This window comes from Rattus norvegicus, chromosome 20, assembly GCF_036323735.1.
Source record: "Rattus norvegicus strain BN/NHsdMcwi chromosome 20, GRCr8, whole genome shotgun sequence".
NCBI lineage: Eukaryota > Metazoa > Chordata > Mammalia > Rodentia > Muridae > Rattus > Rattus norvegicus.
This window is the reverse complement of record NC_086038.1, coordinates 25,219,537-25,291,347: the sequence shown is the minus strand read 5'-3', so window position 1 is coordinate 25,291,347 and position 71,811 is coordinate 25,219,537. Positions and strand designations below refer to the sequence as shown.

The following is a 71,811-nucleotide window of genomic DNA, read 5'->3' as shown; positions in this document are numbered from 1 at the left end:
AGATACTCCATTGGGTTCTTTCACTGAATGACACTTTGTAAGTTAGTATTGTCACTTAAGAGAACTTATTTATTCATTTGCATATGCAGAATGTATGTTGTGCATACATACGTGTGTAGGCAGACAGAAGTACACATGAATGCCAGAGGTTGATGTCTTATCATCCTTGATTTTTTTTTATGATTTTTCTGAGACAAATCTCTCACTGAACCCAGAGCTAATCAATTGGCCACCAAGCTCCAATCCTCCTGTCTCCGTTTTCCTTGTGCTGCCGGTACAGATGTGTCGAATCCTTACACGGCTTGAATTTAAGAGCCCCAAATATGGGTGCCAAGAAAAGAAGAGAGATACAGATACAGAAAAGCTGGGATCAGGCAGTCTGGGCTCTGTGGAGAAGCCTGGTTCAGCATGGTGACTATATACAGCAGGTTTACTATATACATTAGAATAGGAATGTAGGATTATTTTTCGAATACAGTTGAACAAGGAGGCAGGTTTAGCTAATCTCAGTAGGAACAACAATTGTAAGGAAATGGTTGTCAGGTGGAAAATTCTAAGAGAAAACTAGAATTCCTCTTCGTCGTAGGTTGTCGACGTCCACCAGAGGAAGGCTTTGCCACCTCTTTCAACCTAACCTTGTGTGCTGGTTTGAATATGCTTGGCCCATAGGTAGTGGTACTAATAGGAGGTGTGGCCTTGTTGGAGGAAGTGTGTCACCGTGTAGGTAGGCTTTGAGGGCTCCTGGCACTCAAACTCTACCCAATATGGAAGAAATCCTCTTCCTGGTTGCCTGCAGAAGAGACAGTCTCCTTTTGGCTGCCCTAGGATCAAGACGTAGAGCCCTCAGTTCCTTCTGCAGCACCATGTCTGCCTGAACACTGCATGCTTCCTGCCATGATGATAATGGACTAAACCTTTGAAACTGTAAGCCACCTCCAGTGAAATGTTGTCCTTTATAACAGTTGCCTTGGTCATGGTCACAGCAACGGAAACCCTAACTAAGACAGTAGTTGGTATTAGTGTTGGGGTATTGTTGTGATAGACCTGAACATGTTTTTGTTGGGAGTAATGTGGATTTTGGGACCTTGGATTTGTAAAGCAGTGAGATGCTTCAAGTGGGGTTTAATGGACCATCCTAGTAGGCATATGGAAGACACTGTCTTCTAGGTTGTACCTTGGGCTGCAGCTGGACTTGGTAATGTGTAAGAGTCACCCAGGTAGTACTGGCTTTGAAGGAATGAAGGGGTCATGAAGAACAGTTGAGGTTTGGCACTGTGAGAGGCCAGGGAAGGCCATTATGCAGCCTCAGTTGTACTTAACGGCCCAAGACTAAAGGAGTCAGCAAAGAAGTTAAGGATGAGCATTATGAAGAAGCCTATGAGAGGCTGTGTAAGGTTTCATGACTCACCAAAGAATGATACCCCAACTCAAATAGTCTATAAACAGAAAGTGTTTTATTCTGCAGAAGTCTAGCATGTTGGGCTCTTCTACAACCAAGACAGAGAGACAACCAAGTGAGCTTGTAGTAGATAAGCTTTATCTTACTTTATCTCGAGGCATTCTGGAACCATTATTGGGGAATGAAGGCTGGAGTCTGGGGCTTTTCAATTAGTATTTGACTTGCCTGGACTACTTGCCTAGTTCTTAAACCTAGTCTCCTTAACTTTCAACTTGAAGTCTGCCATGTAATCAGGGTAGCCTTCCAGCTGTTGGAAACCTAGTTGCAGTGGAAAACCCCGGCGTATTGGAGATGCCAATACCATGGGATGACCACCAAGAACAGAGTGGATCAACCTTAGAGTGCTACAGAGGGCAAAGCTGGAGAAGTGATGCGAACCCATTGGAGGAGCCCAGAAGAATATGTGTAGATCCCAGACATTGAAGTTGTAACATTGATGTTGCCTTGGATACCCCAAGATGAGAGATGCCAGAGCTGTGGGCTACCTGCCAAGGAAAGCAGCTAACGGAGTGGAACCTGCTCAAGAGAAAGTTTGTTAAGTCAACATAGTTGGAAGGAGTTGGATATCAGACATGGAGATGCTGACTTTGGAGTTTTCTCTGCTAGTTTTCTGCCTTGCTTTGGTCTAGTATTTCCTCACTATGATGTTGGAAGTATGTGATCTGCTTTTTGATTTTGATTTTATAGGGAATTACAGTTAAGAGATTACATGACTCTCAGAAGAGACTTGAAGCTTTTGGACTTTTAATTGTTGAGACTATGATAGATAGACTATGGGGACTTCTGACATTAGACTGAAAGTATTTTTGCATTAAGCTATGTTTAGGTATGGTCCCCATATAACCCTGCATTTGAACAGGCCTATGGGGGCCAGGGTATGGGATGTGGTGGCTTGAATATGCTTGATCTAAGGGAAGTGGCATTTTTAGGAGGTGTGGCCTTTTTGGAAGAAGTGTGTCACTGTGGGGCTAGACTTTGAGGTCTCCTACATTCAGGTTCCATCCAATGCAAAAGAGAGCCTCCACTGGCTGCCTGTGGAAGTGAGTTTTCTGGCTGCCTTAAGGATCAAGATGACTCTTGACTCCTCTAGCAGCATTTCTGTGTGGATGCTGCCATACTTACCACTATGATGATAATGAACTGAACTTCTTTTTTTTTTTTTTTTTTTTGGAGCTGGGGACCGAACCCAGGGCCTTGCGCTTCCCAGGTAAGCGCTCTACCAACTGAGCTAAATCCCCAGCCCTGAACTGAACTTCTGAACCTGTAAGACAGCCTCAATTAAATGCTTTCTTCTATATAAAAGCTACCATGGTCATGGTGTCTCTTCACAGCAATAAAATCCAAACTAAGGGGGCTGGAGAGATTAAGGGGCTCAGTGGTTAAGAGCACCGACTGCTCTTCCAGAGGTCCTGAGTTCAATTCCCAGCAACCACGTGGTGGCTCACAACCATCTGTAATGAGGTCTGATGCCTCTTCTGGTGTTTCTGAAGACAGCTACAGTGTACTTATATATAATAAATGAATAAATCTTTATTAAAAAAACATTGAGGTGATGGTAGCATCACTACCATCCACACGGGTTCCAGAATGTTCCACGACCATCAGTAGCATTAGGGATTAAAGGCAGGCACTGCCACTGCTCAGCTTTAAGAAATATGTTTGTAGGGCTGGAGAGATGGCTCAGTGGTTAAGAGCACCTGACTGCTCTTCCAGAGGTCCTGAGTTCAATTCCCAGCAACCACATGGTGGTTCACAACCATCTGTAATGAGATCTGATGCCCTATTCTGGTGTGTCTGAAGATAGTGACAGTGTACTCATATATATAAAATAAAATCTTTTTAAAAAAAAGAAATATGTTTGTAGTAGTTTGACGAGGTTTGGCCCCCAATGATTCATGTATTTGAATGCTTGGCCATAGGGAGTAGCACTATTAGGAGCTGTGACCTTGTTGGAGGAAGTGTGTCACTGTGTAGGTGGCCTTTAAGATCTCCTATGCTTAGGCTCCACCCAGTGCAGAAGTTAGTGTCCTTTTGGCTGCCTGCAAATCAAGATGTAGAACTCTGGGCTCCTCCAGCATCATGTCTGCCTGCATTTTGCCATGTTCCCACCATGATGGTAATGGACTGAACCTCTGAAACCGTAAGCAAGCCCCAATTAAATGTTTGCCTTTAAGAGTTGTCTTGGTCAGGCTGGAGAGAGGGCTCCGTGATTAAGAGCACTGACTAGGGGGTTGGGGATTTAGCTCAGTGGTAGAGCGCTTGCCTAGGAAGCACAAGGCCCTGGGTTCGGTCCCCAGCTCCGAAAAAAAGAACAACAACAACAAAAAAAAGCACTGACTGCTCTTCTAGAGGACCTGAGTTCAATTCCCAGCAACCACATGGTGGCTCACAAAAATATGTAATGGGATCCAATGCCCTCTTCTGGTGTGTCTGAAGACAGTGACAGTGTACTCGTATACAATAAATAAATGAATCTTAAAAAAAAAATGAGTTGCTTTGCTCATGGTATTGCTTCACAGCAATGAACTAAGACAGTCTTTTTTTTTTTTTTTTTGGTTCTTTTTTTTTTTTTTTCGGAGCTGGGGACCGATCCCAGGGCCTTGTGCTTCCTAGGAAGGCAAACGCTCTACCACTGAGCTAAATCCCCAACCCCTCAAGATAGTGTTAAAGTTTTGAATTATTTCAAAATTGATATTCAGTGAACGTATAGTAATATTCTTATGAAACATGATCTCATCATTGTATGGTTCTCACTGTGTGTACGCTGCCCAAGAGGGGGAAAAGCAATGATGTTTAATTAAATGTTTTGAGGTCTGCATATCTTGGATATTAAATACCTGGAGAGTCTGCCTGCTGGCTCACGCTGGTAATCAATCCTAGGACAGAGACTTAGAGGCCAGCCTAGGTACTACAGCACGGCCACATGGACTATAGAGATACCACACACATTTGGGCTTGACTTATCCCTAGTCCTTAGCAGAGAGCCTGGCCCTTCGGTAGGTGGACAACAAACCCTAGGATTGTAACTCCCTGGGTATTCCTTACACATGGTATATGTTATAGTAGCAATATTTTTAATAAATTCTGGTGTGGGGCGTCTTCCTACCTTTGACCATTTATGTTCCCAGATGAAAGGCACACGCACATAGCCTTTACATTTTAATATTCCTTAAAAAGCACAAGAGTCGGGCAACTGCCTAACTTTGAGCTACTACTTCTAATTTCCAATGTTCCATCTTGGCGGTTCTTAATTCCAATATCGGCCCTCTGAGCCACGTTTCTCTGGGCCCGGAGCCCAGGGCGCTCCTTGCTTCTCTACCTCCACGGCGGTTCTTGTCTCTCTCCCGTACACTCCTAAGGAATGGGGTGCCTTTCTCCTTCCCTCCTTCCTCCAGGTCCCAAGCCCAGGAACCCTAACTCTCTCTTCTGTCCAGCTATTGGCTGCTGGCATCTTTACCAATCAGAATGAACTGGGGGCAGGTTCCCAGAAGCTCTGTGTTACCCTTTCACGCAAACAAACTTGGGGGACCCAAATTAGCATTAAAATACAAGCGGCTACAGTTTGTCAGTGGCAGAAAGATCCGGAACAAGGGAGACTGATGGAGAAGTCTGAGTCAAAACTTAAAACAACTTTAACCAAAAAAAAAAAAAAAACAACGGAAGGCTCCGCTGGCTTGGCTTTGCCTGGGGCGGGAATACAGATCCAGCACACCTTCATCAAAATTTGAGATTTCCTACTCACCAGTGTAGCCTCAGGACAAAGGGAGGAGGGGATAGAGAAGATCCTACCTCATTCATTCATTCATTCATTCATTCATTCATTCATTCATTCTCTTTCAGACCAAAGAGCGCTGGATGTGGGAGGCATATCTTCACAGAGATAGAGTCAATTATAAGGAAACCCAGGGCCCTGCTCAGGGGCCATGCACAACATAACTCCTTTCACCAGGCGCCCCAAAACCCCAGGGTGTAGAGTCTTGCTGCGGGAGGTAAAGAACTGTTTGATTCATGGGCAGAGAGCTCTGGCCCCTGAAAGCCAGTACTGTGATCAGAATTGGGAAGGGAGTAAAGCTTCAGTGTAAATGTAGGATCTCCAAGTGTATTCTCAATAATTGCACAGACGTTTCTGTGCTTTGTGAATCATTGAAGACAAAAAGGTGGACCCTTTGGATATGACCTAGCACGTAGTAATTTCCAACCTCCTTCAGCAGGCTTAGAGGTTCTAGGGATGGGGCCCAAGGGTCACTATTTCAAGTGGCTCCGTCTATTTCAGTAGGAGGTGAAGGATGCTTTCAGACTTGGTTGGGCCATCCATCTATTGTTTTCCTGGCACATGCTCATTGCATTAAGAACTATCCTACTCTGTTTTATCTGCTGAAGAGTTTTAATCTGCTGCAAATCCTCAAGGAATTGATGTGACATTCAGTCAAAATTGATGTTTGGAGTGTATGGTATACAGGGGCTTGTGCAGGTATCAGATTTCTTCAATTAATCATTTCCCCTGCTGTCAGTTTTCTCACAGTGAACACTGACTTTGACTGAAGTAAGAGAGTGCTACCCAGCTGTGAGAGACAATTGAATTGTCCCACATTCCTGAAAACAGTGTTTGGTGCCAGGGAGCCCAAGGGCTCCTTATGGAAACTCCATACCCGCGAGGACACTCCCAACTTCTTGCAAACAATGTCTTTAACCTCGGTATTAGGTAATTTCAACCCTGAAGCCTGCTTCCCCTAACTGCAATCAGAACGGTCTTTCTTGATTTTTGGCCAGAATCTTGCTATGTTTCTGAGGCTGTTTCAGAACCTGCTGGGTAGCTCAGGCTGACCTGACACTTGTGACCCTTCTGCCTCAGCCTCCTGAATGCTTAGAGTTTTGGCGTGTACTACCATGTCTAATTGAAAGTTACTTTATTTTTAACAATGTGTGTGTGTGTGTGTGTGTGTGTGTGTGTGTGTGTGTTAGCTTAGCGTGTTTGCTTACATACTGCAGGTGTTTCTTGAGACAAGATTCCTCACTAATTAGCCAGCTAATGCAGTCAGCTAATGCCTGGGAGCCCTGTGGGTCTGCCTGTCTCTGCCTCTCCTGCACTGAGATGACATGAACATATCACCATGATCACCTTTTTTTTTTGAAGCAGTCTCACTATGTAACCCTGGCTGGGCTTAAAAGCATGCCTGGCATGCCCAATTTTTTTACCTGGGTACTGGGCATCAAACAGTTCCTTAAGCTTGCATGACAACACCAAGCACCTTACCAACTGAGCTATTCCCTCAGCTCTCCCGCCTAACCCCCATTTTTCTTTTTTTTTCTTTTTTCTTTCTTTTTTTCTTTTTTTTTTTTTTTTTGAGACAAGGTAACCTTGGCTGTCCTGGAACTCACTGTGTAGACCATGTTGGCCTCAAAGTCACAGAAATCTGCTTTCTTCTGTCTTTCAAATGCTGGCCTCTAACTTGCTGTATAGCCAAGGATGACCTTAAATTACTATTATCATCTTGGCTGTATCTCCTAAGTGCTAGGATTGCAGATGTCCATGGTCTGTGGTCTAGGGATTAAGCCCAGGGTCCCCTGAGCTCTCAGTAGATGCTCTATGAACTGAGCTACATCCTCAACTCCTTCAACTGATTTAAACTTTTTTTTTTTTTTTTGGTTCATTTTTTCGGAGCTGGGGACCGAACCCAGGGCCTTGCGCTTCCTAGGCAAGCGCTCTACCACTGAGCTAAATCCCCAACCCCTAAACTTTTTTTATTATATGCATGTGTCTTTCTTAGGGTTCTATCGCTATGACAAAAGTCCATGACCAAAAAAGCAAGTTGGGGTGGAAAGGGTTTATTCAGCTTACAGAGGAAGTCAGGACAGGAACTCAAGCAGGGCCAGACCTGGAAGCAGGAGCTGATACAGAGACCATGGAGGGATGCTGCTTACTGGCTTGCTCCTCCTGGCTTGCTCAGCCTGCTTTCTTATAGAAAATACACACAAGGGGCTGGGCCCTGCCACATCAATCACTAATTGAGAAAATGCTGATCATCACCACCACCATGTGAGTGCCCAAGCTCTGCCTTCTCTCACCCCTTGTCCACCCCAACCAGGGTTAACTCTTGTCGCCCCCAGGGTTCCTGAGGATATCACCTCCAACAGAGGCAATGACCTCCTGCTGAATCTCCTGCAGTTCTGGTGAGCTCTGTGGGAAGACACAGTTTGGTGCCCAAACAATGGGGGAAGGATGAGATAGGAGGTGGGGTGTGAATTGGTTCCATTTTGTCCTGCCCTGTGCTCCCCCACAAGGTACCTTTGAGTGATTTCGGAAGAGGGGCTCAGAGCTGTGAGGCAGTGGCTGGAGGCCTCTTCCCAGCTAGAGGAAGGTGAGGTGTCTAGAGGCTGGTGGGCAGGGGCCTGGCAAGAAGAACCTGCTGATGGATACTCCCTTTGTCCCACCAGCCTCCATTTACAGTTGCTGGGAGGTGGAGGAGGACTGGTGTGTGTCTGTGCTTTGCTCCTACCAGGCAGAGCATGGGCCTGATTTCCCCTGGAGTGTGGGTAAGGACAGGCTGGGTATGGAGGGCTGTGAAGAGGGAAGGGATGTCCTAGGCGGGTCTTGAGGGCCTTTTCTGCACAACATCGAAGCCACACACTGCACTCCACTCCCAGCCCTTCCAGGTGCCCTGGTACCTCTAGGCACCACATTTAGACTCTTCTGGAAGGACAAGATGGGGGGCTACGAAAGTCACTTTTATGACTCTCTCGATGTTGCTGTCTATAGTCTGGGCAGTGGGGACATCCCCTCTGGCCACTGTCCTCCTGCACATTTTCTCATCATCATGGAAGCACTTAGCTGGATCTTATGGAGGCATTTCCTCAACCGAGGCTCCTTCCTCTCTAATGACTCTCACTTGTGCCAAGTTGATGACACAAAACCAGCCAATACAGCGTGTGTGTGTGTGTGTGTGTGTGTGTGTGTGTGTGTGCGCGCTGGGAATCTAATATGATTTCATTAAATATAATAGACTGGTAGTATTTCTCAGAAGGTTAAAGGCACATCCACAGAAGCCTGATGACTGGAGAAGTTCAATATCCAAGGCCCATGTAAAGAGGGAAGGAGACGACCAACTCCATAATGTCCTCTGACCTCCACACAGGTGACTCCTGGGTCAAGATGGCGGAATGCTAATTACATTCCAGTCTTCTGTGAATCAGGAGCCAGGGAGACAGCAAGGAAAGTATACTGTGAGCTGAGAAAGGGAGCGAGAGTTCTGACAGCGGCGACAGGCCAACTCAATGGTGTAGAGAAATAGAAGGCCACCTGCTCAGTGTGGAGGGCCAGACTGCAAACAGAAGGGCTCTTAGGATAATAGAGTAGCAGGCCTAACCAATAGAGGAACCCATGCTTTTGGGTTTTAGGTTTGGTTTGGTTTGGTGAGACAGGATTTCTCTGTGTAGCCCTGGCTGCCTTGAAACTTGCTTTATAGACTAGTCTGACTTCGAACTCAGAGATCCTCCGGCCTCTGCTTCCTGAATGCTGGGATTAAAGGCTGGTGCCACCATTTCCCAGCAAAACCTGTGGGTTTTTATAAACTATAAATAAAACAATAAATCCCTTGTTTTATTTGCTTAGTTTTACTTTTTTGGTCTTTTTGTTATTTTGTCTTTTTTTTTTTTTTACCCCCAAAGCTGAGGACTGAACCCAGGGCCTTGTGCTTGCTAGGTAAGTGCTCTACCACTGAGCTAAATCCCCATCCCCTTATTTTTATTTTTTGAGATAGGGTCTTACTGTTACTGTATAGCCCTGGGTAGGTAGGCTGGCCTTAGGGATCTGCCTGCCTCTGGCTCCCAAGTACTGGTATTAAAGGTGTGTACCATCACAGCCCACTCTTGATAATTTTAACTTTGGGGCTAGCAAGATGGCTTAGAAGTTAAGAGTACTGGCTTTTCTTTCAGAGGACCTGGGTTCAATTTCTAGCACCAGTGTAGGAACTGTCTCTAACTCCAGTCCAAGGGGATCTGATACCCATTTCTGGCCTCTGGGCACCAGGCATGTACCTGGTATACAGATATGTGTGCGGGTAAAATATCAATACACAGAAAAATAAAATAAAATAAAAAGATAACCAAACTTTAAATTCAGTTTCGGGTCACAGCAAGTGACGTCTGCATGGTGATCTTAGAGGAAATCCACTATGTAATTGTAAAACCAACTCTCAATGGCTACAAACAGGAGCCATCTTCAGAAGGGACCTATTAGGAACAGCCTGTCACAGAGACTGCGGGGTGGGACACAATGAGACAAGGTTGTGGGAAGGAGTGGTGGTGCTTGCCTGAATCCCAGCGCTCAGGAGGCAGCAGCAGGTGGGATCTCCGTGAGTTTGAAGCCAAGCCTGGTCCACAGAGTGAGTTCCAGGACAGCCAGGACCACACAGAGAAAGCCCATCTCAAAACAAAACAAAAGTTTATGCAGTAGATGCAGATGAGAATGTAAATGGGGAGCATCCAATATGGAGGTCACCGTGGTGATCCCACGAAAAGCTAAATACAGGATTTGGCAACGTAGCTCAGTAGGTGAGGGCGGTCCTGTGTTCCTGTGTTCCTATCGCCAAATAAAACTGTCTGTGGGGCCAGGGAGATAGCAGGGTGGGCACAGGCTTGCTGCTAGGCCCGAATCCCTGACTTCAATCCCCAGAACCCACATGGTAGAACCAAAGAACCAACTCCTGATGTGGGCTGTCGAGATGGCCCAGTGGATAAAGGCACTGGGCGGTGCCTGCCGCCGAGACCGATAATCCCGAGTCCAACATGGTATCCATACAGTGAGAAGCCACTGATCTCCCCACAGGTGCCATGCACAGGTTCACGGGTGGTGGTGCGCATTCTCTCTCTCTCTCTCTCTCTCTCTCTCTCTCTCTCTCTCTCTCTCTCTCTCTCTCTCTCTCTCCCTCCCTCCCTCCCTCGCACGTGCATGCATAAATGTAATTATAATAAAAATGGAGGGTGGGTTTGGTCCCCAGCTCCGGAAAAAAAAAAAATGGAGGGTGGCGGTGCATGCTTCTAGTCTCCAGCACCAGGGAGATAGAGGCAGGGTCTGAAGTTCAAGGTCTTTTTGACTAAATGGTGAGTTCAAGGCCTGGGACTTTTAAGCCATATAATGAAGAGCAGGTGGAGGAAGAGGAGGAGGAAGAAGAGGAAGAGGAAGTAGGTTAAGCCACATGAAGAACAGCCTGTCAGAGGCCTTACTGTCTGCGGTGCCAGATTCAGTCGTCCATTTACTCTCTGAGGCTTTGTGACCCCTCCCTCGTCGGGGCCACAGTCTGAGGGTCCAGTAAACACTTGCCTGGCCCACATTCCCCTAAGGCTTCCAGGGCTAGTGGGTACACAGACAAAAGGCCTTTGGAATAGTTGCAGTCCAGTCTTACACAACATACCCTGACCGCCCACAGAAAATGTCTACCCTGCTCTGCCTGCATCCAGCACCTACCTGTTGGGTGAGAGCTGAGAAGAACTGCTGCCCAGTTGTGACCATTATTGCCCTCTTTTTTTTTTTTTTAAGATTTATTTATTTCATGTATATGAGTACACTGTCGCTGTCTTCATGCACACTAGAAGAGGGCATTAGATCCCATTACAGATGGCTGTGAGCCATCATGTGGTTGCTGGGATTTGAACTCAGGACCTCTAGAAGAACAGTCTTAACCATTGAGCTCCAGCCCCCATTATTGGCCTCTTGACTGATAGATTTTAATATTAGAAAAACCAGAAAGGACTAGGGCGCCATCTGCAGTGAGGTTGGCAGTGTTCTCCGTTCGAGATGGTGATGGCACAGCAGCGCCCGACCAAGGCATCCCCCTGCTTGGGAGCGCAGAAATCGTGGCCGAGTTTTTTTCATTTGACATCAACAACATTTTGTATCATCGTGACCTTATCCGTCCGAAACCTTTTTTTCTTTTTTTCGGAGCTGGGGACTGAACCCAGGGCCTTGAGCTTGCTAGGCAAGCGCTCTACCACTGAGCTAAATCCCCAACCGGATCAGTGTGTCTTATTGATCCATTTCTTGAGTTCCTCCTGGACTTGCCAGCGTCAACAAGAGTACATTACTAAGGTGAACCAATAGATTTTGTCAGCATTGCAGAATGAATTCCTTTAAAAATGGTCATTGTAGATAGAAAAACTTTTGTTAAAATGCTAAATTTCCCCAAATACAGCAGAAGGTAGCAAAGTTTTTTTTAGTTCTGAATTCAGTTGTGAATGCTGCCTGTCTGGATCCACTAAGAGAGGCAGGGAGGACAGCTTTACTGTTGAAAAGTTCTGCACTTTACTTTCATTTCCTACTTAGGGTCGTTTGATCTGCTGATTTACACTGACAAAGATGTGGTTGTACTTGAAAAGGGGGAAGAATCAGGACTCCAGTTTATTACTAATTCTGAAGAAGTCCGTCTCTGCTCATTCACAACCACAATCCACAAAATGAGTAGTATGGTGGCTGAACCCCGTCAGTGACTGAAGAAACTGTTCACAGACCATCTCTCATCACGTAGTACCTTCTGCTGTGTTTATATTTAGATGCTTCTTTATATCTTGGTTAAGATTCTTCCAAGCTAAATCATTAGGCGGAGTATTTAACTTTTTAACAGAAGTGTTTCTATCTACAGTGGGCAGCACTCTTGTTGACTCTATGGTAAGTCCAGGAGGAACCCAAGAAATGCAACAATAGCAAGACACATTTCTCTCTATATAGACCCTTATCGAAAGGTGTGATAATTATTTGATTTTGGTGTATATATCTTGAATTCACAAAGCAGTTGATATTGTTTAATTTCTGTAATAACTTCTCCCACTACTTCAGCCTCCATTCCCTAATGGAGTTACTGTCTAGTCCAGGCTGACTTCCTGCCTTAGCCTCCTGAGTGTTGGGATTACAGATGAACACTATCAAAGTCAAATGGACTTTGGGACTTATTTTTTCTTCTTCTTATCTGTAGTTTTATCTAATGTGATTTGTGGGTTTGTTTGTTTGTTGTTTCCCCGAGACTGGGTTTCTTTGTGTACCCATAGCTGTCCTGGAACTTGCTCTGTAGACCAAGCTGGCCTCAAACTCCCAGAGATCCATCTGCCTCTGCCTCTGAGTGATGGGACTAACGACGACGTGTGCCACAACTGCGAGCTAAGGAACGTTTCTAGCTGTGAGTGCTGATGTTGTATACCCGGCAATCTCAGATCAATAACCTAATGCTTCTAAGAACATGCACTGCTCCTGCAGGGGACCTGAGAGGCTTGCAACCACCTGCAGCCCTTCACCCACCACCCCCGTCCTGGTTGGGGGCCTCTCTGGCTACCTGCAAAACACATACAGAATTTAAAAAAGAATGGAGACAGGGTCTCACTATGCAGCCCCAGCAGCCTTGAAACAATGTCTTAGACATCAAGAAGAGGCGAAACCGATAAACTGTGAGCATCAATGGGGCCCCAAACTTTAGCACAACTGACTCCATGATGGAAATCCCACTCAGACCATGAAACTCAGCCATGTACAAAGCACCACCAGCCAAAACAAAAATAAAGACTTAATCCATGAAAATCCATACTTCGAGGGGAGTCTATGAACTAGCCTTGCTTTTTTGGCTTCTATGGTTCCTTTCTGGCTAATTGTTCTTGTTAACTGAAGTATGCCAACTACCCAGGTTTTTGTACTTAAAAGCTCACCCTGAGAAAGGCTCAGGAACGCACTGGGACCCTGAACACCCAGCGTACTCGCCGGCTGGCTAATAGTCGTTCTATTAGTTTAAACCCGTGTATGAGGAGTCTTGTCCAGTGGCTAACCCACAAGAGGGTGGCAAGAGATAAAATCATGGAAAAGGGATTAGCAGTGAAAAGCACCAGCTGTTCTTCAAGAGTACCTGGGTTCAATTCCCAGCACCTACCACAGCTTACAATTGTTCCAGGAGATCTGACACCTTCATACAGACACACATGCAGGCAAAACAGTATTGAACATAGAGTAAAATAAAAAACAATTTTTAAAAGATCATGGGAGAGGGCTGGAGAGATGGCTCAGTGGTGAAGAGCATTGACTGCTCTTCCGGAAGTCTTGAGTTATAACCCCAGCAACCACACGGTGGCTCACAGCCATCTGTTTTGTTTTGTTTTGTTTTCCTTTTCTTTTTTTTTCGGAGCTGGGGACCGAACCCAGGGCCTTGCGCTTACTAGGCAAGCGCTCTTCCACTGAGCCAAATCCCCAACCCTCTCACAGCCATCTGTAATGGGTGGGATCTGATGCCCTCTTCTGGTGTGTCTGAAGACAGTGACAGTGTACTTATGTATAATAGATAAATCTTGAAAAACAAAAAGATCATGGGGAAATTAAAAGAGACTAAAATATATCAGTCAAACAGAAAATTGGCTCTTTGAAAGAACAATATCAATAAATTCCTAGCCACCTAAAAGAGTTTATAATTATTAATTATAATGATCATATGATTATAATTATTAATAAAATGAGAAGTGAAAAGTTCCAACAGATTCCAATGGAATCTAGAACAGTGGTTCTCAACTTGTAGGTTGCATGAAAGGATCCTTTCACAGAGGTCACCTGAGACCATTGGAAAACACAGATATTTACATTATGATTCATAACAGTAGCAAAATTGAAGTTATGAAGTAGCGATGAAAATAGTTTTCTGGCTAGGGGGTCACCACAGCATGAGGAACTGTATTAAGGGTTGCAGCATTAGGAAGGTTGAGAACTGCTGCTCTAGAGGATGGTTAGGGATCATCTGAAAATTTACATATTCCCAAACCCTAGAAAAGAGTTGGACAGAGGGGTAAAAGCTTGTAACAGTCACACTTGGGAGGTAGGTGCAAGATCAAAAGTTCTAGGTTGTTGTAGGTTACACAGCAAGTTTGAGGCCAACCTTGTCTACGTAATGAGTTCCAAGCCATCCAGAGATATATAGTGAGACTCTATCTCAATTTAAAAAAAAAATATGTGCATGTGAGAGCTAGGCAGTGGTGGCTCACAACTCTAATTCCAGTACTAGAGAAGGAGAGGCAGGTGGATCTCTGAGTTTCAGGCCAGCCTGGTTAGCAGCGTAAGTTCTAGGATAGCTAGGGCTACACAGAGAAACCGTTTCTTGAAAAACCAACAACAAAAAAAACTAAAAAATTGTGTGTGCGTGTGCGTGTGTGTGTGCGCACATGTGTGTGCGTGTGCACATGTGTGTGTGTGCGTGTGCATGCACGTGCATATAGTGCAGGTGTTGGCAGAGGCCTTGAGCTGGTACTGGAGGTGGTCCTGAGTTTGCAGATGCTGAGGTCTAAGCTCGGATCCTTTGTAGGAATAGTACATATCAGTCCACCTTTCCAGCCTCACTGAAACCATTCAGCTTCCAGACTCCCAAGTGCTGGGATTACAGATTCCCCAGATTTTTGTTTGTTGGTTTGTTTGTTTTCTAGACAAGATTTCTCTGTGTAGCTCTGGCTATCCTGGAACTTGCTCTGTAGACCAAGTTGGTTTTGAACTCAGAGAGATCAGCCTGTCTCTGCCTCCTGAGTGCTGGGATTAAAGGTGTGGGCCACTACTACTCAACTATTTTATTTTACAATTAATTAATTAATTTGGTTTTTCAAGATGAGGCTTTTCTGTGTAGCCCTGTTCTGAAATTGGCTCTGTAGAGCAGGCTGGCTTTGAACTTAGAGATCCTTCTGCCTCTGCCTCCTGAGAGCTGGGATTAAAGAGGTACACCCCACTGCCTGAATGATCCCCCAGATTTTAAACTGAGACAACATTATGCAAAGAATGCTGAAGGTCAGGTGAATGGCTCAGTGTGTAAAAGCACTTGCTATGCACGCTGTCTTAGTTAAGGCTTCTATTGCCGAGATGGAGGAAACACAATGAGCAAAGAGTAAGCTGGGGAGAAAAGGTTTTATTCAGCTTACACTTCCACATTGTATTTCATCATTGATGGAAGTCAGGGCAGGAACTCACACAGGAACCTGGAGGCAGAAGCTGATGCAGAGGCCATGGAGGGATGCTGCTTACTGGCTTGCTTCCCATGGCTTGCTCAGCTTGCTCTCTTATGAGAGCACCACCAGCCCAGGGACCGCACTGCCCACAATGGGCTGGGCCCTTCCCCATTGATCACTAATTGAGAAAATGCCTTACAGCTGGGTCTCATGGAGGCATTTCCTCAAGGGAGGCTCCTTTCTCTGTGATAACTCCAGCTGTGTCAAGCTGACACACAAAACCAACTAGCACACACATTAAACAAACAAACCTAAGAAAATATGACAAAAGCAAAAAATCTGAGAGTTGCTAAGTAGGCTGACCAGCCGGAGACTTCTAACCCTGGAACCCACATAGTGGAAGGAGGAAGCCAGCTGCTGCAAGCTGTCCTTTGACATCCACAGGCACCCGCTGGACTCACACGTGCTCACAGAAAAACAAACAAGTCATAAAAACACTCCTACTCTCCAGTCTGTTATTGGAGGCTGTGTGTGATGGCGCTTCTTTAATTCTGCCACTCCAGAGGTAGAGTCAGGCAGATCTCTGAATCTGAAACCATCCTGGTCTACAAAGTAAGTACCAGGACAGCCAGAGCTACAGAGAGAGGAAAGTCTGTCTTATTTTAAAAAAAAAAAGTTTGTTATCTGACTTGGCTGCAAGCAACTTTGCTGACTGAACCAACTTACCAGTCCTTTTCTTTTCCTTTTTCTTTGCTTCTCTTTTCTTTTTACACTTACAACGTAGCCCAGGCTTTCCCTGGCCTCATGGCAACCCCTCTTGCCTCAGCTCCTGAGTGCTAGGTTTATGGGCAGGCACAAAGATGCCCTGCTAACAAATCTTAATTTTTTTTTCTGAAAAAGAGTCAGACCTACAGGCAGGGGTACATGGTGAAAATCTGTCTCTCTCTGTGTCTCTGTTTCTGTCTCTGTCTCTGTCTGTCTCTGTCTCTGTCTGTCTCTGTAAATACACACACACACACACACACACACACACACACACACACACACACACACACACACACAGGGCCTTGGAACTTGCCAATTTCTTTGGTTATAGTCCCTCTAGTGGTGATTCTGAGGTACTGTTGGTGATCCCTTAGAAGCACAAAAATCTGTAGTTCGGTGGTAGAGGCTGGTTACATGCCTCTAATGTTAGCACTTCGGAGGTAGAGGCAGGTGTCATCCGTGATTACACAGTGAATTCAAAGCCAGCCTGTGCTATGTCTGTTTCATAGCAACAACACTTCCCACAACCCCCCCCCACACTCCCAGACAGAAGGAAACAAAAATCAGTCCTCAAGTCAACATTGCCAAGCTTAGTGCTGTCATTGGACACCCCTTGTGTAGATGGATGGTAAACTAAGGCATGAGGCATGGGGTCTGAAGGCCACATGCTTCCTTCCCCCTTTGTCAGTACTGAGGGCTGAAGCAAAGGGCTCCAGTATGTAACACAGTATAGCACCCCAGAAGCTTGGAATTTTATGTACGAATTTCCCAATTTAAAAATATTGTCAGGGGTTGGGGATTTAGCTCAGTGGTAGAGCGCTTGCCTAGCGCAAGGCCCTGGGTTTGGTCCCCAGCTCCGAAAAAAAGAAAAAGGAAAAAAGAAAAAATATTGTCAATAGCTGGGTGGTGTTGCACACACCTTTAATCCCTGCACTTAGGAGGCAGAGACTCTTGGATGTCTGCTAGCTTAAGGCCACCCTTGTCTACAGCGCCAGTTGCAGGACAGCCAGGGCTACACGGAGAAACCCTGTGAAACCCTGTTTCTTACCTGCTTCCCCCAAAGGTTGTCAACAAATCCACAGTTGCCTAGACTTGTGGTATATCTTGTTTGACACGTGAGTAAGAGATTCAGTCTCTTTATATATTCCTTGCTTTTGAGATGGTCTCACTATGTAGCTCTAGCCAGCCTTGAACTCAGAGACCTACCCATTTCTGCCTCAGAGAACGGGGATTAAAGGCAGGCACCACCACTTGGCTATCAATTCCTTTTATACCTCCATACTGTCTAGAAACTTTTGCTGAGCCAGGAATGAGATCGTGAATACTGTTCTCTATTTCAAGTTCACTTCCTTCTGCCAAGCACTTACCTGGCAAGCTTGAGCCCATACAGATTTTTATGGAGGCTAGGAATGGACATCAGATCCTCTGGAATTGGGATTTACAGATAGCTGTGAGATGCCATGTTGGGGATGGGGATTGAACAGGTCTTCTGGAAAAGCAGCAGACAGTGCTCTTAATCATTGAGCCAGTCCCTGAATGTGTGTGTGTGTGTGTGTGTGTGTGTGTGTGTGTGTGTGTGTGTGTACCTATGGTAGACATGTAGGGCAGGAATTAGATACAGACTTATAACACTGCTCATTTTTGAGCACATGGTGAGTCCAGACAGCAAGGGGTCCACATGCCCTATTTATGCTCCTGTGGTACAACCAGAGAGTTGCTCTGACATTTGGGGAAGGGCTTTTGTGATTACCATCATGGACCCATCCTTACTACCTAATGGGCAACTTAACTCCTGTCTCAAATGCAATGGATTCTGGGATTGCCTACAGCATAAGAGGCCCAAGACCTTGAAAGTATTCATTAATATTTCCTAACAGATTGATATCACTGCCTAGGTGACACTTGCTGCTTGTGGAACCACTGAAGGGAGAGCCTTAATCATCCTGGGCTCCACCCTGAGACTCCTTTTAATTAGTCTAGAGGAGAGCTCATTGTATTTCAGTTTGCCAACAATTACGAGGCTTTGAAGTGATTCCAAATGCTGACAAAAGGCTGCATGTAGGTCAGTGTGAGGTGCTCTATCAGTAAGACATGGGGCTTAATTCCCACCCTGGGGGAAAAGAGGGAATAAACCAAGAAATACTTAAACACTCCAAGAGTTTGTTGTGATAGGAACAACGGAATATGTTTTCCCTGAGTACCCACCATCTTGGGCATGTTTGGTTACCCTTCATCGGGCTACATGTTAAGTCTCAACTTGCAATTCATGTCCTAGCACCTGCATCACATGGTTCCAAGCACCTTTAACTCCAGTTCTGGAGAATCAAACATACTTTTCTGGCCTCCTTGGACACCTGAATGCACATGTGAGCATATATTCACACACATACACACACACACACACACACACACACACACACACACACACACACACAGATTCAGGCATCCTCTGCTAGTACCATAAATTTAATTAAAACCCAGTTGTAGTGTAGCCAGACTTCTACACCCAGAAGTGCATTTTCAAATCTCAGAATCATTCTCCTGGTCCAATGTCCTTCTTCATAAATCAAGGAAGCACACTTTTTTTTTTTTGCTCCCCCCCAACCCCTGGGGCTGGGGACCGAACCCAGGACCTTGTGCTTCCTAGGTAAGCGCTCTACCACTGAGCCAAATCCCCAACCCCGGAAGCACACGTTTTAAGGAGTCAGTAAAGCCGTGGATTTGATCCCTGGTTTCACATAAACTACACCGGTTTATTTGATAGTAGATTACATTATGCACGCCTGTAATCCCAGCACTCAGGAGGCAGAGGCACTCAGGTCCTCCTTGACTATATGCTAAGGCTAGTTTAGGATATGTAGGACTATGCTTAAAAAGGGGGCAGGGCAATGGAGAGATGGGCCAGCATTTAAAAGTACTAGCTACTCTTACAGAGGATCCACATCATGTCTCGCAACCATCAACTCCAGTTCCAGGGGATCCTACACCCTCTTCTGGCCTCTGTGGGCACTGCATGCGGATGGTGCAGAGACATCCAGACAAAACATTTATACACACAAAATATAAATAAGTCTTTAAAAAAACTTGTAGAAGCTGGGTGATGGTGGACCACGACTTTAATTCCAGCACGCAGGAGGCAAGAGGCAGGCGGATCTGTGAGTTCAAGATCAGCCTGCTCTACAGAGCTAGTTCCAAGGCTGCACAGCAAAAACCCTAAAAAGAAAACAAACAAACAAAAAACAAAAAAACCCCCCCAAAACCCCAAAACCAAACCAAACAAACAAATAAACAAAAACAAAAACAAAAGAGAACAGAAAAGAAAGACAATGAATAAAACCTGGGGTTGGTGAGGCTAAAGAATGAAAAGAACAGAAAGAAAGAAAAAGAAAGAAAGAAAGGAAGACAGACAGACAGACAGACAGACAGACAGACAGACACCTGGGGTTGGTGAGGCTGAGAGTGGGTTAAGAGCACTTGTTGCTCTTGTAGAGGACCCAGTTCAATCCCCAGGTCCTACATAGCAGAGCTTTATCCTCAGCCCTAAGGGGGATCCCGCACCCTCTTTTAACCTCTGCAGGCAAAACACGTATACATATAAAATAATATAAAAGGAACAAAACTGGGGTCTGGGTGGATTTCAGTTGTAGAGTACTGTGGGATGGCTGAGGTCCCGGCTGCAGTCTTCAGCTTCACACATCCGAACACAGCCCTTCTCACTTAATGTTTTAGAATAGTAGGTAGTAGTATATCCCATGCTTCCGCACAAGTAACACCGTTTTGTCCTGCACTCCGTACCTAACAGTGGCATCAGCTGCTTTCACTGTCGCCCTGGTTATAAGTTGCTGCTGCAGCCTGAGGAGATGGAGTTGTAGCTTGGTGGGTAGGATATGCCTAGTGCTGGCATGCCTGGGTTCTGCCCCTAGCATTAATCCCTAACGGTGGCACAGACTTGTAATCTCAGTACTGGGGATCATTCTGTGCTACATAATGAGCTCTGGGCCAGCCTAGGCTGTGTGAGACCAGTCTCCAAAACAACCAAGCCAAACAATCAACAACAACAACAACAACAACAACAACAACAACAAACATCATCTCGTCGTCGTCGTCGTCGTCGTCACCACCACCACCACCACCACCACCACCACCACCACCACCACCACCACCTAAAGAGCCTTTGTAGACTGTTTGATAGAACCTGCTCTTGGACACTGGTAACTTTGGTAGACAGAACAGCTCTTCAGGCTTTGTCCCATTTTATAGGTGGAGGGGTGGAAACAGGGCAGTTAAAATCTGCTTGCTTCCTACTGGATCTCAGGATGGAATGGATCAGTAAGATTCTGAGGACTTTGTGGTGGGGGACCAAGTCGAATTCAGACAGAGCGTGGGACATGATTCAGCTTGTAAATGTGCTTGCAAGCAAGGTTGACCATCTAGTGTGATCCATCTGAAGGTTGCCACAACACACTAATGTGTGAATGTGTGTGTGTGTGTGTGTGTGTGTGTGTGTGTGTGTGTGTGTATGTACGTATAATAAACAAACAAAAATTGAAAACTTCCATTGTCCGTTGTAATGTTTGTTGGTGTCCAGATCCTGGGAACAGAAACGGTTGCAGGTAACTTCTGGAGCTCAGGGATTGCTTTCTTGACGCCGCTGAAGCTCGGAAGGACCCCATTTGCACGGAACTTTGGAGCGCGCCCGGTGGAGACAGGTGGGAGAAGGGTGGATATGAGTGGGCTGTGGGCTGGCTAAAATGTCTTGTCCTCTCTCAGAGTTTCTGGGGATTGTAGCTTATTTCTAGATTCAAGGACGAATTTTACGTAAACACTATTTTTTGCCGCGTGTGGTGCCCCAGGCCTATAACCCAAGCCCTTGAAACGCTGAGACAGAAGAATCGCCTGAAGCTAGAGAATAGCCCGGTCTAGGAGAGCGACCCCGGCTTAGGATACAAACGCAAAATCGGCAGCACTTATGGAGGCACCGGAGTCTCAGAAGCCGGAAATTTTGGCATTCCCTATCGTTTCTTTTATGCAGTAGCAGTAGCGCTATGTCTTATGGGAGTTGTAGTCCCAGAGTGAGCCACACTTCTGGGTTGGAGGAGTCTGCGCAGTTTTGGACGCCACCTAGAGGTTAGCTGAGACTTTCTGCATTCTGAAATCAAAGAGTTTTCAGTTCGTTTGAAAACTTTTATGTGAATTTTACTTATACTTTGAGATGCTGTGGTAAGTGGTTTGTTGTTCTGAGGCAGGATCTTTTAGCTCCAGGCCGGCCTGGAACTCGATGAGTCTTCCTGCCTCAACTTCACAAAAGCAAGGATTGTAGATATGAGCCACAACACCCAGTTTTAGCATTAGGGTTTATTATCTGTATGTAAAAGGTCTACCCCTCAGGGGCCGGTAAGATGGCTCAGCGGGTAACAGCACTTGCCACCGTACCTGAATTTGATCTCTAGGACCCAGAAGAAGAAGAACCTGCATAAGTGGTTCTCTGTTCTCCACATTTGCATACCCACCCAAATAAATGATGAAATATAATAAAAAGGATCTATGCCTCCAGAAAATAAGTAAGTACAGGTACACATAGCTATTTAAAATAGGTGCACAGGGAAGCCAGAGAGTTTTGTGCGTCTTCCTGTATGGATATTTGTCATTTTTAAATTTTTTTAATTTTTAATTTTTAAGATTTATTTATTTTATTTATATATTAGTATACTGTAGTTCTCTTCAGACACTTCAGAAGAGAGCATCCCATTACAGATGGTTGTGAGCCACCATGTGGTTGCTGGGAATTGAACTCAGGACCTCTGGAAGAGCAGTCAGTGCTCTTAACCCCTGAGCCATCTCTCCAGCCCCGTCATTTTTTTATTTATGAGATGGGGTCTCACTTTGTAGAGTGGACTGCCCTGGTACTCCTTATCTAGATTAGCCCGGTCTCGAACTCAGAGATCTACCTGTCCTCTTCCTCCCCAGTGTTAGTATTAAAGTATGGGCCACTTAGTGTCTTCTCATATTTTGAGATAGTTTCTCAATGAGATGAACTTGGAGTGCACCACCTTGTCTAGGCTGGGCCATCAAACCCCAGGGATCTGCCTGTCCCTACACTTCAGTACTGAGGTTAGAGACAGTTAATGCCACAGGCAATGTTATCACAAACTCTAGAATCACCGGAGAGGTGTCTTTGGGCATGGGGGATTATCTTAATTAAATGAATTGAGGTGAGAAAACCTACCTGCCTACTCGTTGTGGGTGCCAACGTTTCCCTTGGGTGAGCCCTGGACTGAATAAATGGAGAACAGGAGCTAAGAAGTACCATGTATAGGCTGGAGAGATGGCTCAGTGGTTAGGTGTGCTGACTGCTCTCCCAGAGGATCCAGGTTCAATTCCCAACAACCACATGATGGATCACAACTGTCTGTGACTCCAAGATCTGACACCCTCACACAGACATACATGCAGGCAAAACACCAATGCACATAAAACAAAAATGAATTAATTTAAAAGGTTTATTTAAAAGATTGTCAGAGATCCACCTGCCTCTGCCTCTTAAAATCTGGGGTTAAAGGCATGTACCACCATGTCATATATATTATATGTATATATATTATATGTATATATATGTATATAATATATTATATGTAAATTATCTCTCCTGTGTCTTAAGCTGTTCTTAAACCTGGGATAAGATTAGATTATGGGTACGCACCATCCTACTTGGCTGCTTAATCTGTTTATATTAATTTGTATCAGTTTTAATTATGTGTAGGTGTGCTTGTCTGCATGTGGGTGTGTACATGTGAGCGCAGGTGTCCTAGGAAGGCAGAGGTGTCAAATCTCCTGGAGCTGTAGTTAAGGAGGTGCTCGGCACTGGAAACTGAATTAAGGCTCCTTGGAAGTGAAGCAAGTGCTCTTGACCATTAGCCACTGATCTCAGAATCTGCGATCTCTTCTCTGTCTCCCCCCACCTACCTCTCTCTCCCTCTCCCTCTCCCTCTCTCTGTCCCTCTCCCTCTCCCTCTCCCTCTCCCTCTCCCTCTCCCTCTCTCTGTCCCTCTCCCTGTCCCTGTCCCTGTCCCTCTCCCTCTTCCTCTCAATCTCTCTCACCTAGGGCCTGGCTGGTGGCAGTCAAATGCTGGTCATTGGGTTACATCTACAACTGCCAAAAATTACAAGCTATTTTAGACACTTGGAAAAGTACCACTCCATAGCTTCCAGGGACTAAGCCACTACCCAAAGACTATACATGGACTGACCCTGGGCTCCAACCTCATAGGTAGCAATGAATAGCCTAGTAAGAGCACCAGTGGAAGGGGAAGCCCTTGGTCCTGCCAAGACAGCACTCCCAGTGAATGTGATTGTTGGGAGGAGGGTGGTAATGGGGGGAGGGTGGGGAGGGGAACACCCATATAGAAGGGGAGGGGGATGGGTTAGGGGGATGTTGGCCTGGAAACTGGGAAAGGGAATAACAATTGAAATATAAATAAGAAATACCCAATTTACTAAAGATGGATAATAATAATAATAATAATAATAATAATAAGTACCCACCCTTTCTATTGAACCAATCTTAAAAACTTGCTTCACATTTTTCTTCTGTCTCTTAAAAAATAGGAAAAACAAAACAAAACAAAACTATCCAGGCAACAGAGCAAAACTAAATAGGGGAGTTTGTAAAAACTGACCTCCGATCAGCTGATAGGAAAAAAATCACCATGTCAATACTCAAAACTACACTGATGGACATAGGAACTCACAGAGACCGTGGCAGCACACACGGGGCTCACATGTTCAAGCCAGATGGGGTTCCAGCACTGAGAGGGAAAGCGGTCATGGTCTCCTATCCCTAACCAACAAGCCATCTCCAGTTGACATCCGTTTACCAAGGAAAGCATAGTTCTCACTAGTAGAGTCTCACTGGGTATGTTAGGTAGGCACTCTTAAAGGTAGGCTCCGTTCCCAGCAGGAAACAGGTAACGCAAAACAAACTCAATGGTATTTTTTTTTATTTTTTTTTTAATTTTTCAGGCTTTTTGTTTTAAAATTTGCTTTACGTTTTTTTTTTACTGCTCTTTTGCTCGTATGTTATGGTTTTCCAGGTTGTTGTTTTTATTTATTTATTTATTTATTTATTTATTTATTTATTTATTTATTTATTATATATAAGTCACTGTCTTCGGACACACCAGAAGAGGGCATCCGATCTCATTACAGATGGTTGTGAGCCACCATGTGGTTGCTGGGATTTGAACTCGGGACCCCTGGAAGAGCAGTCAGTGCTCGTAACCGCTGAGCCATCTCTCCAGCCCTGTTTTTTTTAAAATATAGATTTTTGTCTGCGTGTGTTTCTTCCTTTTTATTTCTGTATATTCTTTTCTTTTAGTTTTTTTTTTTCTTTTTTCTTTTTTTTCTTTTTTTGGAGCTGGGGACCAAACCCAGGGCCTTGCGCTTGCTAGGCAAGTGCTCTACCGCTGAGCTAAATCCCCAACCTTCTTTTAGTTTTTATCTTTGTTTTCTAAAGAGAGACGATGAAAAAAAGGAGCAAGAATTTGGGCGGATGAAAGAGAGAGGCGGATCTGGGAGGGGTGGGACCAGGGAAGCCATAATCAGAATCTATATCGTATGAAAAAAATTTTTCAATGAAAGCAAAAGCAAAGAGCAAAGCAAAACAAACTAAACTAACGCCAATGAACAATAGCACACTAACAACAACAACAACAACAACAACAACAACAACAACAACAACAACAACAACAACAGCAACAACAGCAACAAACCCCAAACTACAGATCCCAGCAGCCCCGCACGGCAGGCTCTGTGCTGGGCAAACAGCCAATGAGAAGATGTGTTTGCAAAGGGTTGGGTTGACGTCTGGGTGTTCACTGGTTTGGAAAGTCCGGCTGAAATGAAAAAGGCTTTGCGGTTGCCCGCCAGCTCACTGTGTCCCTGGCGTCGGAGAGGACTGACTTCACTCATCCGCTGTAAATGGACGCGATACTGAACTACAGGCCGGAGGGCAGCGAGGACTACTACACCTTACTGGGATGCGACGAGCTCTCCTCGGTAAGCAGGGTTGCAGGTTCTCACCCGGTCGCCTTTGAGGTTAGCCACATCTCCTGGACCTCCAACCTAGTATCGTTTTAAAGGAATCTCAGCTCCGAGAAAGAGAAGGATCGAAAGGCTTGCTGGTTAATTTGAGGAAAGGACTCCGAACTTCAAAGTATTAGCTGGGAGAGGGACCACATACAGACAGCTTTTATTTAAAGCAGCGTTTCTTAACAGGTGGGTCGTTACCACCGACTTGGGGGTCGCATATCCGATATCCTGCATATCAAATATTTACATAACAATTCATAAAAGCAGTAAAATTACGGTTATGAAGTAGCAACGAAATAGTTTTATGGTTGGGGTTACCACACTGTGAGTACTGTACTCAAGAGTCGCAGCCTTAGGAAGGTCGGAGTAAAGGCTGCGATTTAGATCTCAGGAGGCGGAGCCACCTGTCCGTTGTCTGGTTCAGAGAAAATCTCATGGATTTTACAGTAGCATTATAGCTTCAAATGGTATTAAAATCCATTATAACTTCAAATCAACTAAATCAAATTAGATGTCATATCTGGCAGGAGATTTTTCTTTTAAAGAAATTAATGATTTCCTTAGACATCCTATAATTGAGTCAGTTGTGTTATTCTCTTAAAGAGTTATTATTTTTGTTTTATGTGCATACACGAGTGCCTACATGTGTGTATGTATGTGTGTTTGGGTTCTGTTTGGCTGTATGGGGTACTTATTCTGTCCTATAGCCTGAGCTACTTTTTGTTTGTTTTTGTTTCCTTGTTTTTTTGTTTTTTCTCTTCTTTTTTTTGGAGCTGGGGATCGAACCCAGGGCCTTGTGCTTGCTAGGCAAGCGCTCTACCACTGAGCTAAATCCCCAACCCCCTTTTTTTGTTTTTTTGAGACAGAGTCTAACTATGTAGCCCTGGCTGGCCTGGAACTCACTACCTCACTATGTGGATCAGGTTGGCCATGAATTCCCAAGCATAACTAACATGCCTCTGCCTCACAGGTGATGGGATTAAAGGCATGGCATGTGCCACCATGCCCAGCCACAAGGCCATTTTTTAAAAATACTTATAGTTATTAAATTTAAATATCCTATCATACATACATTTTTATTTATTTATTATATATAAGTACACACTGTAGCTGTCTTCAGATACACCAGAAGAGGGCATCGGATCTCTTTACAGATGGTTGTGAGCCACCATGTGGTTGCTGGGAATTGAACTCATAACCTCTGGAAGAGCAGTCGGGTGCTCTTAACCGCTGAGCCATCTCTCCAGCCCTTACATACATTTTTATTTAAAATTTATGTTTTAGTCATTGAACCTTTGTGTGTTGGGATGGACCAAATCTTTGACCCAAGATGGAGTCACTTAAGACACCAAGATGGATGACCCATGTATAGCCTCCTGCTAGTCTAAGGGCCACTCACCCCAAACCAAACTAAACCAAACCAAAGCCAACCAAACCAAAGCCAACCCCCCAACACTGTGCTTACTGCAGTGCCCTTTGCATGTGGCAGTTCCTTAGTTCTTACCGTGTATAAGCCCTTGTCTTTAAAGGCCTCATTGAGGCTATGTTTCTTCAGATAAGCCACACATTGTGGAGCTAAATTTTTTTTTAAATTTATTTAATACTTAATAATAATTCTTTGGTTTCCGGGCAAACATACCCCTCCCCCCTCCCATTCCTTATGGGTGTTCCCCTCCCAACCCTCCCCCCATTGCCGCCCTCCCCCCAACAGTCTAGTTCACTGGGGGTTCAGTCTTAGCAGGACCCAGGGCTTCCCCTTCCACTGGTGCTCTTACTAGGATATTCATTGCTACCTATGAGGTCAGAGTCCAGGGTCAGTCCATGTACAGTCTTTAGGTAGTGGCTTAGTCCCTGGAAGCTCTGGTTGCTTGGCATTGTTGTACATATGGGGTCTCGAGCCCCTTCAAGCTCTTCCAGTTCTTTCTCTGATTCCTTCAACGGGGGTCCTATTCTCAGTTCAGTGGTTTGCTGCTGGCATTCGCCTCTGTATTTGCTGTATTCTGGCTGTGTCTCTCAGGAGCGATCTACATCCGGCTCCTGTTGGTCTGCACTTCTTTGCTTCATCCATCTTGTCTAATTGGGTGGGGGTATATGTATGGGCCACATGTGGGGCAGGCTCTGAATGGGTGTTCCTTCAGTCTCTGTTTTAATCTTTGCCTCTCTCTTCCCTGCCAAGGGTATTCTTGTTCCCCTTTTAGAGAAGGAGTGAAGCATTCACATTTTGATCATCCGTCTTGAGTTTCATTTGTTCTAGGCATCTAGGGTAATTCAAGCATTTGGGCTAAAAGCCACTTATCAGTGAGTGCATACCATGTATGTCTTTCTGTGATTGGGTTAGCTCACTCAGGATGATATTTTCCAGTTCCAACCATTTGCCTACGAATTTCATAAAGCCGTTGTTTTTGATAGCTGAGTAATATTCCATTGTGTAGATGTACCACATTTTCTGTATCCATTCCTCTGTTGAAGGGCATCTGGGTTCTTTCCAGCTTCTGGCTATTATAAATAAGGCTGCGATGAACATAGTGGAGCACGTGTCTTTTTTATATGTTGGGGCATCTTTTGGGTATATGCCCAAGAGAGGTATAGCTGGATCCTCAGGCAGTTCAATGTCCAATTTTCTGAGGAACCTCCAGACTGATTTCCAGAATGGTTGTACCAGTTTGCAATCCCACCAACAATGGAGGAGTGTTCCTCCTTCTCCGCATCCTCGCCAGCATCTGCTGTCACCTGAGTTTTTGATCTTAGCCATTCTCACTGGTGTGAGGTGAAATCTCAGGGTTGTTTTGATTTGCATTTCCCTTATGACTAAAGATGTTGAACATTTCTTTAGGTGTTTCTCAGCCATTCGGCATTCCTCAGCTGTGAATTGTTTGTTTAGCTCTGAACCCCATTTTTTAATAGGGTTATTTGTCTCCCTGCGGTCTAACTTCTTGAGTTCTTTGTATATTTTGGATATAAGGCCTCTATCTGTTGTAGGATTGGTAAAGATCTTTGCCCAATCTGTTGGTTGCCGATTTGTCCTAACCACAGTGTCCTTTGCCTTACAGAAGCTTTGCAGTTTTATGAGATCCCATTTGTCGATTCTTGATCTTAGAGCATAAGCCATTGGTGTTTTGTTCAGGAAATTTTTTCCAGTGCCCATGTGTTCCAGATGCTTCCCTAGTTTTTCTTCTATTAGTTTGAGTGTATCAGGTTTGATGTGGAGGTCCTTGTTCCACTTGGACTTAAGCTTTGTACAGGGTGATAAGCATGGATCAATCTGCATTCTTCTACATGTTGACCTCCAGTTGAACCAGCACCATTTGCTGAAAATGCTATCTTTTTTCCATTGAATGGTTTTGGCACCTTTGTCAAAAATCAGGTGCCCATAGGTGTGTGGGTTCATTTCTGGGTCTTCAATTCTATTCCACTGGTCTATCTGTCTGTCTCTGTACCAATACCATGCAGTTTTTTATCACTATTGCTCTGTAATACTGCTTGAGTTCAGGGATAGTGATTCCCCCTGAAGTCCTTTTATTGTTGAGGATAGTTTTAGCTATCCTGGGTTTTTTGTTATTCCAGATGAATTTGCAAATTGTTCTGTCTAACTCTTTGAAGAATTGGATTGGTATTTTGATGGGGATTGCATTGAATCTGTAGATCGCTTTTGGTAAAATGGCCATTTTTACTATATTAATCCTGCCAATCCATGAGCATGGGAGATCTTTCCATCTTCTGAGGTCTTCTTCAATTTCTTTCTTTAGTGTCTTGAAGTTCTTATTGTACAGATCTTTTACTTGCTTGGTTAAAGTCACACCGAGGTACTTTGTATTATTTGGGTCTATTATGAAGGGTGTCGTTTCCCTAATTTCTTTCTCGGCTTGTTTCTCTTTTGTGTAGAGGAAGGCTACTGATTTATTTGAGTTAATTTTATACCCAGCCACTTTGCTGAAGTTGTTTATCAGCTTTAGTAGTTCTCTGGTGGAACTTTTGGGATCACTTAAATAAACTATCATATCATCTGCAAATAGTGATATTTTGACTTCTTCTTTTGCGCTCTGTATCCCCTTGACCTCCTTTTGTTGTCTGATTGCTCTGGCTAGAACTTCAAGAACTATATTGAATAAGTAGGGAGAGAGTGGGCAGCCTTGTCTAGTCCCTGATTTTAGTGGGATTGCTTCAAGTTTCTCTCCATTTAGTTTAATGTTAGCAACTGGTTTGCTGTATATGGCTTTTACTATGTTTAGGTATGGGCCTTGAATTCCTATTCTTTCCAGGACTTTCCATGAAGGGGTGTTGAATTTTGTCAAATGCTTTCTCAGCATCTAATGAAATGATCATGTGGTTTTGTTCTTTCAGTTTGTTTATATAATGGATCACGTTGATGGTTTTCCATATATTAAACCATCCCTGCATGCCTGGGATGAAGCCTACTTGATCATGGTAGATGATTGTTTTGATGTGCTCTTGGATTCGGTTTGCCAGAATTTTATTGAGTATTTTTGCGTCGATATTCATAAGGGAAATTGGTCTGAAGTTCTCTTTCTTTGTTGTGTCTTTGTGTGGTTTAGCTATAAGAGTAATTGTGGCTTCATAGAAGGAATTCGGTAGTGATCCATCTGTTTCAATTTTGTGGAATAGTTTGGATAATATTGGTATGAGGTCTTCTATGAAGGTTTGATAGAATTCTGCACTAAACCCGTCTGGACCTGGGCTCTTTTTGGTTGGGAGACCTTTAATGACTGCTTCTATTTCCTTAGGAGTTATGGGGTTGTTTAACTGGTTTATCTGTTCCTGATTTAACTTCGGTACCTGGTATCTGTCTAGGAAATTGTCCATTTCCTGCAGATTTTCAAGTTTTGTTGAATATAGGCTTTTATAGTAAGATCTGATGATTTTTTGAATTTCCTCTGAATCTGTAGTTATGTCTCCCTTTTCATTTCTGATTTTGTTAATTTGGACACACTCTCTGGGTCCTCTCGTTAGTCTGGCTAAGGGTTTATCTATCTTGTTGATTTTCTCAAAGAACCAACTTTTGGTTCTGTTGATTCTTTCTATGGTCCTTTTTGTTTCTACTTGGTTGATTTCAGCTCTGAGTTTGATTATTTCCTGCCTTCTACTCCTCCTGGGTGTATTTGCTTCTTTTTGCTCTAGAGCTTTTAGGTGTGCTGTCAAGCTGCTGACATATGCTCTTTCCTGTTTCTTTCTGCAGGCACACAGCGCTATGAGTTTTCCTCTTAGCACAGCTTTCATTGTGTCCCATAAGTTTGGGTATGTTGTACCTTCATTTTCATTAAATTCTAAAAAGTTTTCAATTTCTTTCTTTATTTCTTCCTTGACTAGGTTATCATTGAGTAGAACATTGTTCAATTTCCACGTATATGTGGGCATTCTTCCCTTATTGTTATTGAAGACCAGTTTTAGGCCGTGGTGGTCTGATAGCACACATGGGATTATTTCTATCTTTCTGTACCTGTTGAGGCCCGTTTTTTGACCAACTATATGGTCAATTTTGGAGAAAGTACCATGAGGAGCGGAGAAGAAGGTATATCCTTTTGCTTTAGGATAGAATGTTCTATAAATATCTGTTAAGTCCATTTGGCTCATGACTTCTCTTAGTCTGTCTACGTCTCTGTTTAATTTCTGTTTCCGTGATCTGTCCATTGATGAGAGTGGGGTGTTGAAATCTCCCACTATTATTGTGTGAGGTGCAATGTGTGTTTTGAGCTTTAGTAAGGTTTCTTTTACATATGTAGGTGCTCTTGTATTTGGGGCATAGATATTTAGGATTGAGAGTTCATCTTGGTGGATTTTCCTTTGATGAATATGAAGTGTCCTTCCTTATCTTTTTTGATGACTTTTAATTGAAAATTGATTTTATTTGATATTAGAATGGCTACTCCAGCTTGCTTCTTCTGACCATTTGCTTGGAAAGTTGTTTTCCAGCCTTTCACTCTGAGGTAGTGTCTGTCTTTGTCTCTGAGGTGTGTTTCCTGTAGGCAGCAGAATGCAGGGTCCTCGTTGCGTATCCAGTTTGTTAATCTATCTTTTTATTGGGGAGTTGAGGCCATTGATGTTGAGAGATATTAAGGAATAGTGATTATTGCTTCCTGTTATATTCATATTTGGATGTGAGGTTATGTTTGTGTGCTTTTCTTCTCTTTGTTTTGTTGCCAAGACGATTAGTTTCTTGCTTCTTCTAGGGTATAGCTTGCCTCCTTATGTTGGGCTTTACCATTTATTATCCCTTGTAGTGCTGGATTTGTAGAAAGATATTGTGTAAATTTGGTTTTGTCATGGAATATCTTGGTTTCTCCATCTATGTTAATTGAGAGTTTTGCAGGATACAGTAACCTGGGCTGGCATTTGTGTTCTCTTAGGGTCTGGATGACATCAGTCCAGGATCTTCTGGCCTTCATAGTTTCTGTCGAAAAGTCTGGTGTGATTCTGATAGGTCTGCCTTTATATGTTACTTGACCTTTTTCCCTTACTGCTTTTAATATTCTTTCTTTATTTTGTGCGTTTGGTGTTTTGACTATTATGTGACGGGAGGTGTTTCTTTTCTGGTCCAATCTATTTGGAGTTCTGTAGGCTTCTTGTATGCCTATGGGTATCTCTTTTTTTAGGTTAGGGAAGTTTTCTTCTATGATTTTGTTGAAGATATTTACTGGTCCTTTGAGCTGGGAGTCTTCACTCTCTTCTATACCTATTATCCTTAGGTTTGATCTTCTCATTGAGTCCTGGATTTCCTGTATGTTTTGGACCAGTAGCTTTTTCTGCTTTACATTATCTTTGACAGTTGAGTCAATGATTTCTAGGGAATCTTCTGCTCCTAAGATTCTCTCTTCCATCTCTTGTATTCGGTTGTTGAAGCTTGTATCTACAGCTCCTTGTCTCTTCTTTTGGTTTTCTATATCTAGGGTTGTTTCCATGTGTTCTTTCTTGATTGCTTCTATTTCCATTTTTAATTCCTTCAACTGTTTGATTGTGTTTTCCTGGAATTCTTTCAGGGATTTTTGTGACTCCTCTCTATGGGCTTCTACTTGTTTATTTATGATTTCCTGGAATTCTTTCAGGGATTTTTGGGATTCCTCTCTGTAGGCTTCTACTTGTTCTCTAAGGGAGTTCTTCACGTCTTTCTTGAAGTCCTCCAGCATCATGATCAAATATGATTTTGAAACTATATCTTGCTTTTCTGGTGTGTTTGGATATTCCATGTTTGTTTTGATGGGAGAATTGGGCTCCGATGGTGCCATGTAGTCTTGGTTTCTGTTGCTTGGGTTCCTGCGCTTGCCTCTCGCCATCAGATTATCTCTAGTGTTACTTTGTTCTGTTATTTCTGACAGTGGGTAGACTGTCCTATAAGTCTGTGTGTCAGGAGTGCTGTAGACCTGTTTTCCTGTTTTCTTTCAGCCTGTTATGGGGATAGAGTGTTCTGCTTTCGGGCGTGTAGTTTTTCCTCTCTACAGGTCTTCAGCTGTTCCTGTGGGCCTGTGTCTTGAGTTCACCAGGCAGGTCACTTGCAGCAGAAAAGTTGGTCTTACCTGTGGTCCCGAGGCTCAAGTTTGCTCGCGGGGTGCTGCCCACGGGCTCTCTACGGCGGCAGCAACCAGGAAGACCTGTGCCCCTTAGACAAGTTTTTAGAAACAGAATTCTGGGTCAAGGACTAGACATAGAGGCTTTTCATATATACATATATATGTATATATATCTCACATACATATACATATATATTTAACATATAAATATGTACACTATATTTCATATATTTCACATATATATGCACACATATACATTATATATTCCATACACAAATATAATATAATAGTTTCACATATAATGTATATTTCATACACATTATATGCCTGCAAGTATAAATTATATGTGCACTTTAATTCACTTTTAGAAATGTGCACCTACTTAGTTAAGGTTCAGGAGAGCATCAGTGTTGGTGCCTTTGAACCTCCCTTCACCTTCTGGAGGTTTTGGTTTATTTGACTGTGAGTAAAATTAAACATGATTTCTGTTTACCACCGGCACGGTAGGCAGCTGTGCAGACAGATCACTAGATATTGGATCATGAAGGGAGGCTTAGTGATGTAAGGGCTTTTGACTGTCTGCGTTCAGCACTGGGCATGTGCGATAGGGACAGCAGGAGAGAGAGGGGCTATGTTGAAAGCAAACTAGCCACCTTTACTGGTTTACCCAGGGTCATCCCTGCAGAAGATCTGTGCTTAATCCTGTGACAGTAAAAATAGTAAAGTATTGAAAGACAGATATGAGCTACTTAAAAAAAAATTAAATTGGCAAGACTCAGGAAGTATAAAGCAGGAAGTAGCAGTGACATATTAGTTACAGTTCGATACCATAGACTGGTACCATAATGTTGAAAGAGTATTTTTACATGTCTGTCCGTCTGTATGTATAGTCTGTATGTATATATGCATGCATGCTACATCATGAAGAGGTCAGAGGGCATGCTGTGGGAATTGGTTCTTTCCTTCCACCATATGGGTCTGGGACGTTGGATTCAGGTCATCGGGCTTGGTGGCAATTGCCTTTAACCACTGAGCCATCTCAGTGACCCCAGAATGCTTGCTTCCCCCTCCCAGCCTCCTTGCATCTGTCTTTCTTTCCTCCTCCTCCTCCTCTTTCTTTCTTTTATTTATTTTTTGAGACAGGGTCTCTCTACATAGCCCTGGCTGTCTTGGACCTTACTAGGTAGCCAAGGCTGGTCTCAATTTCACAGAGCTCTGCCTGCCCCTGCCTCCCGAGTGCTGAGCTCAGAGGCACGGGCCACCACACCTGGCCCCAGAATTAAAAACGAAGTCCAGAACAACCACAGCAATAAAATCCCAGCCGTCTTTGACTGATAGGTCTAGTTTTATGCATTTGTATTATTTAACATTCCCAGAGCTTAGACATAAACATGGGCAAAATGTATCTTAAAGGATTAAAAAGGATAAAAAAATCTTTATTTTTCTATTCTGTATTGATAGGAATTTTATTTAAAGAGGGTTTGGGGGTACTTATGAAATGTTAATTTACAAATGTTTACTTGTGGGCACTGGGAAGTTGGCTCAGTGGTTAAGAACACTGGCTGCTCTTGTAGAAGGTGAGAGTTTGGTTCCCAGCACCCACACCGTGCCTCATCACCGTCTGTAACTCTGATGTCTGGGAGTCCAGTGCCCTATTCTGACCTCTCTGTGCACCAGGCACGCACATCGTGCACAGACCACACAGGAGGCAAAACATCCACACACATGAAATAAACAGATACATCTTTTAAAATGTTCATTTGCTGGGCTTGGTAGCATGCGCCTTTAATCCCCGCACTCAGGAGGCAGAGGCAGGCTGATCTCTCTGAGTTTGAAGCTAGTTCGGTCTACATAATGAATCCTGGGCTACACAGTGTGACCCTGTCTCTCACACAGACACACAGACACACAGACACACACACACATAAAGTGTACTATTACAGTGCTGGCCTGAACTTCCTATTTAGCCAAGGATGACCTTGAAACTCTGGTCCTCCCTTTTCTGCCTCAAGAGTGCTGGAATTGTCTGCATGGTTACCATACACTTGAAGACATTGGATTCTCTTACAGAGTCATCTGTGCACATGTGTGTAAAGGCCAGAGGTTGGTGTTGGCATCTTCTTCAGTTGTTCTTCACTTTATTTTGAGACAGTCTCAGCTCACCAAATTCAACTAACCGGCTCTCCACATTCTCCTATCTGCACCCACTCTACTGGGATCACAGGGTTGGGTCTCTAGGCTTTTACATGGGCACTAGGCATTGAACTTGAGTCCTCTTCAGACTTGCATGACAGTGTTCTCAACCTGCAGGGTCAAGACTCCTTTGGGGGTTGAAAGACCCTTTCACAGGGGTCACCTAAGACCTTCAGAAAACACAAATATTCACACTATGATTAATAACAGTTGCAAAATTAGTTATAAGGTAGTGAAAAATATTTATGGTTGGGGGTCAGCACAACGCGGGCAACCATATTAAGGGTCGCAGGCAGCATTAGGGAGGTTGAGAACCACTGGGCTAAGCACTTTGCTCTGTCTATCCTCTTTATTTGAAACCCTGACTTTTGTTTTAGGTTGAGCAAATTCTGGCAGAATTTAAGGTCAGAGCTCTGGAATGTCACCCGGACAAGCATCCCGAAAACTCCAAAGCTGGTAAGAATCTACTGATGGCTGTTTAAGAGGAGGATCAACATACAGGCCTGTTGTATGACGAAACTTTTCCTGGGACATGCTATACTTACTCACACACATCTATTCACCTCAGAAAAGGAGCCTAGGAAACACCAAAGTACTTATATACCCAGGTCCAACTTGGTAAACTATGAGTTTTGTTGGGTTGCCTTACAGGAGTATGGGTGAAGGGTTAGTTATCGAAGCAAAACTGACTCAAAGACAGCTTTATCACCAAAGCTCACCCCATCACCGAAGCCCATCCCACCATGGGTGATGGCTCACGGAAGCTGGGAACCTGAGAACTTGGAACATACTGCACAGCCTGTGGGCAGCTCAATAGGTTGGAGAGTGTCCCTTCCAAATGATTCAGTTTGACTACAGTTCTTCCAGACAGTTCAGTTGGCTTCGTCTGGTCTCATAGTCTTCCTTGCAGCTTGCCTTCTCAGAGAGTAGTTTTTACAATTCAGCTTCCTTCTGTCTGTCAGTGTTTATTGCTTACCTCCTTACTAGGAGGGGGGGGGGCTAGTGAATCTGGTCAGTTTCAGGAACTTCCTGAAGCTATTTTGAGTTGTTTATTTTCCTGCTTAAGGATTTTGCCTATAGGGTGAAAGGTTTCAATATTGGAGGAAACTGTTATACAACAGGACCTCAGTTGTTTATAGACCTGCATTTTCTTTATTTACTGTTGCAAGGTCTTCAAATTTAAAAAAGTAATGATGATGATGATGTCTGTGTGTATGTGCGCCATAGAATGGGTTGGGCAGAGGAGTCGGTGCTCTTCTTCCACCTACGAGGGGTTAAACCTGGATTCCTAGGCTTGTATGGGGAGTGCTGGGCTGAACATATTTTTTTATTCAATGATTTTTTAAAAGATTTTATTTCTTACTGGGCAGCAGTAGCATATAATAACACCTTTAATCCCAACAACTGGGAGGCAGAGGTTGTGGATCTCTGTGAGTTCGAGACCAGCCTGTTCTATAGAGGGAGTTCCACTATGGTAGGGCTACACAGAGAAACCCTATTTTGAAAAACAAACAAACAAACAAAAACCAAAAGAAAAAGATTTTAATTTTTATTTACATGTGTGTATGTGCTTGCAGAAGCTAGTGGATGTATGTGTGTGTGTATGTGTGTGTGATTGTACACACACAGGCATGCTTGAAGAAGCCAGAAGAGGGCATAGGATTCTCTGGAATTACAAGTGATTTTCAGCTGCCTGACATGGATGCCTGGAATCAAACTTGGGTCCTTTGGAAGAGCAAGTGCTCTTAGCTGCTGAGCTATCTCCCCAGGCCGCCAAGGACTGGTTTTGCTATTGGATGGCTGCAGGGGAGAGGACTGTGAGAGGTCTTCTCTAGTAACAGCATATGTGTGCACTATGCTGTACTGTTTCGACTTGTAGTTCATTTTTATCAGCCAAGGAAGTGTTAACATAACAATGTATTTATTTGTAACCAATAATTGTCTTTATAAGAATTCTCTTTATTCTTTTTATTTATTGCCTTCCCCCACCCATATACACACACATACACACACACACACACACACACACACATACCCCAGGGCATGTATGGAACTGAGAGGACAGCTTGCAAGAATCAGGTATCTCCTTCCATTATGTATGTATGCATTATGTATGTCCAGGTAGCAAAGACAAAGATCCTTACTCCCTGATCTCTCTCACCAGCTCACACTTGTCTTTACAATATAACCTTACAAACATGAACTCGAAGGACCAGCCCAAAGTATTTTCTTTTAAAGATCTATCTATCTATCTATCTATCTATTTATTTATCTATTTATTTATTTATTTATTTATTTATTTATTTATTTATTTATTTATTTATTTAACGTATATGAGTACACTGTAGTGTCTTAGACACACCAGAAGAGGGCATCAGATCTCATTACAGATGACTGTGAGCCACCACGTGGTTGCTGGGATTTGAACTCAGGACCTCAGGAAGAGCAGTCAGTGCTCTTAACCACTGAGCCATCAGTCCAGCCCCCAAAGTCTTATAGTATATGGGTGAGTCAAGATTCTGGTGAGAGCCGTTGGATGACTTTGGAGTTCACCTCTTGTCTTGTTTTCCAGTGGAGACTTTTCAGAAGTTGCAGAAGGCGAAAGAGATTCTGAGCAACGCAGAGAGTCGAGCCCGCTATGACCATTGGCGGAGGAGCCAGATGTCGATGTCGTTTGAGCAGTGGGAAGCTTTGGCCGACTCAGTGAAAACTGTGAGTTTCTCTCTGGGGATGCAGGGGTTTTGGAGGTCAGGCTGCTCAAGAGTTAGTCACCACTTAGCCTAAAGAATCTGTAAGCAATACGAGGAAGAAAAAGGACCAAGGACTTAGTGGTAAGTCACTGCTTACAAAACCCTGTGAGGAGAAAGTCAGCAGGGAGACCACCAGCTCGAGACACACCTTAGTCTAAGATTTCTCATGCATATCAGATCGTCTTGTACAACTGAATTTTGGACCGCTGAAAATTCTTTTCCTTGAATCTTGAAAAAAAATATTCTTTTTTTTTTCTTTTCTTTTTTTTGGAGCTGGGACCGAACCCAGGGCCTTGCGCTTGCTAGGCAAGCGCTCTACCACCGAGCTAAATCCCCAACCCCTTGAAAAAATATTCTTAAGGTATATCTCTATATATCTATCTCTGTCGTCTCTACATCTATTAGGGTTTTCAAGACAAGGTCTCACTCTGTGGGCCTGGCTGTCCAGAAACTAGCTCTGTAGACCAGGCTGGCCTCCACAGAGATCCGCCTGCCTCCGCCTCCCGAGTGCTGGGATCAAAGGCGTACACACCACCTCCCAGCTCGAGATGTATTTTTGTTTGTGTACACGTCTGAGTTTTTGTCTCTGTGTATGTGTCATACGTGTGTTCCCAAGAAGAGCACACTGGATCTGTGGAGCTGGAGTTACAGGTGGTTGTGAACTGCCACGTGGGTGCTGGGAACCAAACCTGGTCCTCTGCAGGGACATGAGCACTGAGATAGAGATCTCTCAGAGCCATCTCTCCAGCCCGCCATTCATTCATTCATTCATTCATTCATTCATTCATTCATTCATTCGTTATTTATCTATCTATTTATTTGTGTTTGAACTTGTTTACCTGATAAGGCTAGGGCATCTATAACAAAACAGGATACAATTATTCCTATTATATATGGTAGTAAGGAGTTACATTATTTTTAAACATCATTAAAAACTGCCCCCTCCCTCTTCCTCCTCCTCTTCCTCCTCTTCTTCTTCTTTTATGTTTATTATTCTTACTTCAAACCTGTTAACCTATGTTTCAATTAGATTAATTTTTTTCATCTTTATTAAATTGGGTATTTCTTATTTACATTTCAAATGTTATTCCCTTTCCCGGTTTCTAGGCCAACATCCCCCCAGCCTCTCCCCCTCCCCAACTGTGCACTCTTTGAGCCCTTATAATTTAGTCTTACTGACCACATCATTTATCTTGTCACCAAAGCTGAAGCAGTATGAAATCTGGTTTCAGATTTACTTTCATTAGGGATGCAAAACTGATGACCTGTCTATCTGTTCTTTGATCAGCAGTGGGGCCAGGCATTGCATTCAGGTGATAGTCAAAAAACAAAGCCAAATAAACCCACTAAATCAGTGGGGGGTGGTGAGATGGCTCAGTGGTTAAGAGCACTCTTGCCTGAGACTGGCGTTTGGTCCTCAGCACCCTGGTCAGAAATTTTACAACCACTAAGTTCTGCTCCAAGGGATGGACACACAGCCCTCTTCTGGACACTGTGGGCTTCTGCATGTCTGTTGCATGCACTCCTTCAGACACATATGCGTACACATAAGTAAAATAAATCTTAAGTCAGTAGTGATTTCTTTTTTCTTCAAGTCTTCTATGTCTGGGGATCGTTAACAGGTATTGTTCAGCATCTGTCAGGTTGGTGACCGTCCTTCTGTGACCACACACTGTCATTAGGGTTTGGATTAGCTCTATTGCATACACCATTCTGAAAATAAAAGCTGGAGTTTAGGCTCCGAGAAACACTTTCCTGTTCATCTGGCTTGCACATTCTCGGGGTGTAAAATCTCCTACAGTGTCTTTCCCTCACACCACCAATCTTTTTTTTTTTTTTTTTTGGTTCTTTTTTTCGGAGCTGGGGACCGAACCGAGGGCCTTGCGCTTCCTAGGCAAGCGCTCTACCACTGAGCTAAATCCCCAACCCCTCACACCACCAATCTTGTATATGCAGGGCCAGAAGAGTGTCAGATCCCCTGGAACTGGACTTACAGATGGCTGAGCCACCATGTGGGGTGCTGGGATTGAACCCATGTCGTCTGCAACAGCAACAATTGATCTTCACTGTGGAGGCAACTCTCAAGCCCCACCCTCTAGTCTTGAGCTTGCTATGTAGTTCAAGATGATCTTGGATTTCTTTTTTTTTTTTTTTTAGATTTATTTATTTATTATATATAAGTACACACTGTAGCTGTCTTCAGATACACCAGAAGAGGGCATCTGATCTCTTTACAGATGGTTGTGAGCCACCATGTGGTTGCTGGGAATTGAACTCATAACCTCTGGAAGAGCAGTCGGGTGCTCTTAACCGCTGAGCCATCTCTCCAGCCCCGATCTTGGACTTCTTGTAGTAAAAATTAATTGGGGATTTCTGCCCCACCTTTGATCAATCAGTTTGCAGATACAAGATGCAAAACCTTTATGTTTATAATAGGCATTATATTAATGCATTAGAGCTGGACAGATATCAACCCTTGTGATATGTTGTCTATGTTAATAACTCCGTTACATAACTTACCAGGTTCTACCTGGGCTGCGCTTACTCCAACTGGCCAGCCCTCGTGGCCATGTTCTCAAGATTCGTACCCCATGGTGTCTTCTCCTCTCTTCACCTCTCTCCTCTCCTGTGGTCTCTGCCTCAGACCCCAGACCTGGGAACTGAAGCCCCGCCTACCTTTCTCCTGTCCAGCTATAGGCTGTCAGCCTCTTTGCTCAACCAATAAATTAAAGAGCAAGGTTGCCTAGCATCACTTGGTGTACATGAGGATCTCTTTGTCCCTGGGGACAATCAGACTTTGGGGGCCAGTATTTAGCATTACAGTACATAGCAACAGGCTAAACCTCAACATTGAATTCTCCTGCCTTCACCTCCTAAGTGGAGGCCTGCACCACCAGGCCTAACAACGACCTTTCTTACTGCAGAGAATCCAGGTTTCTGTCTAGTTCAGGGCAGGAAGGGTAGAAGGCTGTTGGAAAATGGTTCTAGTTAAATCACAGTCAAAACTACAAGAAAACATTCTCAAAGACTAATAAAATTGTCCCATGTCACATCCATTGCTGTAAATCTTGTAAGCATGCATACATTTTTTTTTTTTAAACTTGGCTGTTTGGTAAATCAGCTGTTTGGGGGAGGGGTTTTCAGAATCTTCCTGTTACCCTACATAGATCCATTTGCCTGTTGATTGTTTCTGAGTTCCTGCCTGGTGATATGTGTTTGGGAGAAGTCCAGTTGGTCACAGGCTTATCTGCAGAAGCTTCCTACTATGCCCAGATGGCTATTCTTTCTCTTGCCAGATGGGAAACAGTGAGCCCTTCAAGACCTGCTTTTGAAAAGACAGTCCGCTCTGTTTGGATATTATCCCAGAGCAAGCAGGTCAGAGCTCAACCACTCAGGCAAGTAATAATTTACTCATGGTGACTCAGGATAAAAATAACTAATTCGGGGGGCTGGAGAGATGGCTTAGCGATTAAGAACACTGGCTGCGGGGGTTGGGGACTTAGCTCTGTGGTAGAGCACTCAAGTACAAGGCCCTGGGTTCGGTCCTCAGCTCCGGAAAAAAAACAAAACAAAACGCTGGCTGCTCTTCTGGAGAACCCAGGTTCAATTCCCAGTAACCCTATGCTGGCTTATAATTGTCTAACTCCAGTTCCAGGGCATCCAAACTCTCCTCTGGCCTCCCTGGGCACCAGACACACATAGTGATATGCAGATCATACATACAGAGACAACATCCATACACATAATAATTTGAGAAAAAAAAAGCCAATTTTGGTGTGTTATTCAGGTGAGCTGTGGCTCATGTGAGCCAGTTGTTTCAGTCCCCTTTTCCAATGTTTAGTGGCATATAGATTAAAAGAAAAATAGTGGCTAGTGTTGACCGAGATTTACAATGTAAGATAATTATTTCCTTAAAAAAAAAAAAAGTCTGGTAAGGAAAACTGGTAATAAACAAGTTTATTGGGCTGGAGGGATGACTCAGTGGTTTAGAGCACTGACTGCTCTTCCAGAGGTCCTCAGTTCAAATCCCAGCAACCACATGGTGGCTCACAACCATCTGTAATGAGATCTGATGCCCTCTTCTGGTGTGTCTGAAGATAGCTATAGTGTACTTACATATAATAAATAAATCTTCAAAAAAAGATAAACAAGTTATTGTGAGTGGAAAATACCAGGAGCCCCGCCTCCCAGACATGAGCATTCATGGCCTTTGCCCTGTGGTGTTTGCTGACTCTCTGCCTCTTGCTGGTCAATGTGTTTCTCTTCTCTTCGCCTCTTAGTCCCTGTCTCCAGCCCATCACTGAATATTTCTGATTTTTTTTTTTTTTTTTGAGGCATGGTCTCATGTCCATACTAGCTAGTCTGGCCTCAAACTCAGTATGTATTCAAGGATAGATGGCCTTGAACTGTTCACCCCTCCTGCCTTCAGCTCTTGAGTGTGGTGACCCAATGCTCCATCATGTATGTTATGTGTTATGGGGTCCATCATATCCACTGTAGTGTCTAGCTAGGCATGCTAGGTGCCTTAGTTAGGGTTTTACTGCTGCGAAGAGACACCATGACCATGGCAACTTTTACAAAGGAAAAACATTCATTTGGGGCTGGCTTACAGTTTGAGAGGTTCAGTCCATTATCATCAGGGCAGGAAGCGTGACAGCATCCAGGCAGCCGTGATGCTGGAGGAGGGGCTGAGAGTTCTGCATCTTGACCCACAGGCAGCAGAAGGAGACTGTGTATCATACTGGGTGTAGCTTCAGCATAGGAGACCTCAAAGCCCGCCTACGCAGTGATCCACTTCCTCCAACAAGGTCACACTTCCTTCATGGCCACACCTCCTAATAGTGCCACTCCATACGGCCCAAGCATTCAAACACATGGGTCTGTCTGGGCTATACCTATTTAAACCACCATACTAGGCAGCACTGTATGATTGAGCTCCAGCCATCCTGAGTGCCTGACTTTTTTGTCTGGTGCTGGGGATTGAACCCAGGATTTGCTGAATGCCAGGGAAGTACTTTACCTAACTGAACTCCATGCCCGAGGACTACTTTATGTGGCGTGGCATGCTGTTCTGAGCCACCGATACTCAGAGCTGTGAATCCCTGAACATGGAAAGCTGTGCCTTGCAGGCTGTCTGCTTCACAACACAGACTGCTTAAGCCTTTCTGTATTTGTTTAGTGTGTGTGTGTGTGTGTGTGTGTGTGTGTGTGTGTGTGTGTGTGTTCAATAGCATATATGTATATATAGAGAGGTCAGAGGGCAGGTTGCAAGAATTGGTTCTTTCCTTCTACCGTGTGAATTCCAAGTACCAGGCTCAGGTAGTAAGGCTTGGTGGTAAACGCCTTTGCCCTCTGGGCCATCTTGGCAGACTTCAGCTTCACTCTTGTGTTTGACCTTCTTTGATTAACTAAGGGTTGGGTAGGGCGCCTGCAATGAGGTTAAGTACAGCTTGGGTTTTTCTTCTATTTCTGTAATTGGAACTAGTGATGACACAATGTTTAATTTTGATTCCTTCCTGTGGGTGATGGGTAAGTAACATATGTTCACTGAGACCTTTTATGGGACCATGAAGCTGAGGGTCACCCAGGGCCCTTATCCCTAGTGCCTGTCTAGGCAGACCACAGATACTTTGATTTCGAAAGAGAAACACTATTTACAGGTTTCTTGGTGGCCCTATGATGCTTGCTTGTTTTTCTTTTCCCCAGTACTGAGAATTGAACTCAGGGCCTTGTGCATATTGCCAGACACTGCACTCTTCCACGGAGCCACACTGTAGCCCGAATAATTGCCTGGGTTTTATTTTCAGCTTTTTGATAAAAAATCTTTTACATTTATTTACTTTTTGGTGTGCATGTGTATATGTGTTTGTATGTGTGTGTAAGGGTATACATGTGTGTATACATGCGTGCATGTATGTGTGTGCATGTGTGTGCTGTGTGTGTGGTAGCTATGTGTAGTGTGTGGTGTGTATATGTGTACATGTGTGTGTATGTATGTGTGTGTTTGTGTGGTATGTGTATGTGTGTTTATATGTGTGTTCGTGCATGTGGGTGTGTGTGGTGAGTGTTTATATATGGGTATACATATATATGTGTGTGCATGTGTGTGTGTATGGGTGTACATGTGTGTCTGCTGTGGCACACATGTGGAGGACCGAAGACAGCTTTAGGAGTCAGTTATTGCCTTCTACTCTGTGTGTCCTGAGGTTTGAACTCAACTGGTCAGGCTTGGTGGCAAGCTCCTTTACCCAGTGATCCCTTTCACTGGCCCTAAATGGTGACTTTTATAGTTTACAATTTCAGTTCTCTAAGCTCAAATTTTTTTTTTTTTTTTTGAGACAACATTTTCCTCTATAGCCCTAGATGGCCTGGACTAGTTATGTAGACCAGGTTAGCCTTGAAATCAGAAATTCGTCTGCTCCTGCCTCCTGAGTGTCTTGAGTGCCACCATGCCTGGCTTTTCTTAATTCTTAAACTTCTTAATCACTCCTTTTTCATAGCCCTTATTCTCCCAACCCCCCTTTTGTGGATCATGACTTAACCCAAGATCTGTCAGCTAGGCCAGCATTCTGCCACTGAACTATTCCCAGCCCTTCAGGAGGAAGATAATCCCCCCACCTTCTCTGTTTCTATTCTGGAAATCTACATAACAACAAAGTATCCTAACCTCCAGCCCCACACAGCCAAACAAAAGCTCAGTGGTCCAGACTAACCTGACTATGTTTGACAGGGATGTGGTGGGGAACCTGAGTTGGTGAGATGTCTTGGTGGGTAAAGATGCCACTGGTTACCTAAGTGTGATCCCAGAACTCTCTTGGCGGAAGGAGAATGGGCTCCTGAATGATGTCTCTGCTGGCACCCCAAATGCACCCTTCAACAAATAACCAAATGTAAGAAACAAATGATGTTTGTGTATCTCTTCTTAATTAATCTAGTCGATGCATTGGGCTGTCAGAAGTAAGAAAGACTTGATGCTGGAAGGAAGTGAGCAGACTTACACCAACACAGCTCAAAACAAGGAACGGAGTGAGCAAAGAGAAACCAAGCAAGGGGACCCAGACTCAACCCCAGAGAAAATGATGCAAAAGGAATCTGAGTCCCCAGAGAAAGGCATCTCCCCACAAAACCCAGACTCTCCGGGTAAGTTATGTTGCCTAGCTCTCTACAAGAGATGACCAGAGATATCAAAGATCATGGGTTGTACTACAGCTGTCCTCAGCCTGTCCTAGTAGGCACAGCAATGTCGACTTGAGAATTGGTTTACATCTTTTTTTTAAAAGATTTATTTCATGTATGTGGGTACACTGTCATTCTCTTCAGACACACCTGTTGACAGCATCTGATCCCATTACAGATGGTTGTGAGCCACCATGTGGCTGCTAGGAATTGAACTCAGGACCTCTGGAAGAGCAGTCAGTGCTCTTAACTACTGAGCCATCTCTCCAGCCCTGTAGTAGAGCCTTATCCCCAAACTGTTTCAGTATGGTAGTTCGACTCTGCTTACCTCTGATTTGAAGTGCTTCTCTTCCCTCTTCTAAAGGTCTCTCAGACTGGAACTGTGGCCACCTCCATTTCCGCTGGTCTGGCGACACTCCCTCAGAACTCCTAAGGAAGTTCAGAAACTATGAAATCTGAAGTGTCGTTGCTCTGTGAGGGAGGGTGAGGCCTTCATCCGTGCTGCCAAAGCCAGTCTTTGTTCATAGCTTTAAAATGCTGTCTGTGTTTGTGAGTTGCTCAGTATGGTCAAGTCCCCCAACCTTGAACCCATTATTACAGTGTGCTTTGTGTTATTTTGTGCTGGGGATTGAACCCAGGACCTCCCGTACACTCTGTAACATTGATTGTTACTTCCTACCCCTCATGTTGTTTGAGGAAATTGTTGTAAGTTGTAGTTTATTTCAGTATTTGAGTCAATTAAGGCTCTCAGACACACTTGTTTCTAAGACTATACTTAGATCCTATGTAGTTTGTATTTTATGTTTTTCCTGTTAATGTTACTTGTAGATATCTGTTAAAAATCACTCCCCGTTGGTGTCCCATGATCCCTAGCTTCGCTAGACATACAAAAATGTCTTCTAGATTTTGTTTTAAACTGAAATGTAGACTTACTTGTCTGAATTTCATAGAGTGAAATAAATAATTTCCTCGAAGTTTATATATGCATTTAGTACTCATTCATTCATTTATGTGGATTTTTGGGTGGAGTCTATATGCAGCCACATAGCACAGGCTAGCCCCAAGCTTCTCTATGTAGTTATTCTCAAGCTCTAGCACAGGCTGGCCCTAAGCCTCTTTATGCTGCTATCCTTAAACTCTTAGCCCTCCTGCCCTTGTTTCCTGTGGACTGGAAGATGGCTCAGCAGGGAAGGGCACTTGCTGCCAAGCCTGACAGGTTGAGTTGCAGCCCCAGGGCTGCATGGAGGAAAGACCAACTCCTGAAGCCTGTCCTCTGACCTCCACACTCTTGTAGTGGCACGAACACACCCACACCCATAATAAACAGATAGATGGGTGCATGAATTTAGAAAATATATTTTCTTTTTTCTTTTTTTTTTTTTTTTGGTTCTTTTTTTTCGGAGCTGGGGACCGAACCCAGGGCCTTGCGCTTCCTAGGCAAGCGCTCTACCACTGAGCTAAATCCCCAACCCCGAAAATATATTTTCTAGACAGATGTGTTGACACACACCTGTAATTCCAGCAGTTGGGTCATGGAAGCAGAGGACGGAGGTTCAGGGCCAGCTGTGGCCACATAGCCACTGGACAGCACAGGCCACGGGAGACCCAATTCAAGAAAACCAAACCAAGGCAAAATAAAAAGCCATAAAGTGCTTCCTCTTATGAAATTTCAGTACAGACAGTATCACTCTGCTCTAGCTGCTGTAACAAAACGCCTCTGGAGGCTCCAGTATGCCTTGCAGTTTGTGACGCTCAAAGTCCAAGGGTTGGTCAGCGCACTTCTGCGCCGCCCATGTCTCGCAGGTGGCCTCTCTCTTGGTTGAACATCATACGGCCTCTTGTCCCTGTTTACTCTTCATAGATATCAGTAATCCAGATCAGGGTCTGTTTTCACGGCTTCACTTTAATTTATTCCTGTCTTCAAAATACTTGTCTCCGAAGAACCTCAACCTGTCAATCTTAGGAGGCCATAACTCACTTCCTAAAACTAATGAAAGCAAATAAACCAGAGGAGAGAGAGAGAGATTCCTTTAATTTTATCTGAATTTTTCTTGTTTTGTCATCCATAAGTCTGTTTAGAGAATAATTTCTATCAATATTTTGTGATTTCAGTAAAATGATGCATTGTCAACATTTTTGTAAATTTTATCAAAAAAAAAAAAAAGAAGAAAAGACAAAGAAACACACACACAAATAATGAGTACGATGGGCTCTCAGTCAATTGCTTTCCTCCATTCAGTGCACGTACAGCCGAGGGCCCAGCACCAGCTGGGTAAACACTGCCCTGTTGCCTCTACAGGACACTGAGGGGGAACCCCTCCCACTCCCATGAGTAGCTCTATTTTTATTGTATAACCCCCCCCCCCATTATTGACAAGTTCCTGTTTTTGTTGACCCATTGCTGTTGCTTAAGAAGTTGCTGCCCTTGACAGCTGCTCATGACGGGTCAGCCTTGTAAGAAACATCTAACACACTTGACCAGTTAACTCGGAGGGGCCTTGTGCACATGAGGTACCATCGAGTCCTGACGGGACTCCCAAGCTTAACAATGAAGCACATGCTTAGTTAGGCCTTCAATTGAAGACCTAATGGAAAATGGGTCTCGTATTGCCCAGCAAGCTTCCCACAACCACAAACAGATAAATGTACAGTTTCGCAATTTGAAAGTCGATGTTTGTGGACTGTGACTTGACTAATACCAAAGCAAACTGATTATGGAAAGATAATCTTTTCAAGTGACTTCAAGCCTCTTTTCTTTTTCTTTCTTTCTTTTTTTTTTTTTTTGGAGCTGGGGCCCGAACTCGGGGCCTTGCGCTTGCTAGGCGAGCGCTCTACCACTGAGCTAAATCCCCAACCCCCAAGCCTCTTTTTCTGCAAGGGACTCTAACTTGTTTTAATTTAGAAACAGGAGCTTTTAGCACCTGTAGGTCCTGACCAATCTGTCTACTTAGTTTTTAAAAAGTCCTGTGATTAAAGTGACGTTACTTGGTGGTGGTGTGCACGCCTTGAATCCCAGCACTAAGGAGGCAGAGGCAAATGAATCTCTGAGGCCAGCCTGGTCGACAGAGTGAGTTCCAGAACAGCCAGAGCTACACAGAGAATCCTTGTCTTGGAAAAAAAACCAAAAACAGACCAAAAGCTTATGTGTTTATGGCTGTTGAGTCAGCTACGCTGGCTCTATCCAGGAGCTGGGGTAAGGAGAGGCCCACATGTGTCTCTGTCTCTGTGTCTCTCTGTCTCTGTCTGTCTGCGTCTTTGTCTCTCTCAATACTCCAAGGTCCATACTGAAATGTACCTTTTCTTCTTACCCATTATATAGGTATACTTATATAGGAGCAGCATGTGTACTAAGAGGTACCATGCCTCCTGGAACTGGAGTTACAGATGGTTGTGAGCCACCATGTGGTTGCTGGGAATTGAACTCAGGACCTCTGGAAGAGCAGTCAGTGCTCTTATCCTCTGAGCCACCTCTCCAGCCCGGAGATATTTCTTTTGAAAAAAAAAAATCTATGTGAGTGTGTGCGCGTGTGCGTCAGAGGACCACTTTGTGGCGTGGGCTCTTTTCTGCCTTTATGTGGCTCCTGGTATCAATCTCAGGTCAGGCTTGGACGGCAAGACCTGGCCCAGACCCACAATTTTTTGGTTATGTTCTTTCTTTATGTATCCTATATATTCATAACCACTCGTGTGTTCCTTGCATCAAGGGCAGCATGTCGCATCCCCAGCTGTAACATCTCTACTTACGCAGAGCACAGAGTCTTGGGCTACGGGAAGCCGGAGTCTCCATTCACTTACTGACTGACTACATCTTGGAGAGTTTCCTAAAGCATGCCAGGTGCTAGTCTATTCTTACTGATGCAAAAATTCCATGTGTAAGTAATATATATATATATATATATATATATATATAATTTATACATAAAATATATTTATAAACACTTACACACATATACTATACATAATATATTTATATAGGTATGTATATGTATATAAAATACATATTCATAATTTATTTTTTATTTTTTTTCATAATTTATTTTTTTATTTTTATTTCTAATAAGACAGGGTTTTGCTAAGTAGCCCAGTCTGGCCTCCACTTCTGCCCATGCCCCTTGCCTGTTGGGATTGTAAGTGTCTAGTATCATGCCTGGCTTGAACCATAAGTTGTTTCACCTGTGCTTTATCGATTCTTTTTCAGGTGGCTTATCTTTCGTTCATTTATTTATTTTTTGAGGCAGGGTTTCCCCATGTCACACAGCTGGCCTTGCACTCGTGCTCTTCCCATCTTTTCTCAATGTTGGTATTGCAGGCTTGTGCGATTACCCCCTGGGTATCTATCATCTTTTTCAATAACATTTTGCAATCACAAGTAAACACTGTAGTGAGCTGTTTCATATAATGCTTCTTGTATGTGAAGTACACCTGTTGGTGTGTGTGTGTGTGTTAGCTCTAGATTTATTGTGTTAATGAGAATGTATGAGCACTTGTAATTTGGTTACTACATCCTTAAAATAAAAAAGGATTTATGTCAATCTCTGCAGAGGCCGAAGATGCCATCAACCCCCCTGGAGCTAGAGTTTCAGTTACAGTCAGTTTGGGAGAAACCTCGGGTGGGTGCTGGGGACTGAACTTGGTAAGCACTCTTTAGCGACTGAGCTCTGCCCACCTCTGCCTTCTAAGGACTGGGAATAAAGGTGTGTGCTCCCTCACCTGGCTATTACTATATCCTTTAGGTAAACAGTAAACATGGCTGGCTAGGCTTCATAGATTTTAGGGCCGCAGGGTTGAAAAACACCAGAAAAGAGTGTTTGCCCACTGGGATTCTTGCCTTCAGATTTTTTTCTACTCCAGGCTAAACTTGGTTGCATCAGAAGCACTGTGTTCACAGAACAGTTTAGCAATTGCCTTTCTAACCCCTCATAGGGCGCAGTGCCCAAGATATGAAGCAATAATAAAACCAGAGCACACATTTCTTCTGGCACTTTCCATAGACAGAGGATAACGGGGCCATGCTGTGGTGGTCACTTCCCTCTGTCTGTCCTGAAACATTGAAATAGAATTCTGACAACTTGCATTCTTTTTAAAGTAAAAGGGACTCAACAGAGCTGCTGTGGAACATGGAGAGAGTGTGCTCACCATTTCTTCTTAATCTATATAGTTTCTGACATGTTCCTGGCTGTCAGAAATGGGTCCTTGATGAGAACATTAGAAACGTAGGGGGGAAAAAAAGAGGAGGTGGGGGAGGCAGAGAGGCTTCATAAAGAGTGAGATAAGGAGACATTTGCTTTCTCACTTATGAATTTTCGTATCTTTCCTTTGCTCAGATCTTACGGGTTACAAGATCAGTCACAGCAGCAATGTCGATGACTAATGTGGTTATTGAGAGAGATTTTTAATTTCCTGGAAGGCAAACACCATATCTCCCCACCCCTACACATCGCAGACAGGCGATGCAGGAACGTCTGGGGAGTTGGTGATGGGAGGTATTATAAAACTGATGAATTATTGGAAAAAGGATGAACTTCTGGACAAGGAGAACTGCAGTTTCCTTCCATTTCTGGTTCCCTGGTGACATCAGCCGGCATGGCTTTGGTTTTATCACTTCTGGGCTCCGAGTCCTTTAACTCTTCTAGAAGTGGAGACACTTTGTATCCAGCCACTCTGCCCACTCTTTCTTTTCCCAGGGATTCTCTTGTTTCTCCTAAGGTTTCAGGATTGTAGAGAGATGGATATTTTTTCTGGCTTTAGAGCAAATTACTTTAGCTCTGCTCTAGTTCCTTCTACCTGTGGATGGACTTAGGAACAGAACAGAACCAAACCAACCCAACCTCCTCTTTGGAGACCAAAGGAAGGAACTCAGCTCAGACCCAGGGCCTAGGGTAGGCCAGCGTGATGGTTTAATGTTGATTGTCACCTTGACACATCTGGAAGAACGAACTCAGTTGAGAAATAGCCTCTTAAGAGTGTCGGTGGGAGATTTTCTTAATTGCTAATGATTAGGAGGACCCAGCCCACTGTGAGCAGATGGTTCTGGGTCCATCGGGGAAGGTAGCCGAGCACATGGAGGGGAGGAAACCAGTAAGCAGAGCTTCTCCATGGTCTCTGCCTGAGTTCCAGCCTTCCCATTCCTGCCCTGTCTTCAATGATGGACACAGATATGTAAGCCAAGCAAACCCTTTCCTTCCTCAAGTGCCTTTAGCTAGAATTTCATCCCAGCACCAGAAAGCAAACTAGGACAGCTAGGTTAGGACCTTGGCTTGAAGCTGGAACAGCATGGGTGCTGGGGAGGCGTGAACTACCAGGGAAGGATAGGATCGTGAAGGATAGAGAAATCACAGGGAGAGGATACGTTGTCTTCTTCATCTGTTCTCATAGCTCTGCCTAGCTTATTGTTATCGTTCTTTAAAATAGTTATAATTTTTATCGTGTCTTTTGAAACAGGGTCAAACTCTATAACCATGCTGACCTGGGACCGTGTGTGTGTGTGTGTGTGTGTGTGTGTGTGTGTGTGTGTGTGTGTGTGTAGTTAAGCCTGGCCTTGAATGTCCAGCTCTCCTATGTTAGCCACCCTTCATTAACCACCCAAGGTGCCTGGTAGTATGCTCGTCTGTCATCCCAGTTACTTTGGAGGCCGGGTTACAGAATGACTCCAAGGACAGCCTGGCAACTTAGGGAGACTCTGACTTAAAAAACAAAACAAAACAAGGGAGCTGGGCCATAATGACAGGAGGCAGGGGCAGGTGGATCTCTGACTTCAAGGCCAGCTTGGTCTACAGAGTGAGTTCTGAGCCAGCCTGGGCTACACAGAGAAACCCTGTCTTGAAAAAACACCCTCGCTCCCCCCAAAATAGGGAGAACACCTGGTAAGTATGTGAGAGGACCTATGCCACAGCCTCAAATCACAGACAAAACCAAACCAAAACCACCTTCAAAGTTAAACTGCTTCCCCAACCACCAAGTGCTGGGATTACAGGTGAGGGTCAGGCTGAGTTTACTGCTCTTCCTCCCCTCTCCCTCCTTCCCTTAAAAAAATCTCTCTCTCCCTCCCTCTCTCTCTCTCTCTCTCTCTCTCTCTCTCTCTCTCTCTCTCTCTCTCTCTCTCTCGGTTTTCTAAGAGAGGGTTTCTCTGTGTTCCTGGCTGTCCTGGAACTAGCTCTGTAGGTCAGGCTGGACTCAAATTTCTGAGATCCACCTTTTTCTGCCTCCCCAGTGCTGGGATTAAAATCATGTGCCACCGGGGCTGGGGATTTAGCTCAGTGGTAGAGCGCTTACCTAGGAAGCGCAAGGCCCTGGGTTCGGTCCCCAGCTCCGAAAAAAAGAACCAAAAAAAAAAAAAAATCATGTGCCACCACCACCCAGCTCAAAAAAATATTTATTTTCTAATGAGTGTTTTGCCTATATGTATGTCTGTGCACTGGTGCCTGCTATGGAAGGCTCCTCTTCCTCCTCCTCCTCCTCCTCCTCCTCCTCCTCCTCCTCCTCCTCCTCCTCCTCCTCTTCCTCCTCCTCTTCCTCCTCCTCCTCCTCCTCCTCCTCTTCCTCCTCCTCTTCCTCCTCCTCTTCCTCCTCCTCCTCTTCCTCCTCCTCCTCCTCCTCCTCTTCCTCCTCCTCCTCTTCCTCCTCCTCCTCCTCCTCCTCCTTTTCCTCCTCCTCCTCCTTCTCCTCCTCCTCCTCCTCCTCTTCCTCCTCCTCCTCCTCCTCCTCCTCCTCCTCCTCTTCCTCCTCCTCCTCCTCCTTCTCCTCCTCCTCCTCCTCCTCCTCTTCCTCCTCCTCCTCCTCCTCCTCCTCCTCCTCCTCCTCCTCCTCTTCCTCCTCCTCCTCCTCCTTCTCCTCCTCCTCCTCCTCCTTCTCCTCCTCCTCCTCCTTCTCCTCCTCCTCCTCCTCCTCCTCTTCCTCCTCCTCCTCCTCCTCCTCCTCCTCTTCCTCCTCCTCCTCCTCCTCTTCCTCCTCCTCCTCCTCCTCCTCCTCCTCTTCCTCCTCCTCCTCCTCCTTCTCCTCCTCCTCCTCCTTCTCCTCCTCCTCCTCCTCCTCCTCTTCCTCCTCCTCTTCCTCCTCCTCCTCCTCCTCTTCCTCCTCTTCCTCCTCCTCTTCCTCCTCCTCCTCCTCCTCCTCCTCCTCCTCCTCCTCCTCCTCCTCCTCCTCCTCCTCTGTGGAAGCCAGAGGAAAGCACTGAACTCCCCAGAACTGGAGTTGCAGATGGAAGCATGCCCCAGACCTCCTGAATCTGAGTCTGAGGTACGAGCTCCAGATTCCGTCTTCACAGTCTCCCCAGGGATTCTGGTGCTCACCTAAGTTTGACTGGAACTGCTGCCTAGATGGCTCTCTGAGATGTGGTCAAAGCGTCTCTTGAAAACTCAGCACTGTGAATCCCACACAGGATCTAAATTGTAATATGTACTTGAAAAAGATCCTAGAGCTTTTTTCTCTATGCATATTATTAATAAATCTTGAGAAACATTGTGCTAGAACCCAAGATGGCGCTAGTCTTGTCTCTCATGCTCCACTATTTCTGGCTTCTATGGTCATTCGAGACTAGTGTTGTTTTATTAGACAGTCCAGATTGTTCACCATTTCTGCTAAGTCAGAGGGCTCTACTGAACAGTGCAGTTCTGACACTCATGCCAACATGGGCCACCACACACAGCTTTTATCCTAAGACAGTATCTTACTGGATAGGGTAAAGCTGTAACTTAAGAAAGTAAGTTTTATCTGTTCCCCTTCTAGCTCTAGACCTGGTGTTTTTTATTAACAAGCTCCAAGCCTTAACTGGGCAGATTCTGAGCTATTCTAACCAGACTAGGATGTTAATACATAGGTAAATGCCCCGTTTCTTGCCACCTTGCCCTGGCTTGCACTGTCCATGTTCATCTTCAGGACTGCTCTCCAATCGTGACCTCGTGGTGATACTTGTGTTCTTCCCAAGTCTTCTCTTCACACCTTCCTTTCCTTCTGGTCCTTCCTCTCCTCTCTCTCCCCTTAAGTCTCCTGGCTGGGATAGGAAGTCCAGCCTTCCTGCCTCCTCCACCTAGTTATAGGCTGAATTGGCTCATTGTTGACCAATCAGAGATGATGGAAATACTTTTACCTAACACCGAGACCAGAGATGCTTGGCCCAAGTCTTTGTAGGGATGGTAGACAGATATCAGGGCATAGAAATCAGCATCCGAAAACACAGTGCCCAAGACCAACTCCCAACATTTATTTTAAATTTTAAATGTCTTTATTCTTTGAGATTTTCACTCATGCATAAAGTAGTTTTTTATAATAATCACTGCCTTTAGGTCCTCTTCCCACGTTCCTCTCCTAACTTCTTGTCTTCTTAAAAACTTTTTATTGGTTCTTTGTGAATTTCACATCATGCATCCCAACCCCACTCATCTCCCAGTTCCTTCCTATCTGCCCTCAACTCCACCCTCACCCCAAAATAAAATAAATAAAGCAAAAGTCTTGTCATGGAAGCTTTGGTGTGTCCCACAGATGTGTACATACATGCAAATGGTCACTGCAGTGAGTCATTGGTCTGGTTTGAGGCCTCTGGCTTCCTCTACTCTCTCAATACTGGATTCTCACTGAGACTCCTCTGTGATATCCTGTTGTTGCCCTGTGTCGTGGAGATCCTGCAGCTTTGGATCTGCAGGAATGGCCCCTTCACAGGCTCCAGCAGTTCAGAGATAGGGTAGATGTTGGGGTGGTCCAGCTCAAAGCCCTGGATCTGGGCCAGGGTGGTAGCTAAGTTGGTCATCTGGTCAATTCTCCTACACCCACATCCACATCCACACCCACACCCACACCCACACCCACACCCACACCCACACCCACACCCACACCAGCAGGGTGAGCTTTGCAGCACTGTCCCAGATCGCTGCAGCCAGCAAGGGGCAGGACCAGTTCTCTGGCTCTCAGGTGCTCCAAGTCTGCTCATCCTTGCCTTTGTCACCAGGGCCAGCTCTACTCTGATGAGATGCAGAGCCCACTTTCCTGAGTGCTGCAGCCAGTGAGGGGACTGGTGAGGGGTGGGGCCAGCTTTACAGAATGCCATAGCCAGTGAGGGGCAGGGCCGCTCTGCACAGCCTTTGGATATCAAAGTGGTCCCAGGCAGTAGGCCAGACCAGGGATGTGCGCAGCATGGCCTTTGGTGGTAATATGAGCCGTGGTGATTGACACAGACCCCTGCTGCTTCATGGCCACAGGCCAAGACATGGCTCTCAGTGGCAGCACAGGCTAGGATTTCACCACAGTCTCAGGTCAGGCTACTCACACTAAGCTGTTCTTCTCCACTCTGGCATCTCCAGTTCCGCCTCTCTCTCTCTCTCTCTCTCTCTCTCTCTCTCTCTCTCTCTCTCTCTCCTCTCTCCTCTCTCCCTCTCTCTCTCTCTCCCTCTCTCTCTCTCCTCTCTCTCTCCTCTCCCCCTCTCCCCCTCTCCTCTCTCTCTCCTCTCTCTCTCTCTCTCTCTCTCTCTCTCTCTCTCTCTCAAATAATTTGTATTTTAGTTCCAAGATCTTAAGGTATCATCCAAATACTTCATAGTTCATGCTTGCTTTTGTTCTTAAAAATAAATGTCTATTCTCTCAGCCGAATCTTCTCCTTTCTTGTTCCCATTTCTTCTTTCTTCTTCTCTTTTTAAATTTTTTATTATATATTTCTTTACTTACAATTCAAAGGTTATTCCCCTTCCTGGTTTCCTGGTCCATAAGCCCCCATTCCCTCCTCTCCCCCTCCCCTATACAGGTATTTCCCCTATACATCCCCCTTATTGCCCTCCCCCATATTCCCCTACACTGGGGGTCCAACCTTGGCAAGTCCAAGGGCTTTCCCTTCCACTGGTGCCCCAACAAGGCTATTCTCTGCTACCTATGCAGTTGGGGCCCTGGATCAGTCCATGTATAGTCTTTCGGTAGTGTTTTAGTCCCCGGAAGCTCTGGTTGGTTGGCATTGTTGTTTTTATGGGGTTGCAAGCTCCTTCAACTCTTTCAATACTTCCTCTAATTCCCCCCAAGGGGGTCCTATTCTCAGTTTTGTGGTTTGCTGCTAGCATTGACCTCTGTATTGGACATGCTCTGGATGTGTCTCTCAGAAGAGATCTATATCTGGTCCCTTTCTGCATGCATTTTTTAGCTTCATCAGTCTTATCTAGTTTTGGTGGCTGTATATGTATGGGCCACATGTGTGTCAGGCTCTGAATGGCCATTCCTTGAGTCACTGCTCTAAACTTTGCTTCCATATCCCCTCCTATGAATATTTTCCCCCTTTTAAGAAGGAGTGGGAACATCTGCATTTTGGTCATCCATCCTTCTTCTTGAGCTTCCTGTGGTCTGTAGATTGCATCTTGGGTAATTTGAGCTTTTTGGCTAATATCCACTTATCAATGAATGCATACTAAGTGTGTTTTTCTGTGATTGAGTAACCTCAATCAGGATGATATTTTCTAGTTCATTCCATTTGCCTATGAATTTCATGAAGTCATTGTTTTTGATAGCTGAGTAGTACTCCATTGTGTAGATGTACCTCATTTTTTGAATCCATTCCCCTGTTGAAGGGCACCTGGGTTCTTTCCAGCTCTGGCTATTATAAATAAGGCTGCTATGAACATAGTGGAGCATGTGTCTTTGTTGTATGTTGGAACATCTTTTGGGTATATGCCCAGGAGAGGTATAGCTGGGTCCTCAGGTAGTGGAATGTCCAATTTTCTGAGGAACCTCCAGACTGATTTCCAGAGTGGTTGTACCAGTTTGCAATCCCACCAACAATGGAGGAGTGTTCCTCTTTCTCCACATCCTCGCCAGCATCTGCTGTCACCTGAGTTTTTTATCTTAGCCATTCTGACTGGTGTGAAGTGAAATCTCAAGGTTGTTTTGATTTGCATTTCCCTGATGATTAAGGATATTGAGCATTTCTTTAGGTGCTTTTTGGCCATTCGATAATCCTCAGCTGAGAATGTTTTGTTTAGCTGTGTACCCCATTTTTTAATAGGGTGATTTGGCTCTCTGGAGTCTAACTTCTTGAGTTCTTTGTATGTTTTGGATATAAGCCCTCTATCAGATGTAGGATTGGTAATGATTTTTTTCCCAATCTGTTGGTTGCCGTTTTGTCCTAACCACAGTGTCCTTTGCCTTACAGAAGCTTTGCAGTTTTATGAGATCCCGTTTGTCAATTCTTGATCTTAGAGCATAAGCCATTGGTGTTTTGTTCAGGAAATTTTCTCCAGTGCCCATGTGTTTGAGATGCTTCCCCACTTTTTCTTCTATTAGTTTGAGTGTATCTGGTTTGATGTGGAGGTTCTTGATCCACTTGGACTTAAGCTTTGTACAGGGTGATAAGCATGGATCGATTTGCATTCTTCTACATACTGACCTCCAGTTGAACCAGCACCATTTGCTGAAAATGCTGTCTTTTTTTCCATTGGATGGTTTTGGCTCCTTTGTCAAAGATCAAGTGGCTATAGGTGTGTGGGTTCATTTCTGGGTCTCCAATTCTATTCCACTTATCTACCCGCCTGTCTCTGTACCAATACCATACAGTTTTTATCACTCTTGCTCTGTAATACTGCTTGAAGTCAGGGATGGTGATTCCCCCAGAAGTTCTTTTATTGTTGAGTATAGTTTTCGCTATCCTGGGTTTTTTGTTATTCCAAATGAATTTGCAAATGGCTCTTCCTATCTCTATAAAGAACTGAGTAGGAAGTTTGATGGGGATGGCATTGAATCTGTAGATTGCTTTTGGCAAAGTGGCCATCTTTACTATATTAATCCTGCCAAACCATGAGCATGGGAGATCTTTCCATCTTCTGATATCTTCCTCAATTTCTTTCTTCAGAGATTTGAAGTTCTTATACAGATCTTTCACTTGCTTGGTTAAAGTCACACCATGATATTTTTTTTTTTCCGGAGCTGGGGACCGAACCTAGGGCCTTGAGCTTGCTAGGCAAGCGCTCTACCACTGAGCTAAATCCCCAACCCCACGCCAAAATATTTTATATTATTTGGGACTATTGTGAAGGGTGTCATTTCCTTAATTTCTTTCTCAGCCTGTTTATCCTTTGAGTAGAGGAAGGCTACTGATTTGTTTGAGTTAATTTTATACCCAGCCACTTTGCTGAAGGTGTTTATCGGGTTAAGTAGTTCTCTGGTGGAACTTTTGGGGTCACTTAAGTATACTAACATATCTTCTGCAAATAGTGATATTTTGCTTTCTTCCCTTCCAATTTGTATCCCTATGACCTCCTTTCGCTGTCTGATTGCTCTGGCTAGGACTTTGAGAACTATATTGAATAAGTAGGGAGAGAATGGGCAGCCTTGTCTAGTCCCTGATTTTAGTGGGATTGCTTCAAGTTTCTCTCCATTTAGTTTAATGCTAGCTACTGGTTTGCTGTATATTGCTTTTACTGTGGTTAGATATGGGCCTTGAATTCCTGATCTTTCCAGGACTTTTATCATGAAGGGGTGTTGAATTTTGTCAAATGCTTTCTCAGCATCTAATGAAATGACCATGTGGTTCTTATCTTAGAGTTTGTTTATACCGTGGATTACATTGATGGATTTTCATATATTAAACCATCCCTGCATCCCTGGGATGGAGCCTACTTGATCATGATGGATGATTGTTTTGATGTGCTCTTGGATTTGGTTTGCAAGAATTTTATTGAGTATTTTTGCATCAATATTCATAAGGGAAATTGGTCTGAAGTTCTCTTTCTTTGTTGGGTCTTTGTGTGGTTATTGTATAAGAGTAATTGTAGCTTCATAGAAGGAATTTGATAGCGCTCCATCTGTTTCAATTTTGTGGAATAGTTTGGATAATATTGGTATGAGGTCTTCTATGAAGGTCTGATAGAATTCTGCACTGAACCCATCTGGACCTGGGCTCTTTTTGGTTGGGAGATTTTAATAACTGTTTCTATTTCTTTAGGAGTTATGGGGTTGTCTAGATGGTTTATCTGTTCCTGATTTAGCTTTGGTACCTGGTATCTGTCTAGAAAATTGTCCATTTCCTCCAGATTTTCCAGTTTTGTTGAATAAAGGTTTTTGTAGTAGGATCTGATTTTTTTTAATTTCTTCAGATTCTGTAGTTATGTCTCCCTTTTCATTTCTGATTTTGTTAATTTGGACACACTCTCTGTGATCTCTGGTTAGTCTGGCTAAGGGTTTATCTATCTTGTTGATTTTCTCAAAGAACCAGCTCCTGGTTTTGTTGATTCTTTATATAGTCCTTTTTGTTTCTACTTGGTTGATTTCAGCTCTGAGTTTGATTATTTCCTGCCTTCTACTCCTCCTGGGTGTATTTGCTTCTTTTTGCTCTAGAGCTTTTAGGTGTGCTGTCAAGCTGCTGACATATGCTCTCTCCTGTTTCTTTCTGCAGGCACTCAGCGCTATGAGTTTTCCTCTTAGTACTGCTTTCATTGTGTCTCATACATTTGGGAATGTTGTATCTTCATTTTCATTAAATTCTAAGAAGTCTTTAATTTCTTTCTTTATTTCTTCCTTGATAAAGTTGTCATTAAGTAGAGCATTGTTCAATTTCCACGTATATGTGGGCTTTCTGTCATTATTGTTGTTAAGTCTTAGTCTGTGGTGATCTGAGAGGACGCATGGGATTATCTCTATCTTCCTGTATCTGTTGAGGCCTGTTTTGTGACCAATTATATGGTCAGTTTTGGAGAAAGTACCATGAGGTGCTGAGAAGAAGGTATATCCTTTTGTTTCAGGATGAAATGTTCTATAAATATCTGTTACGTCCATTTGCTTCATAACTTCTGTTAGCTTCTCTATGTCTCTGTTTAATTTCTGTTTCCATGATCTGTCCATTGATGAGAGTGGGGTGTTGAAATCTCCTACTATTATTGTGTGAGGTACAATGTGTGCTTTGAGCTTTAGTAAGGTTTCTTTTACGTATGTAGGTGCCCTTGTATTTGGGGCATAGATATTTAGGATTGAGAGTTCATCTTGGTGGATTTTTCCTTTGATGAATATGAAGTGTCCTTCCTTGTCTTTTTTGATGATTTTGGTTGAAAGTCAATTTTATCTGATATTAGAATGGCAACTCCAGCTTGTTTCTTTGGGTCATTTGCTTGGAAAATTGTTTTCCAGCCATTTACTCTGAGGTAGGGTCTGTCTTTGTCTCTGAGGTGTCTTTCCTGCATGCAGCAAAATGCTGGGTCCTCTTTAAGTATCCAGTCTGTTAATCTATGTCTTTTTATTGGGGAATTGAGTCCGTTGATGTTGAGAGATATTAAAGAATAGTGATTGTTGCTTCCTGTTATTTTTGCTGTTAGAGGTGGAATTATGTTTGTTTGTCTCTCTTTTGGTTTCATTGCAAGGAAATTACATCCTTGCTTTCTGTATGGTGTAGTTTCTCTCCTTGTGTTGGAGTTTTCCATCTATTATCCTTTGTAGTGCTGGATTTGTAGAAAGATATTGTGTAAATTTGGTTTTGTCATGGAATACCTTGGTTTCTCCATCTATGTTAATTGAAAGTTTTCCTGGATACGGTAACCTGGGCTGGCATTTGTGTTCTCTTAGGGTCTGTATGACACCTGTCCAGGATCTTCTGGCTTTCATAGTCTCTGGTGAGAAGTCTGGTGTTATTCTCATAGGTCTGCCTTTATATGTCACTTGACATTTTCCCTTACTGCTTTTAATATTCTTTCTTTGTTTTGTGCATTTGGTGTTTTAACTATTATGTGACGGGATGAATTTCTCTTCTGGTCCAATCTATTTGGAGTTCTGTAGGCTTCTTATATGTTTATGGGCATCTCTTTCTTTTTTTTTTTTTTTTTTGGTTCTTTTTTTTTTTTCGGAGCTGGGGACCGAACCCAGGGCCTTGCACTTCCTAGGTAAGCGCTCTACCACTGAGCTAAATCCCCAGCCCCTCTTTCTTTAGGTTAGGCAAGTTTTCTTCTATAATTTTGTTGAATATATTTACTAGCTATTTAAGTTGGAAATCTTCACTTTCTTCTATACCTATTATCCGTAGGTTTGATCTTCTCATTGTGTCCTGGATTTCCTGTATGTTTTGGGCTAGGAGCTTTTTGCGTTTTACATTATCCTTGATGGTTGTGTCGATGTTTTCTATGGTATCTTCTGCCCCTGAGATTCTCTCTTCTATCTCTTGTATTCTGTTGGTGATGCTTGTTTCTACAGTTCCTAGTCTCCTCCTTTGGTTTTCTATATCTAGGGTAGTCTCCCTTTGTGCTTTCTTAATTGTTTCTTTTTCCATTTTCAATTCCTTCACCTGTTTGGTTGTGTTTTCCTGTAATTCTCTCAGGGATTTTTGTGTTTCCTCTCTAAGGGCTTCTACTTGTTTACTTGTGTTTTCCTGCATTTCTCTAAGGGAGTTCTTTATGTCTTTCATAAAGTCCTCCATTATTATTAAAAATCTGATTTCAAATCTAAATCTTGCTTTTCTGGTGTGTTTGGATATTCAGTATTTTCTTCGGTGGGAGAACTGGGCTCAGATATGCCAAGTAGTCTTGGTTCCTGTTGATTAGGTTCTTGTGCTTGCCTCTAGCCATTGGGTTGTCTCTGGTGTTTGCTTGTCTTGCTGTTTCTGTTAGTGACTTGTCCCTGCTGTAGGCCTCTGTGTCAGCACTCCTGTAGAACTGTTTTCCTGTTTTCTTTCAGCCTTTCCTGAGAACAGGTGCTATGATTTCAGGTGTGTAGGTGCTCCTGGAGACTGTCTTCCAGCTCTAGGCACAAGCAGGAATCAAAGGGTTCCTGCCCCTGATTGCTTGTGTAGATCCTTGCACCCAGCAGGCACAGTTGGCACTATGCAATTCCCTCTTGTATCTGGACTGTGGGCAGAGGGTATTCTCCTCTGACCTCTCAGGAGTACCCACACTTCTGAGTGTCCAGCTCTCTCCCTCACGGGATTTGGGTGCAGGGAGCTGTTTGGCAGGATCAGTTCAGACCTGGGTGCAGACCAGAACCGCGGGTACCAGCAGCTGTCTGTTCCTATATCCCTCTGTCCAGCGGCACTGTGCAGTTTCCCCTTGGACCAGGGATGTAGGCCGAGGTGTGCAGAGGTGGCAGTCTGTCCTGCGGCCTTGGGATGTCTGCACCCCTGTGTGGTCCTCTTTCCCTGTCTCTCTTTATAAAGCTCAAACCAGTCTGCTGCTCTTTCTCTCCCATCTTTCCAGCATATACGTGGCTTCGGGGGCAGAGGGAGTGGCTTCGGGGTTTTTAGATGTCTTCCCCACAACCCCACCAAGTGACATGGCAGTGTGCTGACTTAGCCCAAATGCTTGAATTACCCTAGATGCACATGAAACTCAAGAAGGATGACCAAAATGCGAATGCTTCACTCCCTTTTTTTTTTTTTTTTTTTCTCGGAGCTGGGTACCGAACCCAGGGCCACTCCTTCTTTAAAAGGGGAACAAGAATACCCTTGGTAGGGAATAGGGAGGCAAAGATTAAAACAGAGGCAGAAGGAACAGCCATTCAGAGCCTGCCCCACATGTGGCCCATACATATACAGCCACCCAATTAGACAAGATGGATGAAGCAAAGAAGTGCAGGCCAACAGGAAGTGGATGTAGGTCTTTCCTGAGAGACACACCCAGAATACAGCAACTACATAGGCGAATGCCAGCAGCAAACCACTGAACTGAGAATAGGACCCCATTGAAGGAATCAGAGAAAGAACTGGAAGAGCTTGAAGGGGCTCGAGACCCCATATGTACAACAATGTCAAGCAACCAGAGCTTCCAGGGACTAAGCCACTACCTAAAGACTATACATGGACTGACCCTGGACTCTGACCCCATAGGTAGCAATGAATAGCCTAGTAAGAGCACCAGTGGAAGGGGAAGCCCTGGGTCCTGCTAAGACTGAACCCCCAGTGAACGCGGTTGTTGGGGGAAGGGTGGTAATGGGGGAGGATGCGGAGGGGAAGCCCATATAGAAGGGGAGGGGGAGGGGTTAGGGGGATGTTGGCCCGGACACCGGGAAGGGGAATAACAATCGAAATGTAAATAAGAAATACTCAAGTTAATAAAGATAAAAAAAAAGAATTTATTTTTATCGTGTGTACATTTATGTGCCTGTGTGTGGGTTCGTGCATATGAGTGCAATGTCCACAGGGGCCATAAGAGAGTGTTGGGTGATTTGGTGACATTTAATCCCAGCATTTGGGAGGTAGAGGCAGGTGGAGTTCAAGGCTAGCCTGGTCTAAAGAGCAAGTCCCAGAACAGCCAGGGTTGTTACAAACAAACAAACAAACAAACAAACAAACGTCATTCATGCCTTTGGGGCTGGAGAGACAGCTCAGCAATTACAGATCTGGCTGCCTGGTGACGGGGTATCTTTAATCCCAGTACTCAGGAAGCAGAGGCGGGGGGCCGGAGTAGAGGTGGAAGCAGAGGCAGAAGCAGAGAGGCAGATGGATCTCTGTGAGTTTGAGGCTAACCTGATCTACAGAGTGAGTTCTAAGACAGCCAGAGTTACATATAGAGAAACTGTCTCTAAAAAACAAAAATAAAACAAACAAAAGACACTGGCTTTTCTTCTAAAGGAACTGTATTCGATTCCCAGCACTCACAAGATGCTCACTGCTGTCGTAACTCCAGTTCCAGTGGATCCTACACCCTCACACAAACATATATGCAGGCAAAACACCAATGCATATGAGGTAAAAATAAACATATCATTAAAAAGAAAGAAAGAGGGCTGGAGGGATGGCTCTGTGGTTAAGAGCACTCACTGACTGTTCTTCCAGAGGTCCTGAGTTCAATTCCCAGCAACCACATGTTGGCTCACAACCATCTGTAATGGAATCCGATGCCCTCTTCTGGTGTATCTGAAGACAGCTACAGTGTACTCACATACATAAGATAAATACTTTTTAAAAAAAAATAGAAAGAAAGAACTATTCCCTGGAGCTGGAGTTCTATGTGATTTTGGCCTGTCCAATATGGATTCTGGAAACTGAAGCGTGTTCTCTGTGAGAGCAGGAAGCACTTTCAGCTGGTGAGCCATCTCTCTAGCTCTTCTCCGTCCCCATCATCACTTCATGTGAGGCCTCAGTGGAGGAGATTGCCTGGGATGAGACTGCACAGTCTAATGCCTCCGAGTGTCAGGAGAGTTAAGTGAGTGAGTGAGGTGACACAGTAGTCCCTGCTCCTGTGGGTATGTCTCCAGTATTCCAGTTATTACCTGAGCTTTGTCTCCCGTGAAAGATACGGTGAGGTGACCAAGCATGTAGTACTTTAAAGCACTCGGCACACAAGCATGATGGCCTTAGTTTCATCCTTAGCCCCTCTGGTAGAAGAAGAGAACTGAGTCCTGAGAGTTGTCTTCTGAATGACAGGTGTGGTACAATGTGCCTTTAATTCCAGCAGTTGGGAGGTAGAGACAGGTGGATCTCTTTGAGTTTGAGGCCAACCTGGTTTACAGAGTGAGTTTTAGGACAGTCAGGGCTATGTAGAGAGAGAGAGATCCTGCCTCAAAAATACCAAAAGAAAGAAAGAAAAAATGTCCTTTGAGACACACACACACACACACACACACACACACACACACACACACACACACAGAGAGAGAGAGAGAGAGAGAGAGAGAGAGAGAGAGAGAGAGAGAGAGGGAGAGACAGGCATACATATACACATAGACATACACAGACTTACAGACACATGCACAGAGACATACAGAGACACACGTATATACACAGACATACACAATTTCACTCACACAGACATACAACAGATACACACATGTATCACATATACACATACACACACACTCACACACACATAGAGACACACAAAGAGACACACATAATACACACACAGAGACATACATAGACTCATTCACAGACATATATACAGAGACACACACACAGAGACACACACACACATTCACTCACACAGGCACAGACAGACAGACAGACAGACACACATACACAAATTCACTCACACAGGCATAGACAGACACACAGATGTACACACACACACACACACACACACACACACACACACACACACACACACAGCTCCTTTATAAGAAGGAGGAGACTTAGACATGTGGGGAGGATGCCTTGAGTGAAGGGCAGGACCTGAGGCTGTGCAGCCACATTCCAGCAAAAGTGAGGATGGATGGCTCAGCACCAGGAAGAGGCAAGAAAGGAGTCTCTCCCAGACTGGGTTGACACCTTCAATTCTAGACACTAGACTTCTGACACGTGAGCTGCTAAAGTCACTCATTTTGTAATTCTCTATGTTATCCCTAGGGAATGAATATACTCACCAATAAAAAGCTGAACCAATAAACACCAGCTACCCTTCTCTTACAACCTTATTGTCCTTTCCTTCCTTCTTTCCTCCCTTCAGTATGTGGATGTGTGTGTACACACGTACACTTTTTTCCTTTGAGATAAGGTCCATCTTAGCTCACATCTCTCAAACTCCTATGTAGTTGAGTTTGACCTTCACTTTCTGATCTTCCTGCCTTCTCCTCCAAAGGTTAGGATCTGTTTATGTGTGGCTGGAGGTTGAGTTCAGGGCTTCATGCATGCTTGGTGTCTTAGTGAGAGTTCCTATTGCTGTAAGAAGGACATCATGACCATAGCAGCTTTTATAAAGAAAAAAAAAAAAACCATTTAGTTGGGGCTGACTTACAGGTTTGGAGGTTTAACCTCAAAGCCCACCCCCAGTGACATACTTCCTTTAATGAGGCCACACTTCCTTTAACAAGGCCACACCTCCTAATCTTTCTAAGTAGTGCCACTCCTTGATGACTAAGCATTCAAATATTTTAGCCCATGGGGGGCATTCTTATTCAAACCACCACAAGGGGGAGGGGACACAGACTGAAACTCAAAAGCTTCAGGTTGAAGTGGAAAGAAAGAAGGATCTGGTCATAGAAAACAAGACGAGTGTGTAAATACCAACCCCCATGCTTACACAGCCTCCTGAGTGCACACTCACACAGCCCACAGCCCCCTGAGTGCACACTCATACAGCCCACAGCCTCCTGAGTGCACACTCACACAGCCCACAGCAACCCTGAGTGCACACTCACACAGCCCATAGCTCCTGAGTGCACACTCACACAGCCCACAGCCCCCTGAGTGCACACTCACACAGCCCACAGCCTCCTGAGTGCACACTCACAGCCCACAGCCCCGTGTGCACACTTGCACAGCTCCTTGTGTGCACACTCATTGCCTACAGTCCCGTGTGCACACTTACACAGCCCACAGCACCCCTGAGTGCACACTCACACAGCCCACAGCCTCCTGAGTGCACACTCACACAGCCCACAGCCTCCTGAGTGCACACTCACACAGCCCACAGCCTCCTGAGTGCACTCACAGCCCACAGCCCCGTGTGCACACTTGCACAGCTCCTTGTGTGCACACTCACAGCCCACAGCCCCGGGTGCACACTCACACAGCCCACAGTTCCTGAGTGCACACTCACACAGCCCACAGCTCCTGAGTGCACACACTCACAGCCCACAGTCCCCTGAGTGCACACTCACACAGCCCACAGCCTCCTGAGTGCACACTCACACAGCCCACAGCCTCCTGAGTGCACACTCACACAGCTCACAGCTCCTTGTGTGCACACTCACAGCCCACAGCACCCCTGTGTGCACACTTACACAGCCTCCTGAGTGCACACCCACACAGCTTCCTGTGCCTTTTGCATTCTTTTGTGAGACCCCTTCCCCTGAGCCATTATTTACTCCTCTGGGTGTCAGGAGATAAGTTTTTTGGTTCTAACTGGCAACTGGGAGATGTTGGAGATTGGTTCTAAGGTTTTGACCATCGAGAATCCGAGTGTCCAGATGCTAAAGGCCAATCAATAAAGATGCCAACAGCCATGGCTGGGCATGGGGCGGGACACCTAGAGTTGCATGGGCAAGGACACAGAGAGGAACTGGACAGAATCTCCATGACTCAGTGTAGAAGGATATGGTGCAGGAGCGGTAGGAAACAAAGCTATGTGAGACTTTGGCTAATTGTGGCTAATTGGCCACCGGCCACTTCCACGATTAGGCCTGGGGTAACAGGGGGACGTTTAGGAGTGCACAGCCTTTGAGGTAGCCAAGGCATTTAAAAAAATAAGCTAATGTGTACACGCCTTTCATTTGAAGGTCCAAAGACAGCTCCTGGGCGGGTGCGCATGTGCATTCTGCTGGGAACACAAAGTGGGAGAGCAAAAACTCACAACAGGGGCAGATATTGTCAGGCTGTAACATACCAAGGAGTTACATTTTCATAGTAGAGCGAGGGGTTGGTCATACTCAAACCCTTCCTTGCTTCAGGCTCAGGTGGTCTTCCAATACCAGAATCAACCTGTATCTTCTGTGATGGCCGTCCTAGGGTCTTGCCCATCCCCACAGCAAGTGCATGAGCTACTCAGGGGATGGACAGTCTTGTTCACAACTGCATCACCTTTCAGAACAGGTGGGCCTTGTGGATAGCAGCTGCTCAACAAAAGTACCCACCACAACACCACGCACACAGTGAGTTGGTGCAAACATGGTAAAATTTCTCCCTCGGAGGGCTAGGGAAGAAGCCATTTAGCTGTGTCATCTGTTTTAACTCTTCTGGGTTCTGCCAGGAGCTGCTCTGGGGACTGGTCTTGGAGAGGCCCATCTCACCTAATCTGCCATGAGGATTTCCCCTTCTGTGCTACACATCGATCTCATGCTTGGTACAAGGTGCAGATTAAACCAATGACAACTTGCCAGGGCAGATCTTGTGTGCTTGTTAGAAAGTGTGTGCTTTTTCATGGTGGGAGTTAGTTTTTATAGCCTGTTTCAGAGAGGGTAAAAGAAAAGTGACAAATACCATATCTGCTTAACAAGGGATTGAAGGAAGGATGCTTTCACTGCTCAAGTGAAGAAGGTCTCGTAACTCTAGATACTCGAGACAGTTGAAAGAAATGAGAAGTGTGAAGAAGGGAGTTCCTTATGGCCAGTTCCAGCAAAGATGACAGAATTTCAGGCTGCCAAATTTCCATGTGAAGAACATGGAACCAACACATAATGATTTTAACTGGATAGTACACAACGCGACCATAGCTTTTCGGTGAACTTGTCTTGCAAAAGTTTGGACATTTCTGTACAAGATTATTTAATTTTTTTCAAGATAGAGTTCCTCCCTGTAACCTGGGCTGTCCTGGAACTCACACTGTAGAACCTTGAACTCACAGAGGTCCATCGCAGAGATCCGTCTGCCTGTCTCCCCAGTGCTGGGACAAAAGATGTGCACCACCACGCCCAGCAAGATGATTTAATTTTTAAAGATTACTCTGTGTGTATGAGTGTTTTGCCTGTGTGAATGTATGCACACGGTGTGCATTACCTGGTGCCTCTGGTGGTCAGAAGAGGGACTGGATCTTCTGGGATCGGAGTTACAGATGGTTGTGAGCCTCTGTGTGAGTGTTGGGAATGGAACCCAGGTTCTCTGTAAGAGTAACGAGTTCTCTCAACCCCTGAGCCATCTCTCCAGCACCAAGATGATTTAAAAAAAATATTTAAACATTTATCTTACTATTGTATGTGTCTTTAAGAGTTATGTGTGTGCACCAGGTTCCTGCAGTGCCGGTGGTGACCAGAGGGGGGCACCAGATTCCCTGGAACTGGAGTTACTGATGAGAGCTGTCATGTTTATGGAGTTGAACCCTGGGTTCTCTGGAAGAGGAGCCAGTGGTCTTAACGCTGAGCCATCTCTCCAGTCCCAGCCAAGAAAAAAAAATAGGTTCTACCTAGATTAAAGATAGGTGGAAATGTAGAGAATGATAAGGAAATAAGAGGTTTCTCCTCACTTCAAAATACATCCACACAGAGACCCCCAAATAAAAACTCAGGTCATCTTTCCTCCATTAGCCACAAGATGGTGGCATTGGGCTTCCAGTAGCAGAAGGGTCTGCTCAGAAAGCCTTTGGTCTGGTCTGTGAAAATGCAAAAAGTCCAGGTGTGGTTGCTGATCTGCTCTATCCTCTCTGTACTAGGGTCCACTGAGGATCTTGTCTACTGCAGGCCTTTCATGAAGAAAGCCTTGGGCCATGAGGAACTTGAAGCAATCTGTAAGGACGCTGCAGACTGCTTGGGTCCGTGTTCACGCCAGTGCTGTGTGGGAGAGGAAAGAATGCTTCTGTTTAGAGAAGGAATATATATTTAACATCCCAAACCAATTGTTATCTGTGGCCCCAGGTAGGTTCAGGGCGGGCATCTAGATACACATCTTAGTATTTGAAACAGTGGGGTGAAGGGGGAGACTATTTTTGTAGCAATGAGCCTCTAAACAATTGTTGGACAAGTTCTCACTACACTTTTCCCTTCCTCACAGTAAGACACGACTGGTTTTCTGAGAGTTGGTCTGGTTTGTAGCCCTGGTTGGCTTCAAACTCATCAAAGTCTTTGGGCCCCGTTTTTCTTAGAGCTGGCTTCACAGGAGTGGGCTCATGACTACTGATGTGTCTGTTTTGCAGAGTATGTTGACTGCTAAGTCACTGGTGTATAAAAAGTCATTGCAATCTGACTGCCCTTTTCCACCGATCATGGTATTCACAGGTTTGCTCTTGGAGAATGAGTTCAGAAGGAAACTGCTGTGGGAAATATTATTTGGGGGTTTCTACCCCACCTTAGATCGTTTAGTTCCCAAATAAAAGATACAAAAGGATGTGTGTGTGTGTGTGTGTGTGTGTGTGTGTGTGTGTGTGTGTCTTAAAGCATTAGAACTGGGAAGCATTAGAACTGGGCAGCTATCAACCCTCTATGCTGTTTTGTCTACTTTGCTGTCACTAACCCTGAGATTTCACTTGCCATGTTCTGCCTGGGTTGCTTTTACTCCAGCAGGCCAGCCCTCATGGCCAGCGCTTCAGATCTATTCATCCTCTTCCCCTTCTCCCTGGTCTCTCCCTAACACAAAACCCTGGCACCTCTCTCCACCAAAATCTCTTCTACCCAGTCCAGGCTGTAGGCATCTTAATTAACCAATCAGGGCTATCTTGGGGAGCAAGGTTTACACGACAGTAGCTGGTGTACGTGAGGATCTGCTCTTCTTTGAGCAACCTCATCTTGAGGTACAGAATTTAGCATCTGAATGCAAGCAGTACCAGACCCAGCCCTATGGAAGCCATTCCTGGCCAACTCGCTTCCCAGCCCCATTTCTGCCCCTTCCTTGAAGATTTCCTTTCTTCTCTTCCTCTTGCTTTGTCTCATCTCATTTGTTTCTGTCTTTCCTGTACCCCCTTTTCTCGTTTCTCTTCCTTTTCCTTTATTTTTTTTTAAATAAATATTTTTTTGGTTGGTATACAAAATAACAGGTATGTCAATTATTTTCCTACTGCTAAGGTAAAATTTTTTGAATGAATGAAACTTATGGGAGAAAGAATTTATATTGGTTTATCTAGAAGGATAAGAGTCTGCCATGGGGCTGGAGAGATGGCTCAGTGGTTAAGAAAGCTGACTGCTCTTGCAGAGGTCCTGAGTTCAAATCCCAGCAACCACCTGGTGGTTCACAACCATCTGTAATGGGATCTGGTGCCCTCTTCTGGCCTGCAGGCATACATGCAGGGAGAACATTGAGCCATGTGATGAATAAATCCTGAGGAAGGATGACAAAACTCACAGGGATGTCCTTCTCCCATCTCCTAAACATAGGCAAACAGCACCACCAACTGGGGACTAAGTGTTCGAATACCGGAGCCTGTGGGGACATTGCTCATTCAAGCCACCACAATGGGCTTCTTTCTAAAATGTTTAAAATTACATTTATTTATTTATTTGTGTGTGTGTGTGTGTGTGTGTGTGTGTGTGTGTGTGTGTTGCCCACATGAGTGCTACATTCTGGGTGTGGAGGTCAGAGGATAACGTTCAAGAATCAGTTTTCTCCTTTCCTGTGTGGGTCCTGGGAACGGAACTCAGACCGCAGGTTTTCTGACTTGGTGGCAGTCACCTTTACCTGATGATCCATCTCACTGACCCTTATAAAATAATTTTAATGAAAAAATATGACGTTTTCTGTTCAATTTTGCATGCTTAAGATTGTCAATAACTTAAATTTTAATTTAACTATATATTAGTTTTTTTCCCCCCGGTGTCAGGCTTGAACCCAGAGTCTGTGTATCATAGGCAGGCAGTCTACTATGGACTACATATAGTTCAGTGTTTAAAAGTATATACTTTAAACATTTCTTTTTTTTTTTTTTTCCGGGGCTGGGGACCGAACCCAGGGCCTTGTGCTCGCTAGGCAAGCGCTCTACCGCTGAGCTAAATCCCCAACCCCTACTTTAAACATTTCTATTGATTCTTTGTAAATTTCACATCATGCACCCCATTCCCATTCATCTCCCCATTCCTTTATATCTGCCCTTAAAATAAGATAGAATAAAAAAACAAAAACCAAACAAGAAACTCCAGCTTGACATGGAAACTGTTGTGTGCCACAGTGTGTCCCACAGTTTTGTTCATACATGTGTACATATGTGCAAATGTTCGTTGCAGTGAGTCATTGGTCTGGTTCGAGGCCTCTGGCTTCTGCTACTCTCTCAACACTGGATCCTCACTGGCACTCCTCTCAGATATCCTGCTGTTGCTCTGTGGAGATCCTGCAGATGCAAAGTTGCAGGGCCGACCCCTTCACAAGCTCCAGCAGTTCATCAATGGGGTAGATGCTGGGGTGTGGCCAACACAGAGCCTTGGATCTGGGCCCGAGTGGTAGCTGAGTTGGTCAGGTCTCCAGCTCTCCCGTGCTTGCATCACTAGGGCAAGCTCTCCAGCACTGCTGCTGCTCACCTAATGACACAGCTGGCAAGGGGCAGAGCCAGCTCTTTGGGTCTCCCTTCCCCACACCTGAGGGCTGCAGTCAGTGAGGGGTGAGGCCAGGTCTCCTATTCTGATGACCTTGGGGCCAGTTCTCCAGCCCGCTGCAGGCAGGAGGGGTAAGAGGATGGTGAGGGCATTTCTCTCT

At 44.5% G+C, this 71,811-nt stretch overlaps 1 protein-coding gene and 1 non-coding gene across 2 annotated transcripts; one reads left to right on the top strand and one right to left on the bottom strand.

Annotated features, from left to right (window-relative positions):
* The first annotated feature begins 25,109 nt into the window (after positions 1-25,109).
* Positions 25,110-45,873, top strand: Dnajc12 (DnaJ heat shock protein family (Hsp40) member C12). The gene is made up of 5 exons (NM_001034032.1): positions 25,110-25,222; positions 35,346-35,424; positions 37,541-37,680; positions 44,654-44,858; positions 45,259-45,873. The coding sequence occupies exons 1-5, from the start codon at positions 25,145-25,147 to the stop codon at positions 45,351-45,353; spliced, it is 597 nt and encodes a 198-aa protein (NP_001029204.1). The 5' UTR covers positions 25,110-25,144; the 3' UTR covers positions 45,354-45,873.
* Trnaa-agc21 (transfer RNA alanine (anticodon AGC) 21) lies at positions 26,022-26,094 on the bottom strand. The gene has a single exon. It is a non-coding gene; the product is annotated as a tRNA-Ala (tRNA).
* Positions 45,874-71,811: the final 25,938 nt, after the last annotated feature.

What these genes read in the sequence shown, in the direction of transcription:
- Dnajc12 (NM_001034032.1), top strand. Translation starts at nt 25,145, where the DNA reads ATGGACGCGATACTGAACTACAGGCCGGAGGGCAGCGAGGACTACTAC. An exon ending in GATGCGACGAGCTCTCCTCG is followed by an intron (nt 25,223 to 35,345) that starts GTAAGCAGGGTT and finishes CTTTTGTTTTAG; the next exon opens with GTTGAGCAAATTCTGGCAGA. An exon ending in ACAAAACCCAGACTCTCCGG is followed by an intron (nt 44,859 to 45,258) that starts GTAAGTTATGTT and finishes CCTCTTCTAAAG; the next exon opens with GTCTCTCAGACTGGAACTGT.